The 72,089-nt window shown below is 42.5% G+C and overlaps 1 protein-coding gene across 7 annotated transcripts; it reads right to left on the bottom strand.

Moving 5' to 3' along the window:
• Positions 1–21,582: 21,582 nt before the first annotated feature.
• PTGFR (prostaglandin F receptor) lies at positions 21,583–68,697 on the bottom strand. 7 transcript variants are annotated; one of them, XR_006581896.1, is made up of 6 exons: positions 68,328–68,697; positions 68,007–68,184; positions 63,915–64,009; positions 51,147–51,985; positions 35,065–35,397; positions 32,509–34,484 (listed from the first exon to the last, which is right to left on the bottom strand). XR_006581896.1 is itself a non-coding variant. In XM_045028899.1 (5 exons), the coding sequence occupies exons 4-5, from the start codon at positions 51,924–51,926 to the stop codon at positions 24,814–24,816; spliced, it is 1,086 nt and encodes a 361-aa protein (XP_044884834.1). In that variant the 5' UTR covers positions 51,927–51,985; positions 63,915–64,009; positions 68,007–68,184; positions 68,328–68,697; the 3' UTR covers positions 21,583–24,813. The 7 variants fall into 7 exon arrangements, 4 of the variants coding, with proteins under 4 accessions (XP_044884834.1, XP_044884837.1, XP_044884835.1 ...); XR_006581897.1 differs by having other exon boundaries at positions 35,104–35,397; XM_045028899.1 differs by lacking the exons at positions 32,509–34,484; positions 35,065–35,397 and adding an exon at positions 21,583–25,119.
• Positions 68,698–72,089: the final 3,392 nt, after the last annotated feature.

Below are 72,089 nucleotides of genomic sequence, written 5' to 3'. Positions count from 1 at the left end.
CACCAAAAATTTCAGCTACCAAAAATAGTTCTGATTCTGATCTCACACCAGTTTTTTGACTGGTTTAACTCCACGTCTCCTTATTTACATTTGTGTAATTGAGATCAGAATCAAGCACAATATTTTTAACATTGCCTGCATACATAATGAATAATGCATAGTTAATTCTGATTTTTTTATTTTAAAAATGTCTAAAGAACATCATTCACATTTTTACTGTGCTGACAAATGGAACAATTATAACAATTTATGCATTTTAATTTTTCCCTCTCATCTTGGCTCCCCTTATCTGACCTGTAATATTTTGTTTAATGCAGAAGAAAATCATGTAAGTCATTGTTTTGCAGTACATTGAAAATATATCCAAAATTAAGTGTCAACATTTGTGGTCCCTTGTGGTTTGATGTGTATTAATGTTGCTGATGTTAGACAGACAGCATTTTGCTAATAACTTGTAGATGACATGGGTTGTATAACTTGGATTTTAAAGGACTTTGGTGAGCTCTGTAGTTCTTTCATAAAGCTTTCTAATAAGCAGAACTTGATCTTTAAAAAAAATCTGTAAATATAAAAGAGTTTAGCAGAAGAGAGAGGGGAGCACGTGGGCATGGCACAGAAACTAAGAAGCACCTAACAAGGGGAAGGGACTAAATTAACGATTTCATTAGAAGCTCTATAAGTGTATTGTCACATGGATGTGGGGAACCTCTTCTCTCCAGAGGAATGGCAAACCTGATATTGGCAGGACACTTGAAACATATAACTTTTAGACACTGCTGCTACAAAACTGTCCTTGCCCTGCCAAATGACCATAACAACACTGATTGGGATACAGTTTAGAATAAACACAAAAGTCCTTGGAATGTCTTTCCCATGATGACAAGGATGAGGAGAAACGACCAGCATGATGGGGGAATTGAGTACTGCTTTAGTCACAAAGTAAACTTATTTTTTACTTTATTACCAGTGCAGAATGGTGACAGCAAACTTCAGCCTAGTTTATTTTGAGGGCAGCTTGAATATCAAAGGGATTTTTTTCACCAGTTGGATTTTAAAAATATAGCACTGTCTCTCTCTGAAGTACTTTTCAAAAATCTAAAAAAATATTTTTTCTGGATTAACTTGAATCATAAGCTTCATATGAAAGATATTGAAGCCATCTGTGCTGTTTTGGCTACTTAATTTTTTTTCCAGATACCTTTAAACATATTTTAATTGACTTCAGTGGGACTGCACCAGCATAACTGAGAGTAGAATTTAGTCCTATTGAAACTGACTTCAGTGGGACCTCACAGGCATAACTGAGGATAGAATTTAGTCCTCTGTTTTCTTAGTGTGGTTTGGCCGAGCAGTGTGACATTCAGCTAAAACATTAGTGATGATTATTAAACAAAGGAAGTTTCAGTTCCAAAACAGGACTCTGAATATGCTTTTGAGAATATCTAACCAAACCATTTTCTTAGGAAACTCTAAAAGAAAACAAAAGGTGACATCAAAAAGGAACACAGTGCTTAAGATTACACATCAAATGAGAAGTAGAAAAATAAAATAAAAAATGTACTTCAGCCATCACTGAAGTTTAAAGTTTAAAGACTAGATGAATTGCACATAAATGTCCATTGTACTTTTAAGGTTATTCCGGACACTCTTCTATTAAAAAGTAATATGAACTCAGCAAAAATGGAACTTAACATAAAGTGAAACCTATTATGGAATGTGCTCCCAGATGCCCACAGATTGTGCCTGATCTTCTGCGTTCTTTGCTAATGAAATCAACTAGAATTACGGGTGTGCATGTAATGTCTTGTCTGGAATTATTCCATATGAAATTTGAAAAAGAAATGAGTCTGTTACATGAACTGTAAGATTGGCAACAAAAAGTTCAAATGCAATGTTTTCCAAATTCTGATAAGCACAGTGTTTTGGTATGATGCCCCAATTGGATATAAGATTACATGCTTCTAAGATTACAAGCTTAATCATAATTTGATTTTCAAATTGATTTTCAGTGTAATCTTTCAATGTTATGCTTTTTCAACTCGTTATTTCTTCATTCTTTTATGAGTGTTGCCTAGACATACCTCTTCTGTCTTGCTTCAATGAACCTCTTTACAATCCTTGCTTTTATCTCTCACCTTCTTTGGCTTTATAGTAAAACTTGTTAGCTAAATTTGCTACATTTAGCTAATATTTACTACTAATTGGGTAATTTCAACTATGAACTATTTATTATATTTCTAATAGTAAATATAAACTTGTTTTTGCTAAGTATAATGGCACCCAAGTATTTCTGGCATTATCCACAGATGAAAACTATTTTAGAGAGAAATTAAACAACCTAGTTGCTTTCCAAAACAACTTGTTTTCTCAAACAAAAAAGCATTGTTAGTAAGTAGAACTTCCTAGCTTGGTCACTAGCTTGAAATGATAATTTGCAGTGTCATAAGAAATGCACAAGGAAATTAAGGTTATTCACCTGTAACTGGAGTTCTTCAAGATGGACTGGGCACATTCCCACTCTTGAGGTGTATCAGTGGTGTAGCTTGGACCACATCCTCCTTATTTACTGTTGAAATGCAAAGTATTTCATCATCAATCATCATCATCATATGACTACTTCATCTAGTTTTTTCCCTAATATAGCAAACAACTGTTTTTGAATACTTCTGGCTTTTCTGCAATATTATTGACAATTCTCCATTTCCACCTAGTAATGGAAGAATGCCATTGTTACAATTCCTAACAACTTGTGCAAGACTCAATATTGCACAACTGAAATTATATTCTGCCCTTCAGTGTACAACAAAAGTATGGCGTGTCTCAATTTATTTTATGTATTAGGTGCCATCTTTGATGCATCTCCCCTTATGTATTAAAATGGTATAATTTACGTTGATTTAGCTAATAATAGTCACAATACAAGAAAGATGGAGGTAATACTAATTTTGTACTCATGCAGAGCAAACATTACAGATGGCCAGTTTATGGAGTTAAGCGTGATGTAAATGCATACCAGAAAACTATAATACAATCACATTTCATTAGGTGTACACATAAATCCCCACCACCCACACAGGAAGTGAAAGGCAGACACAAGCAAAAGAAAAAGCTAGTAAACTGGGAAGATGATGAAAATAAGGTGAAAAGAGAGATCTTGCGAGTAAGAAAATGCACAAAAAAAGTAGCATGCTGGCTAAAGCCAGTGGGTCAGATTTTGATACTTTTACTCACCTTGAGTAGTGCTTTACACCTTCTGGCATGCCTGAGTGGTGCATTACTACTCCAGGACTAAGCCCTGGTCTACACTACAGGGTTAGGTCGAATTTAGCCACGTTAGGTTGATTTTATAATGAATGCGTCTACACAAGCAACCCCGTTCTGTTGACCTAAAGGGCTCTTAAAATCGACTTCTATAATCCTCCCTGGCGAGGGGAGTAGCACTAAAATCGACCTCTCTGGGTCGAATTTGGGGTAGTGCGGACGCAAATCGATGTTATTGGCCTCTGGGAGCTATCCTAGAGTGCTCCAATGTGACCACTCTGGACAGCACTTTCAACTCTGATGCACTAGCCAGGTACACAGAAAAAGCCCCGGGGACTTTTGAATTTCATTTCCTGTTTGGTCAGTGTGGTGAGCTCAGCAGCACAGGTGACCATGCAGTCCCCCCCACAGAATCGCAAACGAGCTCCAGCATGGAGCGAGCAGGAGACACTGGATCTGATTGCTGTATGGGGAGAAGAATCTGTGCAGGCAGAACTCCAATAAAAAAGAAGAAATGCTGATATATATGCCAAAATCGCACAGGGCATGATGGACAGAGGCTACAACAGGGACACACAGCAGTGCCGCGTGAAAGTCAAGAAGCTCAGGCAAGCCTACCAAAAGACAAAGGAGGCAAATGGTTGCTCTGGGTCAGAACCCCATACGTGCTGCTTCTATGATCAGCTGCATGGCATTGTAGGGGGCGATCCTACCACTACCCCACCACTGTCCGTGGACATCTGCAAGGGGAGAGTCTCACGCAACGTGGAGGAGGATTTTGTGAATAAGGAACAGGAGGAGAAGGAGGAGAATGGGCACCAGGCAAGCAGTGAATCTGTTCTCCCCGGCAGCCAGGACCTTTTCATCACCCTGGAGCCAATACCCTCCCAAGGCGGGATCCCCGACCCTGAAGGTGGAGAAGGCACCTCTGGTGAGTGCACATTTGTAACTACAGTACAGGGTTTAAAAGCAATAGTGTTTAATGTTTGATTTTCCCTGAAGACTTGGGATGCATTCGTGGCCAGTACAGCTACTGGAAAAGTCTGTTAACGTGTCTGGCGATGGAGCGGGAATCCTCCAGGGACATCTCCATGAAGCTCTCCTGGAGGTACTCTGAAAGCCTTTGCAGAAGGTTTCTGGGGAGGGCTGCCTTATTTCATCCTCCACGGTAGGACACTTTACCACACCAAGCCAGTGGCAAGTAGTCTGGAATCATTGCAGCACAAAGGATGGCAGCGAATGGTCCTTGGTTTTGGTCGCATTCAAGCAACATTTGGCCTATATCTTTCTGTGTCAGCCTCAGGAGAGTGATCTCATTCATGGTCACCTGGTTGAAATAGGGGAATTTTTGTACGGGAATAATAAAAGGATCCCATTTATGCTGGGCTGTTTGTGCTTGGCTAAAGGGGATCATCCCTGAGACTAGCCACGTGGAGGGGGAGGAGGTGAAGAGATCATCCCAAATAGCCACGTGGAGGGGTAGGGGGAGGTTTGTGCTGCACATCCACCTGAAAACCACAGCCCTTCCTTTTAAATGGCAAACCCAACCGGCATTGCTTGCTATGGGAAAGGAGGGCACTGCAGTTTGAAAACATTCCCACGTGTTAGAAGCCAAACCCGCATACCCTTTTGCTTACCTTGGCTGCCTGGAAACCAAATTCTGTTGCCCAGCTGTGTGTGTGTGTGATGTCTCACACCATACCGGCAGGTGCTCAATATAAAAGGCAAAATGTGACATTGTACCTAAAGCACATGTGTTGTCTGCTGTGAATTGCTTGATTCACTGTGCAAGAGTCTCCCTTTTGTTCTCAAAAATGTATCATCTTAAATTTTACTCTCCCTTTTTATCCCCCCGCAGGTGCAAATGTTTCTACGCTCCCCCTATCATCTCCATCCCTGAGGTTATCGCAGATTAGAAGGTGAAAAAAACGCACTCACGATAACATGTTTTTCAAGCTCATGCAGTCCTCCCACGCTGATAGGGCACAGCTGAATGCATGGAGGCATTCAGTGGCAGAGTCCAGGAAAGCATTAAATGAGCGCGATGAGAAGAGGCAGGATGCAATGCTGAGGCTAATGGGGGAGCAAATGGACATACTCAGGCATCTGGTGGAGCTGCAGGAAAGCCAACAAGAGCACAGACCACCGCTGCATCCACTGTACAACCGCCTGCCCTCCTCCCCAAGTTCCATATCCTCCTCACCCAGATGCCCAAGAACGCAGGGGGCGGGGAGGGGAGGATCCGGGCACCCAGCCATTCCACTCCAGAGGATGGCCCAAGCAACAGAAGGCTGCCATTCAAACAGTTTTGATTTGTAGTGTGGCTACTATAAGCAATGTTGCCTTGTCCTTCCCTCTTTCCCTCCTCCCCAACCCCACCCTACCCCACCTGGGCTACCTTATCAGTTATCTCCCTTTTTTTTAATTAATAAAGAAAGAACGTCTGGTTTCAAAACAATAATGACTATATTTCCTTTGTCAGCTGTGATCGAAGGGGGGAGGGTGGTTGGCTTACAGGGAATTAAAATCAACAAAGGGGGCGGGTTTGCATCAAGAAGAAACACACACAACTGTCATACCGTAGCCTGGCCAGTCATGAAACTGGTTTTCAAAGCCTCCCTGATGTGCAGCGCGCCTACCTGTGCTCTTCTAATTGCCCTGGTGTCTGGCTGTTCAAAATTGGAAGCCAGGCGATTTGGCTCAACCTCCCACCCCACCATAAACGTCTCCCCCTTACTCTCACAGATATTATGGAGCACGCAGCAAGCAGTAATAACAATGGGAATATTGGTTGCACTGAGGTCTAACCTAGTCAGCAAACAGCACCAGCGAGTGTTTAAACATCCAAAGGCACATTCTACCTCCATTCTGCACTTGCTCAGCCGATAGCTGAACTCCTTCTTACTACTGTCCAGGCTGCCTGTGTAAGGCTTCATGAGCCATGGGAGCAAGGGGCAGGCTGGGTCTCCAAGGATAACTATTGGCATTTCAACATCCCCAACAGTAATTTTCTAGTCTGGGAAGTAAGGCCCTTCCTGCAGCTGCTCAAACAGCCCGGAGTTCCTAAAGATGGAGTATCATGCACCTTTCCCAGCCATCCCCGGTTGATATCAGTGAAACGTCCCTTGTGATCCACCAGTGCTTGCAGCACCATTGAGAAGTACCCCTTGTGGTTTATGTACTGGTTGGCAAGGTGGTCCGGTGCCAAGATAAGGATATGAGTTCCATCTGTCGCTCCACCACAGTTAGGGAAACCCATTGCAGCAAAGCCAGCCAGTATGACCTGCACATTTCCCAGAGTCACTACCCTTGATAGCAGAACATCAGTGATTGCATTGGCTACTTGAATCACAGCAGTCCCCACAGTAGATTTGGCCACTCCAAATTGATTCCTGACTGACCAGTAGCAGTCAAGCGTTGCAAGTTTCCATAGGGCTATTGCCACTCGCTTCTCAACTGCGATGGCTGCTCTCATCTTGGTATTCCTGTGCTTCAGGGTAGAGGAAAGCAACTCACAGAGTTCCAGGAAAGTGGCCTTATGCATGTGAATTCCAATGGGCAGTGGAGACTGCGGGAACTGTGGGATAGCTTCTGTGCACCGCTCTGTGAGTCGATGTTAGCCACAGTAGTGAGGACGCACTCCGCCGACTTAATGCGCTTAGTGGGGACATACACAATCAACTGTATAAACTTGATTTATAAAAATCAACTTCTATAAAATTGACCTAATTTCATAGTGTAGATATACCCTAAGATACTACTCAGTTTCAGTAAGAGCATCTGAATCTGGTCCCACATGATATCTACAGTATACATTTGAAAAGAAACTCTTGTTTTATTGGCTTATGGCTCATTATCTCATTTATACAACTTTAAAACTGACGGTCAGATTCCCATGTCAGTTACCCCTGGATAGAGTAAATCCAGATTTACACCAAAGTCAATGAGTGCTGAAGATTTCCCAGATCACTTATTGCAAAAGCCCATCAGACATGTCAGGAGTGGGTTAAAAATCATCTAGCCTTGCTTTGATACGTGTTACTCACACCTTCTCCTCTAGAAAGAAGTTCAAGTGCTTCTTGAATGTATTTACATACTTTGCTTCAATTCTCTTGTTCATTTCTTATGCTACTACTCTGTAAAATAGCACTGCTGAGTTACCTGGTTACTCCCCGCTTTGTACATTTAGCGTTTGTTGGTTGGTTGGGTTTTGGGTGGGGCGGGAGGTGGTTTTGTTTATTCACTTTCTGAACCCCATGCCAACTCGGCCAATGTATCTTGATCATATTTATTCATCCCATTAAAAATCTGAACAGGTCACCTTGAGGACTCCTCTTAAATTAAATAAAACAAACTTCCTTAATTTTTCTTCACAACTTATGTTATTAGACTGGGTATCACACCTTTGTTGCCCTGTGCTGAACTCCCTCTGAGGCAATAATTTGCTTCTAGCACTAAGCAAGACAGGACACAGTATTCCCATTTTAACAGTTGCCGTATGTAGCAATTGCACGGCCTCGTTTGTTTAGTATTTTGTCTCTCCGCCATTAGGCCCTAATATGTTTGTTTGCCTTGTTACTGCTGTGAATTGAGCTGATCCTTTCAATTATTGTTTGCAAAATAAACCTCAGTGCCTATTCCTGAGCAGAATGCTTGTTGAGTCTTTCTTTAAGTAGACATTCCCTAGTTTGGCCTCCTTCTCGCAGACTTATTATTTTATATTTGCTAACATGGAACTGCATTTACAATCTACTGGCTAAATCATCTGGGCTTCATATCCTTCAAAACCTGCTTGGCTTGCATCTTATTATTTACTGTGCCTTGAGGGGAGATTGAATGAGGAGACTGGCTGTCCGCATGTACAAAATGGCTGGCAAGGTAGCAGGATCATTAAAGCAAAGAAGGGCAGGAAATCCTGGCATCTGGCCCAAAGGGGCGCTCCTGGTTTGTCTCTATCAGCCACTCTCCAATTTTCTACAGAGAAGCCAGCAGTCTGGGAAATCTGGCTGGTCTCTCTGCACACTCCAAGTAATGCATATGCACAAACCTGAACCGAGGCCCTACTTATTTACACCAGCTTGCACTCTCAGCAGACCACACGTTCTCACTCAGGAAGATGGGGGTCCTAGAGGTCTACTCCAGTGTGGCTGTCCAACCTGTCTTTCCTTCAACCTGCGTGTTCATCAGAAATGCAGTATAGTGCTTGACTCAGATTTTTCCTTCATTTCTGGTGCTGATAGCATCAGATCATGGGCCCTGCCTCAACCTGCCCTACTCTAGCCAGAGCACAAAGAAGTAGTTTCCTTTCCTATAGAAAGTGATGGAGGAGATTTTAATACTTTAGTCTCATAGGACTTTCATCCAATGCTTATTGGGCCAGTGCTTCCCTTTAAGAGCACTTGCACATTATGCATGGCATCTTGGTATATAACTCTGTCACCATTAGGATTGACAGACTCCCCTGTCAATAACACTACTGTAAACTGGTGACTGGGGCTTGTGGGTATTTTTCCAGTGATATATAACAAACAGGAGTCCATGGCTCACCATGGAATTGAGCAGTGAGGACTGGGATGATGGGAGGCCAGGCAGTCCCTCTGGGGGTCTCTCTCTCTTATGGAGTGATCTGCAAAATAAAAAAGATGGAGAAGCATTGCTTTGTCACATTGTCCCCGAGCCAAGGTTACACTGAGTAACCATGCTGTGGGTTTCTTCTACTGCTCAGGTGTGTGATAAAATGTAGCAGGGTCTGGGGAAGAAATCACCAGCAATGTCATGACTTTCCCGGCCTGATGCTGTTGGGAAAGGTTGCGTGCCAGTTCCAGGAAAACACCAGGATTTCCATGACCCCCGATCCTTTGCTCTGTTTTAAAGGTTAAGATATTGGCCCCCCGTGCTGATTACTGTTGTATGCAATCTGCTCGTTAACCTGCTTCACCCTGACCCAGTAAATATTTCTCATTTCATTTATTTAATGGTTTGCTTTTTTTCTCAAGGCCAATCTGGGCTTAGTTTATGTATTCAGTGTTCTGCTCTGGACTGTGTCAAACATCTTTTGGAAATCCAAGCAGACTGTGTCCACAGCTTTTTCCCATCTGTTCTTTGCATTAGCTCCTCAAAAATAAGTTTCCCAGACAGACCAGGAACAAGGTTTCACCCTTTAAGAAGCTATGCTGGCACGTTTTTGCCAATTCACATTTTTCCAGATGTTTTATGATCTCATCCCTCATTAACATCTCTAAGATCCTAGCCTAGCATCAAGGTCAGGCTTAGACGCCCTTTACAATTGTCTAGTACCATTCTAGGCCCTTTTTTACAGACTGAGTATGTATTTCCTTCTCTCCAATCTTACTCCAGGGAAAAAATAAAAAGTGTGCATACAAACCTGTGACATCCTCTGCCAGTTCCATCAGCCTTCTTGAGTGCATATTTTTCTACCTATTAGTTTTTGCTACTCAAGACTTACTGTGGTGCGAGGATTATAATTCTCTATTTGTATACAAAGTATATAAAAAGTTAATACCACATATAGGCACTAATCTGAGTTTCCTATTACTTATTGCAGTGATATAACTTCATGGTAGTTGTAAATTTCTAATTTTCATAGCAAAGAAAGTGGGATGTGGATATTGTTTTAATACGCTATTTACTATGCTGTCAAAAACCACTAGCTCTTTGATCACAGTTCAGCTACTTTTTATGCATCTCAGGAGTACTATGTGTAGGCTCCACAACAGAAAGAAAACACTTATACATTAATTCATGTACACCTTTAGGAAGGCTTTGGCCCAGAACAATATTTTCCCCCAAGCTGAGACTTTGAGATAATGCAATCCATTCTCCTAAACTACCAACTTCTTTAATACAAGCATTGTTACTTAAATAAAGAATTGCTAGCCAAGGCTCAATATACAATTTCCTGAATCGGTATGTGATATTTTATCATCAGGATGTAAAATCAGAATGTACCATTTCTGGTTTTTTACAATTATTGTTTCAAATTATTTGCAATTATTGAAAGAATTTCTAATAAAGAACAAGAGAGGTTACTCACCTTGTGCAGTAACTCAGGTTCTTTGAGATGGTTGTCCCTGATGGAGAATCGGAATGTTGGGGTGGTGGAGGCATCCCGCATCCTGTATCAGCAGATGAGGCACAAGGGGAAGGGTCTGTGGTGGTCTTGTGGCCATCTGATTCAGGTATGGGAACCACATTTGTCTGGGCCATGTTGGTGCAATTAGGATTACTCTGGATTTGTCCTTCCACTTTAGGTGTTTGTGCACCTCTGCACTTTTAGTAGAAGATTTGCAATAGCAGTGCCCCGGTTGGCCACACAGGCGTGGCAGCTGTCTCACGCCGCTCCAAGCGGCTACCCAGCCTGAGCAGCCAACTGCTCCCCAGTTCCTTCTCTACCCCAGAAGATTGAAGAGAAACTCCGAAGCAGAGCAGAGGAGGGGGAGGAATGGAGCACCTACAGGGACACCCGTCTTGAAGAACCTTAGTTACTGCACCAGGTGAGTAACCATCTCTTCTTCTTCAAGGAGTGTCCCTGTGGGTGCTCCACTGTAGAGCAGTGCCCCTCTTTGAAGGGGAGGGGCTCCGGAGTTACTTAATGCATGGTGGATAGCACCGATCATCCTAAGTGAGCATCAGCAGCTGAATATGGCTTTAAGGCGTAATGTTTGTAGCTGATGCTACTAACCAGGTAGCTGCTTTACAAACGTCAATGATAGGTAAAACTTTGAGAAAAGCTATGGATGTGGATATACCTCTGGTAGAGTGTGTGCAAAGTCTGGAAGGAGTTTCCAGATCATGTTTTTGATAGGATAATCGGATACAGTTAGAGATCCATTTCGAGAGTTACCGTTTGGAAATGGTTTGCCCTTCGGAACATTCTGTTGTGGATACGAATAATTGGGATGATTTTCTGAATGTCTTTGTTCCTTCTATATAGACCGCAAGCGCTTTACGAACATCCAGCGTGTGAAAAGATGCTTCCCTGCTGTGGGCGTGCGGCTTAGGGAAGAATACAGGGAAGTAGATGGGTTGGTTGAGATGAAAGGAGGAGGCAACCTTGGGTATAAATTTGGGATGTGGACATAGGATTATGTTGGCCTTGAGGAATATGGTATAGGTTGGGTTTACTATTAGGGCACCCAGTTCTCCCACCTTCCTTACCAACGTGATCACCACTAGGAAGGTGACCTTCATGGATAAGTGTAACAGTGAGCAGGTAGCTAGTGGCTCGAAGAGTTTGCCCATTGAGAGTATGGAGAACATAGGGGTTGGGTCTTTCCGTGTGGGATAAGTATTCTGTATGCCTTTGAGAAAGTGTTTAGTTAGAGGGTGGGCAAAGACAGTGAGTGTATCTACCTTAGAGTGGTAAGTGGTAATGGCAGATAAGTGCACTCTGAGTGCACTAATGGAAAGGCCTGATTTTTTGAGCATCAGCATGTATCTGAGTATTGTGGGTAGTGATGCCGATGGTTGGGTAACTTGTATGTCTCTGCACCATATGGAAAAGCGTTTCCACTTGTGCACGAATGTTTTTCGCGTAGTTAGTCATCGGCTGTTCAGTAAGATATCCTGTACTTCCCTGAAACAGCGCATGCCTCTTGGTTCATCATCCATGGATTAACTACGTCTTGAGATGGAGAATCGGAATGTTGGGGTGGCGGAGGCATCCCGCATCCTGTATCAGCAGATGAGGCACCAGGGGAAGGGTCTGTGGTGGTCTTGTGGCCATCTGATGCAGGTATGGGAATCACATTTGTCTGGGCCATGTTGGTGCAATTAGGATTACTCTGGATTTGTCCTTCTTGATCTTGAGAAGTACGCGGCTTAATAGTGCAGTCGGGGGGAAGGCACACATCAAGGGGGCTTCCCATTTCATGAGGAAGGTGTCCCCCAGGGAATTTTGTCCAAGTCCTGCCCAGAAGCAGTATTGTGGACATTTGGCATTGTGGAACATTGCAGAAAGGTCTATTGAGGGAAAAATCCCATTGTTGGAATACAGTTTTCAGGATTCCTGGGTCGAGCTCTCATTTGTGCATTTGCGAGAAGTTTCTGCTTAGGTTGTCTGCTGTGACATTCTGGCTTCCTGGTAAGTAGGCTGTGATGAGATCTATGTTGTTGGAGATGCCCCATCCCCAAAGGTGAACTGCTTCTATGCAGAGCAGGTAAGATCGGGCCCCTCCTTGGTGATTTATGTAAAACATAGTGTCCAAGTTGTCCATGAGGATCTGGACAGTCTTGTTGCATATCAGCAGTGGCATGTATTTCAAACTGCCCTGAGTTCCAACAGATTTATGTGGAGGGTGGATTCTGCAAGGGCCTACCAGCCCTGGATGGTATTCTTGGACAAGTGTGCTTCTCATCCCACGAGGGAGGTGTCCGCGGTGATCGTTACTGATGGGGTGTGTCTTTGGAACGGTACACCTGTGCAAACGTTCATTTGTTTTGTCCACCATGTGAGTAAGTCTTTTACCCTGATGGGCATTGTCAGTTGTCTGTGGATGGAGTGCTTGTGAGGAGCATAGACAGTATGAAGCCAGGTTTGTAGACACCACGTACAAAGCCTGGCGTGCACAACAAGCGTGGTGGCTGACATGTGCCCTAAGAGTTGTAGGCACATTCTGGCGGATGTTTGTGGGCTGTTTTTTATCCCTTTTAATGAGGTTCGTTAGGGCAACAAAGTGTTTTTGAGCTAGTCGTGCTGACGCTGTGGTGCAGTCGAGGTGTGCCTCTATAAAGGCCAACTGTTGGATTGGAATTAGGGTGGATTTCTGAAAGTTGAATTATAAACCTAATTTTGTAAAGAGGGTTGTAGTGATGTGAAGGGCGTTGACTGCAGCCTGGTATGTTGAAGCTTTTAGGAGGCATTCGTCTAGGTAGGGAAATACTATCACACCCTGTCTGCGAAGGTGTGCTGCAATGATGGCAAGGACCTTAGAGAATACCTGTGGGGCTGTGGATAATCCAAATGGGAGTACTCTGTACTGGTAGTGGAGGGTCCCGAGTGTAAATCAGAGGAACCTTCTGTGCACTGGATGAATAGTGACGTGAAAATAGGCGCCTTGTAGGGGCTCTTATGTCCTCAACGAACACTTCAAAATGCTTGTCTGGAAGTGGATGGTTGAGACATCACTGACTGCTCTGGGGCCTGTCGGCGTCTCGTCTGACATTGTTTGTGGCACTGGTCATAATGTCTTTGAGGTTGGGCTTACGGGGCAGTGTGGAAGCATTGGGTATAAAATCTGCCCTGTTTCTTTTGCATATATTCCTAGGGTTTTCAATGTGGCATGGGAATCCTTGAGAGTGTGTAAGGTTGATCTAAAGGAATAGCAAGGTTTTTGGGGCGCTGCTGTTGTTCCGACCAGAGCCAACAGCGGTAGAGAAGGAATGGGGGGGGCGGTTGGCTGCGCACGCTGGGTAGCCGCTTGGAGTGGCACGAGACGGCTGCCGCAAGTGCGTGGCCAACCGGGGCACTGCTACTGCAAATCTCTGACTAGAGGCTCAGGGGTGCACAAACACCTAAAGTGGAGCACCCACATGGACACTCATTGAAGAAGTATAAAATATCCTGGATAAGTATCTGCAATTAGTACTGATAAAGTTATTGACTGCAAATAATATTCTATTTAGTTAAACCTGATTTCTGTTTGCAGATCATTTGCAAACAGATCCTCATTTCTGGGAATATTTGTTAATTATTAGTTGCTGCATCATTTAGACAAATAATTTTCAGCCTATTGCATGTTCATGAAAGGTGCAGTCTGGCTATTGTCGTTCCTGGTTATATAGTATTGTTTCTGCTTCGTGAGCGGCTGCTTGACATATTTATATTCGGGGTGGAGAGTCATTTAAAATATATATATCTATTCTTCGCAAAATTTGAAATTGTTCTACTATAGCTCTTTCATAGTGTTCCAATATTCACCTAGGTCTTGATGCTGGCACTGGGAGTTCTGCCATAGCTTTCAATCCGAGCAGTATCAAATTCACAGTAAGAATACAGAATAAAATATTGCACATTACAGCCTTGGAAAAAAACCCTTTTATTTAATTTTGTTCTAAGGCACTGATGGGGAATGATTTTGAAGTTTGAACTGAAATAATACAGACGCCATGGCAGAAGAATGGTCCTGTCTTGCTTCAATGCATTTTTGAAAGAAAAGATGGATTACTGGAAAGAAGTGTGTATCAGTGATTGACATATTTATATAAAATTTAACTACTTTTTGCATGAAAGATACATCTGAGAATAGGGTAGAAAATACATTCACTCCGCACTAAATGCTAAAACAGTGCTAACCCCGTCTTCTTGCCTTTGGTAAACAGCTCTTCCCAGCCATGATATACTCTCTACACAAAGACCAACTGGGCCAAATAAGTTGGAATGCAACAGGGTATCTGTCGCTGTATCATTACCCTGGATGTTTCCTTCAGAAGATACTCCCTGTTTGAGAAGTGGTTTCTTTTAGAATTATTGCATTTTTCCTGATGAGGTTTTTACACTTCTCATTGCAATGCCTGCACTTTGTGCAAATGCAATGAAAAGCTGTCCGGTAGTCCTGCATGTGGCAACGAAAGTTTTGTGAAATGAAAAACTAAAATTAAGCCAGTAATCATTTCTGGTCACATTCAAGCCTTTCAGACTTTCTAGCATTATATATATTGTGACAGGGTCAGGCCACATGGCTACAGAAGAGTGATAGAAGGCAGATATGTTAGTCCCAGATTAAGCAGGTCTCTTTTCCCTGGGTAAGGTAACAGGGGCAGTTCCAGAACAAGCAGGAACTTACTGGAACCAATTAGGACAGGCTGGCTAATCAGGGCACCTGAGTTTAAAAAGGACCTCACCTCAGTCAATGAGGTGTGCGCAAGGAGCTGGGAGCAAGAGGTGCTAGGAGCTGAGAGTGGGAAGCCGTACTGCTGGAGGACTGAGGAGTACAAGTGTTATTGGACACCAGGAGGAAGGTCCTGTGGTGAAGATAAAGAAGGTGTTGGGAGGAGGCCATGGGGAAGTACCCCCGGGAGTTGTAGCTGTCACACAGCTATTACAAGAGACAATCTAGACAGCTCAATCCACAGGGTCTTGGGCTGTAACCCAGAGTAGAGGGCGAGCCTAGATTCCCCCCAAACCTCCCAACTCCTGAACAGACATAGCAGGAGTTGACCTGGACTGTGGGTTCCACCAGAGGGAAGATCTCTGATCTGTTCCCCAACCCACTTGGTTGACCAGCAGACTGTGGGGATTGTTCTTCTTCCTTTTCCCCACGCTGGCCAGTGATGAGGTAAGCTGAGTGAATGGCAGATTTGAGCCATGAAAGTGGCCAAACTGAGGGCTGCCATGAATCTCTGAGGCAAGCAAATCTGCCAATAAGCGCAGGACCCACCAAAGCAGAGGAGGAACTTTGTTACAATATATATATCAGCATTGAGTGGCTCAGAAAGTGTCACTACAATGATGTGACAAAGCTCTCAGTGACTCATGTACAGTACACAAAAGGAAAAAATGCATACTTTGGGGGTATAGGTTCTTAATGATGTCCTCATTTTTTTTCTCCGTGGCTACTGCTCCAAGTACCATTCCCTTACCCTTCTCTGATTCTCCTGACATCAGAGTGCAAGAGTAGAAGTGATTGCCTGTTAGAAGTATTTGCAGGGAGGTATAAGACATGGGGGTCACACTGAGGGGAGAGAGAAATTTCCAGCAGTGAATCAGTTATTTTAATGTGTAATACATCTTTAAAATCACTTTGGTTTTTCTGAGTGATAAGTTTTCAGCAGTGAATAAGATTTTTAATGTGCTATGTTGTATTTTCAGAGCTTTGACCTGAAGGGTGTTTTTTTTGTTTTGTTTTTTTAGCTTTAACAACGAATCACTACTGCAGTCCCATCACCCTTTTCAGTGAATGCTCTTAGTAGCTGGTGGCAAGGGCTCTGGATGCATATAGGCCAGAAGAAGAGCAGGAGGATCTGCCCAACTCAGTGATTTTAAGAAGGTAACCAGGGATTCTGTGATAAGGCATGATTCCATAGATGCAGAATGCTCCCTAAACTGGCATGTTCAGGAATTGGTATTGTTCAAGAATGTTCCCCTGCTCTTTTGGAACCTCAGAAGGTTCTTAGTGGTACAGGATACAGAACCATAAATCTGGGAACACTGGTCATTTCATATTAATCAATGTATAAAGGCCAAAAGACTGTGCAAGTCGTGCATTTTCACTTCCTGGGCCAGATGGTAAGGGAAGGTTGTAGAGTGCGTACAGAGGCTCTGAGGCCTTTAGCCACAGTAATGCAGAGAGGACTTGGGGGGCCAAAGGGGAGCGATTTTAACAAGTAGATCTGAGGTTATGCAGATCTAGTGGCTGACCCCTCCAGCCCTCCTGGGTGCATGGGACATGGAGCAGCCAAGAAGTTATGACCGCTCATGAATTGGATTTGTGATGTTAGTCCCCTGCCTGCAGGTCAGTATTCCGTCTCCTCAGCCCCCGTGATGTCCTTTCATTCAGGCACACAGAGGAACTAGACGTAGTGCTAAATCAATGTAAGGAGCTACTTTAGGGTGAGCAGATGTCCCGATTTTATAGGGACAGTCTCGATATTCAGGGCCTTTTTCATATATAGGCACCTATTACCCCCCACACCCTGTCCTGATTTTTCACACTTGCTATCTGGTCACCCTAAGCTACTTTAACTGACTAGTTTTTACAGCATTAGTTGCTTTCCTGCCACACTAATGTCTTTTGCCCTTCAGCATATGTACCTTACCTCTGTACAACCACCTCTGAATTTGGCTAGGCCTTCGGACTGCTTTCGGCCTGCGGTGAGTACGGCCCACTGTCCAGCCTCAAAAGAGATCCAGACTTCAAATCTAAAACCGGGACTATTCGTTGAAGGTGTCCCTTCAATGTTTACAGCAAAAACTTGACTTACCTTAAAAACTGAAATAATCTGAGGAGGAATTTCTTGTAGGTTGTAAATATCTATTTTAGTAACTAATTTTAACTAAAGACAAACAGAACTGTTGACAATGCAAGTCATTTATTGTTACATTGGCATTAAAAGATCATATGCCAGTCAAGACCATTAAAACATACCATATACACAATGGAGGGGATTACAGCAGAGCTGAGGCATTGTAAGTTATGGGTTTTTATACAATATATATACATTTATTGTAAGTTATAGCAGTAATATTTTTACAATGTATCCTCAAATAGCTCAAGTGTTACTTTAACACAGGCAGTAAGTCATTCCATTTCCCTTCATGCTTTTATTTTTGTAAGGCCCATTTCGACAGAGAATATTTGTTTTGCAACCATGGTGCTGAAATTAAACACAGATACCTGTTTATATTCCTTGTGACTGCAGGCAATACATACTTATTTTTAAAAAGTCTCCATCAGTGTGTGATGAAGAAACAAAGTACATTCACAGCACCATATAACTGATGTGTTAACAATTAGATTTTTTAATTACATTGGGAATGACATTTTTAACTCTCTTACATTTTAACTGTTATTCTGATTACATGTTTTATATGGGACCTACAACATTGGTCATCCTAAGTGGGAAAATGAAGGAAAGGAGGAGGTAGTGTTGATCTTTTCTTAAAGCAGCAGCACGTAGAGCTGCTTAAACTTTTAATAGCAAGCACTTTTTGGTCAGATTTTTTTAAAATGTGTTAACAAGCTGTGAGTACTTCTTAGAATGTTTGAAATTTAGGACTTAGTATTCAAACTGTGTGACTGGTTACCTAAGTCACATGATACGGTTTCTCTTCCCTGATTGGACAACCTGGCCTTTATGAAGAGCAAATGTTGAAGTAATGTTAGGGCATTGGATCTCTAGAAGAGGAGGGAAAACTTCAAGGAGGAGAAAAACACTGCAGGAAAAACTGGCCTGGGAAATTTAAAGCACAATCTTTTCCAGTTCTTTTTTGCCAAAAAGAGAGGATTCCATGCACATGCTTAACTTTACACACTGCGAGTACTGCCTTAGATTTCAGGGGGCCTTTAGAGTATGTAAAGCTCACATTAATCGGTGTTTGCAGGATTGGGGCCTTAGAAGTTAGTCCCTTTGGATCAGGACCTGTCTTTATGTGGTTTGTATTTAGGTATGTACAGTGCCTAGCACAATAGGGTTTGGGCCACGATCCTGGTTTGGATCTCTAGGCACTAGTAAAATATAAATAATTCATAATTATTACATTTAGCTGCGTTATTTAACACAAACCCCAGATTTTAAAATATTCACTTTCCTTTCTGTCTGTGGGAGTGAGAAAGATAAGGCTGTTTAGCACAATTTACATTCACTTGTCTCCTACCATATTGCCATCAAATAACTGAGCATATATATGTGTAGGTGACCAGGCAAGCACTCTGGTGCAAATATGCCCATTCACTTGTTAATATGCTCACTTAAATATTCATTTGCACATGAATACCTCCCGTATTCACAAGAATAAAGGTACCTCCCCAAACATTTGTGTAAACAAATCCAAGCTGCTTGAACAGTAATGGGAAAATGAATTGCAACTGTGGTTGTATCGAACTGAGTCAGATTTAACGTTTTTCTCAAGTATCAGAGGGGTAGTCGTGTTAGTCTGGTTCTGTAGAAGCAGCAAAGAATCCTGTGGCACCTTATAGACTAACAGACGTTTTGCAGCATTAGCTTTCGTGGGTGAATACCCACTTCTTCGGATGCACTGCCGAAGAAGTGGGTATTCACCCACGAAAGCTCATGCTGCAAAACGTCTGTTAGTCTATAAGGTGCCACAGGATTCTTTGCTGCTTCAACATTTTTCTCATTATTCATCCAGCTCTAATTATTTACTAGTGTTGGCAACTGATCCAAATATTTTTAAGATTGAGTTAATATTGATAAGTCAAGACTGATTTAGAGTCATGAAGTTTAAGGGCAGGAGGGACCACGAAATCATCTAGTCTGACCTCCATATCGTACAGGCCATCAGCACTAGCCAGCACCTGCACACTAAACTCAACACCCGAAATTAGAGCAAAGTATGATAGCCCACGGGAGACCAAACTATTATGTCCCACAGTCAGAAAATAGGAGGGACGGAGGTGCATCAGTGCCCCAGGCCCCTGCAAAGGCAGGGAATTGATTAAGTGAGCCATACCCAGACCCTGCCGAGGATTTGCTTGGGGGGTAAAATTTTCCAAAAGCAACTAAAAGATTCAAGATCCTAAATCCTGTTTTGAGTTAATCTCAGGAGTCCAAGCCTCAGACCTAGGAAAGACGTTTACTCCATGTAAACTGCAATGGTTCTAAAATAAATTACTTTTGGATGAAAATATCAAATCAGAGTATTTTGGAGTGTGGTACTACAAGATACCCAGCTGTGATATTAGATTTTACAACAATCCCTTTTATTTAAAAGTAATTGCAATTTAGAATGTATTTAAATTGTAAGTCATTTATCCCAAATATAGCAGACTTAGGTAGGACCTGAGTGATCTATTAAATATGAAAAAGAAAATAAAAAAGCCTTTCAATGAAGTGAGAATGTGGTATCTCAGGCATAAGAAATGAAAAACTAGGAGGAAAATATGAGAGGAATTAAAAATACTCAACTGACAGGAAGATGCAGCAAACAGCAGCCAGTTGCTAAATGACCACCACAGAGCGCCAGCTGTTTGCCTCTGACAGATTTAAAAGACTAACACCTCCCCCTCCAAAAGGTATTCTGGTCATCAAAAAGATTGCAGGAGAGGGGGGAGACTTAGATGGAGCAGACATTTATGGCACTGGTGGGCATGCAATAACCTACGAAGCAACGTCTTGTAAACTACTTGAGAAGGGAATATTTTATGCTTAGTAGCTCTCTCCCAGCTTCCTTTCCTCTCCAACACTCTGAGCCTGGCCACTAAGTTGCACAGACTCGAGCTCCAGAGGCAGGTATGCAGTGAAAGGATGTTACAGCATATTTACTTTTATCCTCCAAGTAACCACCAATACCTATTCCCACTATTTTTTGCAACATAGCTTTCTTCCACACTGTACAGCATCTGTATTATGACTACTGTAACTACTGCAACCTAGAAATAGGTACCCTTTCCCTATCATGTAGAAAGCTGGCTAGCGCTAACTATCCACGCTTCAATAGATACAATATAGTCTCTCATTTGATGCACCTGCATAACCCTGATCACTGCTAATGGGCTGTCCATATGCATGCTTAACTCCCAACACACACTGTGTGTTCTGATAACTCAGCTACCATTGAAAATTGTTTACATAAAGGTAGGATTAACTGCATTTTGTTTTTTAACTGACATATCAATGTATTACTACTGTGCAATTTTGGCATCTGAAGTATACATTCAAATTCTTATTGCAAGTGTGTATTGCAATTTTATCGCATTATTATCCTCCACAGGAGTTAATAGTTAAGGACTCTCTCAAGAATATGAAATGCTGCTGCTAATATTTATTTGCACCAGTCCCTTATTTCCATTCCCGTAGAATAAGGAATCTTCATGCATACCAGTTCAGAACTTTGCACTGCCAGTATTTAAGATTGGCCAACTTTCAAATATTCCATTCTTGGGCAGTAACACTGTTCTGTTCCAAACGAAAGGACTGTTCCTCCCAGCCACAGTCGCACAACTGGTAGTTGGAAGATCTATCTTACCAAAGTGAGAACAGAGAGCTTTGTTCTTTTTTTTGCTGTTGTTGTTGTCAGATTGATGGAGTTGAAATAAAATGGGTCTTACCATGTCCTCCCACCCTATTCCATCCTGGACAAAACAAAACAGTAAGAGTAAAAGACTTATTTAAGTCATAAACCTCACTTAGTGGAGCTTGCAGAGGTTAGGCTATATTTTAGGCTATATAGTCTGCAGAGATTTAATTACAGGTGCTTGAATAAAAATCTCTTTTATTCTGCCTGTCTCCTCTGAAGATGAAATTCCTTGAAGTTCCAAGCTCTACCCTGTAGAAGGCCCAATTCTGTGGGGCGATAGCTGGGTGCTTCTGGAAATATGCTGAACCCTACCAACTCCAGTGGGAATTACATCTTGCAAGACTAGGAGATCAGAGCCAGATCCTGCCTGCCTTACTTACAGCAGCACCCCAGTTACTTCTATGGGGCTATTCGTGAAATTAACGTAAACAAGGATTCAGCTTTAATTATTCAAAGCACACTGCTACCAAAACTGAAATTTACTGACTGTCAAGAACCCAATCTGCCTCTCATGATGAGGAGATATGATTAAAAGCTGTAATCAATTATTTTTCAGTATTTTAGGTTTTTTATTATCATTGTAAAATATCATTACTCTCAAGACATTGTTTTAATAAGTTTAATGAGGCTCTACAATTTACATTCAATAGATATCCATACACAGAATATATGAAAACACATATACATATAAAGTTAAACCTTTTTACAATTCAGCCAGTATGAAAGTACACAAGCTATATTTATTCACAACACAATAGACTGCAGATATGCTTCATTCACTTGTCAAGTATCTCAGTCTAACATTATTCTGCAGCCAATGAAGCAAAATTCTCACCCCAAAAGGATGAGCAACTTATTTATGTTACTAGACACATTTACAACAGGTTGTGTACAGTAAGGCGGACACATTCAGCACTAAATCTTACTTACATTCATTTCAATGCAATCACATGGAGAGGGTCAGCACTGATTCTGGACCAACAATTTGCCAAAGTGGAACAGTTATATGAAGTGAAGTAGGTGAAGTTAACACTATTGTTTTCCACCCAGAAGCAACTCTTTCCTGCTTAGAAACTCTACTCTACCTCCATTTTGGTATTAACACAGTACAGTCACAAAATCAAAGCTTCTTCTCCGTTATTCTTCTCTTGTTTTTAGAAGGAAATGAATAAGCATGATCAGTTATGTTACAATGATAGACTAATAAGTGCTTATTGAGTGCTTTTTTGTCTTTGATGGATTATGTGCATTGGTTAGTAATTCTCTCCGCATCCAAGCCAGTCACATGTCTTTTGCTGAAAAATGTGAGAAAGGATACACCTTTCAATCACCTGGCAGAGTTGATTATTGCACTACACTCAACTACTTCTTACAACGTGTTTCATACAACCTAGGATAACACTGGGGACTGCAGTTGTACATTCTTCTCCTATGGATCATATTCAGTAGATACTGCATAGCAATGCTACCATTCATATCAATCTCTTGCTCTTCAAGAAAGCCTGCCTATTACATCATAATGTCACAGGTTGACTGCACAATCCTGTGTGAATTCCCACAGTCTCCACAGGCCTGATCCTATTCTCACTGAAGTTAAGGGGAGTTTTGCCACTGACTTCAATGGGGGGAGGATGATACCCTTATGAGTATAAAATGAATATCTACCTAGTGTTAGTACAATGACTTCCAAAATACTCAACTGATCCTTGGCATGTAATAATTTGCAACTAGTAGCATTACTTAAATGACATAGGAATGTAGATTACTGTACTTTTTATTTTCATAATATTGAATAAATGACATTCAGACAGTTGGAACTGAAATTTACATTGTACTTTGATATCAAATGAGTGATCAACAATAAGTATACAGGCTACATATAAAAATGGGATGGTAAAATTAATTGTGAAGGGCCCTTTTTTCAAGGTGCTGGGAGCCTCCAATATAGGTACTGAGGTACTCAACTTCCACTGTAGGCATTCAGCACTTCAGCCTTGGATCCTACGTTTGCAAAGGAAGGCACAGGTACACCTGCAAAAATTGAGAGTACTCCTTGCTCCCACAAACACCACCTACATTTGCTCACACAGGTGCCCATTTTGTTCATGCAAATTCTTGTTTGCATGCATCAGCATGGGCCTCTGCAGATAAAACAGGCGTACTGTATTTTTGCAGATGCATCTGTGGCACCTTTCAAGAAATGTGTTACTGTTTTTTGATCAACTCTGTTCTTTACGTAGGCTCACATGGGTTTAGGTCTAAATTTGTTTGCTGCTGACCTCAATGGGAGTACTCATATGAGTAAGAGTTACAGGATTGGGCCCATAATTCTCATCTGTCCTGAGAAACTACATGCCGAGTTTGAGTCTGATAATGTAATTGTAAACAGAAACAATCATTGAGGAATCCGTTCTTGACCCTATGCTACTTAACATTTTTATCAATGACCTGGAAGAAAACAAAATCATTACTGATCAAATTTGCAGGCGACACAAAGATTGGGAGCATGGTAAATAATGAAGAGGACTGGTCACTGATACAGAGTGATCTGGATCACTTGATAAACCGGTGCAAGCAAACAGGCATTTTAACATGGCAAAGTATAAAGTCATACAGTACATCTCAGAACAAAGAACATAGGCCATACTTACAGGATGGGGGACTCTATCCAGGGAAGCAGTGAATCTGAAAAGGACTGAGGGTCATAGCAGATAATCAGCTGAACACAAACTCCCAGGGCAACACTGTGGCCACAAGTGCTAATGAGATCCTTAAAAGTATAAGCAGAGGAACATCAAGTAGAGAGGTTATATTACCTCTGTATTTGGCACTGGTGCAACTGCTACTGGAATACTGTATCCAGTTTGGTGTCTACATTTCAGGAAGGCTGTTGAAATATTGGAGAGGGTTCACAGAAAAGCCACGAGGATGATTAAAGGATTGGAAAACATGCCGTACAGTAAATGACTCAAGGAGCTAATCAAAGAGAAGGGACGGGGTGACTTGATCACAATCTATAAGTACCTACATGAGGAGCAGAAATTTGATACAGAGGGCTCTTCAATCTGTCATACAAAAAAGTATAAGAAGATCCAATGTCTGAAAGTTGAAACTAGAACAAATTTAGAAATTATATCCTAATGGTAATTAGCCATCAGAATTATTTACCAAGAGTTGCAGTGGATTACTGCACATTTTTAAATGAAGATTGGATTTTTATTTTAAAGATATGCTCTTGTTTAACCATAGCTATTGGATTTGAAGCAGGAATTAATTCAGAGGAGTTCTATGTTATGTACGAGGTCAGACTAGATGATCATAGTTATCCCTTCTGACCTTAAGGAGCTATGAAGACAGTTAACTACTGAAGTGCCACTATCTAACAAAAGATTACCTTGTCTATTACCAACCAACAAGTTCTTCCCTCTCCTCACGTGCTCCTTGAGCCTAGTGCTGGTGACCATCTGTACTCACGACACCCAGCTTAACAGTTTCTGCCATTGGGCTCTGCAGTCAGTGGACGATTGTGTTTTTGCTGCTGCAGGCACGGTGATGTGGAACTAACTCCACTCTGAAATCTGTCTTGTCTGATTAAACCCCATTTCTGAAAGATGCTTCTTTCACCCAAAAGTGTTTTGGAAGTGATCACAGTTACTCAAGTGCACATCTTGGAATAGCAATATCAAATTGGTAAACAATAAGCCCAAACCACTCACAATCTGAAACAAATACCAAACCACTTACCCTCATATTACCACAAAGACTAACAAATCTGATGGCGTTCTCAGGGTCTGATCATTACACTCCCATTATTTCTTCATATGCTGTGTTTGATTTTATTGCCCTGTTGAGCTAAGTGGCTGTTGATTTATTTGTTTGGAACTAACTGGTGACTCAGAAATTGCTGCAACCTTTAAAGAATTCTTGATGGAGCTGAGTTCCCACATATGCAAGTTCATGATATGCATTCCACAGCATCTCCTAGCAATCTTGTAGAGGGTTTTCAGCACAGCTTTCCTTAGAAGAATGTATACCCAGGGATCTAAAATTTGATTCCACGTTGCCATTCGGAGAACAACAAGTATTGTTTCACAGGTTTCCATTGAACGATCTGCATTTATTCCAATATTGGCCATTGTCACCTGGAAAATGGAATATTTTTAATTAAATATTAGAAAGTCATTTTAAAACAGCATGCAAATAACTGAAGTGATTATTTCAAATTACTCTCTCTAAGCATTATCTGATAATCCTCCCACAGATTAATGCTCAATAACAAAATAATGCTTTGTATGAACATAGCACATTTCAATCCAGAAAAATCCCAAAATGATCTTATAAACAATATCTATGTTTAATGGGGGTAATCAGAAAATTTCCAGCAGAGCACTGTTTCAATAAAATCTGCTAATTCAGCAAAATCAGATCATTTTGCAAGGACAGCCCAATTTTGCTGAAGTTCCAACAGAACCCAGGCAGGGTTCAGTACCTTAGCTAGCTTTCTGCCAGTGAGGCCACCTGGCTTCTTGGCAACCCCCGCCCCCTCCACCCTCCACCTCCCCAAGAACTGCCCTGGAACTCCATTCCCTTTTGCAAAGAATTTCAGAATTTTTGGTTTTCATTCCCAATTGGAATGAAACTAGTTTTCAAACAACCGAAATCCTCTATGAAATAGAATTACCTGTCTCTGCATAGTTCTAATGGTTAGCTACTAAAATGCAACCACCCTTGCAATGGGGGCTGGCTGGCTGCAAAATAGGGAGGAGTAGATATAGTGGCCAACGATACCAAGGTAAATCTTTGGGCTTACAAAATATGCCATGGGTTCTCTAGATGTAGATTTTCATTTATACGGATATTGGCCATTTTCACTTGGGAAATTTTTACACATAGACCTAGCCTCTCACATTTTGAAAATATACATCTGTCTAGAGAGCACAGCACCTTTGTTTTCTAAGGTTTCATGCACATTAAGCTGCAACTGAATGCAACTTAACTACCTCAAAGACAAAGGGTTGAGCTGCCTCTGCCAAGATTCAAACCAGCAGATCCTAAGAGTCTATATATATTGCAAACCTGATGCTTAGGCCAATAATCCATCCCCTCTTGCTAACGAGCACTCAGAGGATTTCATTCATCCTCAGAAGCACTGGGAGAAAATTACACCTGTATTCCAGCATTACTGCTACTGCCTGCCCTTGTAGTTCCCTCGCAGGAAGGCAGCTTTCACTTCCAGATGCCATTCAACAGGACCATTTCTGACAGGGGAAGCCTGGGAGAGACACAGATTCAATGCATCTCAAAGGCACTGTGACCATGTCCTCTCTTCATGGCTAGCCTCACCACTTTCTGGGCTGCTGTGGGTACCTTTGACACACCACTCAATAAGCAAAGGCTGACAGAGTCTTGTGCCACTGAGACATCTGCCTCTCCATGTAGGCTTTCTGCCACCAGTGACTTGCAACTTGGGTTCCTCTGGCTGAGTGAGTCTGCTGGGGAATGTTAAATTGTCTCTTTAGATTAACAACATTAAAAGCATCAGACATTTTTAGTAGGAGTACAAGGTCCAAATTCTCAGACTCAAAAAGGATGCAGCACTATTGGGTACCAGTTCCAAAGCCCATAAAGTGAGTTAGAAAAGTAATTAGGAAACAAGATACTTTATAACTGACGCTGTGACTACATTGATCTATTAGGTGTTGTAAGGCTAGGTCAGTCTGTTCAAGTGTTAGTCTGGCATTTGTACAAACAGGGAATGTAAAAAAAGAAAAGGAAAAAAAGAAGAGTGAGTGAGGAAAGAAAACTACTGTTGAAGAATCCAACTTGTTTATCTGACATTTTTTAAATAATCTGTTGTATTCCCGGCTCCTGAATCTGGTTTGCTGCAAAGAGGTAGAGCACTGCATCTGATTATAAGTTGAAGGGTGCAACAGAGAAGAACTTGAAATGTGACTGCATCTATTTGTATGAATGTTTCTGTATGAGCATGTGAAAGAGAGAACTGGAGGACCCATAGAGACTGTCTGAAAAAAAGCTGGTAAGCTTGGCAGGAAGATGGCTGGGAATTGGTATGAAAGTGAGGAATGTCTGAGTGCCATGCTAGTATAAACAGCTTTAAGCCAGCTTCTCTGAACCTGCTTTTCACTCTACGGTCATTGGTCATATTCCTCTCTGACATCAACAGTCCACCGAAACTTGGAGGACTCTTATGGCTTCTGCATGGGATCTATTCTCATGAAGCTTTTCATTTTATTTATTAGAAGCACAATTCTGCAAACCACACACACACACACACCTTACTCATTCCATAAAACTAGTTTACAGCAAAAGGAAGCACAAGAAAAAGTAGCAGAATTAGAGCTAAAACAACGGTATAAAGAATTGAAAAAGCAGATATATAAATGTGTCTATTTTATTCACCATATGATTTTTAAATACAGATTTATAGTTTTCAAACATACCCCAAGGTCTCTTATTTACATGTACTTTCCAAAAATCCATCTGTTATTGTTCAAATCTGGATTCTGCAATTTTAAGCAATCCAAATTGGAATTCTGTGCATTTTGGGGAAAGGGATTGCATAGCTTTCCAAGAAACAGAATTTCTCTATTTTGATTTTTATTAAAGCTGTGTATTACTTTTTCTTCCACACACATAGTGAATTTTAGAATATTAATCTATACAACTTCTATGATTCTTTTCCATTCTAGTGTTAATCATTTTTAAGGAGGATCAATTTTCCATTATTTATAGTGCTGAAATAGGGAAATAATATTTACTTTAATAGTGGATTTATTCCTTTGTATCATTTTAAGATCAGAAAAAGATATTTCAATTGGATATATAATGTTTATGGTTTACATTATGTGGTAAGGTGTAACTGCTAAGACAATTAATCTACAAGTTTGGTCTGTGTAAAAAATGGACATATGCAAACCCCCAAATAAAAATTGTTATGTATATACTCCACAAAGTGCTGAAATAACTCAGCTTTGGAATCCTTACATAGAACATGTCAAGATAAAGAGATATTATCTAAATACTTTCATAACTATAAAACTTTGCTTCACAACCATGTTATTTAAAATACTTTCTACATAGAGTTCCAACTTATGTTCAGTGAATGAAAGAGAAAATAACATTTTCTGATTATTACTCATATGTTTGGACTCTGATCCCACTTAAAAGTAGTATAAGAGGAATAACTTCATTGACGTCAATGGAGTAACGCTGACATAAAACCAGTCAGATCAGAATCTAGCCAGGCAAGCATGCACATTACTACTACCAAATGCAAGACTACCAAAGATTCTGGAAATCAGGTTCAGAGAAACCAGTGATTGAAATGCCTAGCAGGTAATTAAGTCTATTCTCTTGCCAATGCCAGATTGTTCTACAATCTGTTTGGGAGGAAGAAGAAAAAGACCCTGTTCTGACCTCTAAACGCCTACATGTAATGTTCTATAAGATATCCTCCCATACCGGGGAGGGTAAGAGTTAATAGTCTGTTCAGACACAATAATTCAGGATTCATTTTATTAACTGAACTGGGTGCCTAGACACTATTATGATAAATACATGATAAATCAGATATGCTTTTGGTGCTTTGTCGAATCTAGAGGGTGACCAGATAGCAAGTTTGAAAAACTGGGACAGAGGGTGGGAGGCAATAGGAGCCCATATTAAAAATATATATATATATATATTGGGACTGTCCCTATAAAAATCAGGACATCTGGTCACCCTAAGTCTTGTTTTAAATGTGCCCAGTAACAGAGCTCCCATTACTTTCCTTGGAAGATTATTTCAATTTCATAGATGTCACCATTGATACTTAGCCTAGGTTTTTCTTTTCTCTCTCAACATATTTATTTTTCATTGGTATTACCATAGTGCCTCTAACTTTATCTCACTACTAGATAGTGGAAATTTGTATTTGCAAATAATTTGTACTATACAGTTGACAGACATAACATGTTAAATACCACAGCTATGCCCATTACTCCTTGATCATGTTAAATAATCCCTTCCTCTCCTTAGTAATATTTGCATTAGACATGAGCAAATGCATTTCCAAACCCACTAGAACTTTATCATTTCAGTATTAGGAAGAGAACTTGATTTGCTAATCACTAAGCATTATGTACATTTATTACATGAAGTGTTCATGATGATTTGTGGGGTTATCATAAGCAGAAACAGATTCCTTAAAGATAAATGTAACCTTACAATAATTCACTACTTCAGACTTGGTTGTCTCACCTCTCTCCAACCAGCAACCAAACCCAATGGAGATCTTGGGCCACGTACCCCCATTGAAACTTGAGGATTGGGGGGGGCGGAAATCTTCCCAGCCTCTTTCTCCATTAGACCACTTCCAGTTGTGCAGGCTATCCCCATACTTAACTATGGTTCTCTCTGAAGAGGCACAACTGCCTACTAAGTTCCACTGCTCTTTGAGAAGCAAGTTGTTTTCTCCCATCTTCTTTTATCAGGAAGCCACCAGCGAAAGCCAATGCCACCTTCCAAATCCAAGTAAGGCCCTTCTGGTGGCTAGCCCATCCACAGTCTGAGCTAAGTGGGCCCAGGAAAACACTCCTTCTATACCTGCTATCCCAGACTTTTAAGCACTATACGGCAGCCATATTGCACTGGGCTAACTGAAGCAAACCATCCCCAAATCCTATCATAAGTGGCATTACCATAAGTATTTCGGCCCCATAGTATTTAAACAGCCAGAGCAGCAAGCCTTGGAGAAGTGTGCCTCAGTCATGTTGTTGCTTCCTGCCCCAGAACAACCTCTGTTATGCTGAGAGGCAGGGGGCCCCTTTGTTAGATCCTCACAGAAAAGGTGCAGGAAGAGCAAGATAACTGGAGGAAGCCACTTGCATACTCATCCCCATCCCCTAACCTCAGAAAACAAAAGCGAGAAGGGAGAGCCCAGGTTCTGTTGGAGGAAGTTGGCAGATGAACAACCTGAGAATTCCCTGCCCATGAAACTAAGAATATGTGGAACCAAGGAACTTAATACTGCAGAACCAGGAGATAATCTGCAGTAAGTAGCAGCTCCACCTCTTCTTCCTATGTTAGGTTTCACAAAACGCAGGCTCATTTTGCAACACCCAAAATGTCTGGTGAAAAAAGTTTAAAACGTTTTCCTCAACAGCTATAAATCCCCCCTCAGCCCAACTTTACATCCTTAAGATCTCTGCAGAAGGTTAGTAACCCCAAAGAGGCCTCCCTCAATGCAACTAAAATTAAAAGGTGCCAAGATTCCACATCACGCTCCAAATATAAATATCACATAGCTTGTGTTTCACTTCAAGTTGGATCTCAATGGCATGAGAACAACTAATAGGCTAAATGGCACAGCAGCTAGTCGCTTTCCTGTTGCTATTTAGAGACCTACAAACCAACTAGTCAAAACAAAAAGCACATTTCACAGCTAGTTACGAAACAGGACATACTGCGTTACTGGCTTTTGTACATTAAGCCTAAACTCTCCAAACCCATCTCTCTCCCACTGCTCCCTCCTGTGCTGCAAGAAACTGCATAAAAGCAGGCCACCAAGAGGTTGGGTCTGGAAAGCAGAGCTGGTGCTAGGCATAAGCAGACTAAGCAATTGCTTAGGGCCCAAGCAGGTCAAGGAAGCCCCCTATCAATTATTAGCATGTGCTGGGGGAAAGGGTCACAAAAAATATTCTGCTCAGGGCCCCCACTGGGCTAGCACCAGCACTGGCTAAGGATCCCACTTTCTATATGGAAATATAAAAATCTATGGGTTGGAGCAACCTTTCCCCCCATAGATTGTTAGGCTCCACAGTTTTGTATGTGCCCCTCTGTCCCCTTGAGGGGAGCCTTCATATACCTTGCAGAGTTTGCAGAATTCTCTTCCCCCTCCCATAAGTTTCACCACAGACAAGAGCCTATCTGTAGAACTGCATGGTCTGACAAGAGTTGTGGCCAAATTACATGTTATCATTAAATCGCACACGGCAGTGACAAGGTAGTGCTGCATATCTCCCCAAAAACTTATGGAAAAATAATCAGTGTGCATTTAATTCCTGCAAAAAGTTATTTAAATATTTTGATTGAACTAACCTCGTTATCTCTAGCCTGCTTCTTGCCTGCTTATATATACCTGCCCGTGGAAATTTCCACTACATGCATCAGAAGAAGTGGGTATTCACCTACGAAAGCTCATGCTCCAAAACGTCTGTTAGTCTATAAGGTGCCACAAGACTCTTTGCTGCTTTTAAATATTTTGCTCTTCCAGAAGTCTCAACAACTGACATTTATAAGAGGCCATGTACTGTATATAAAGCTGCAATAGTCGGTACAAGCTGCCTAGAAGATTCAATTTTGTAGCATTTTATCAACAATGGAATTAAGAAGTCCTATACATCTTTTATCTACAATCTTATATTCCCTGAAACCTAGGAGTTATCAAAGAAGTGCTGACACCAACTTACCTATAGCACTGCTATAAAAGTGTCACAGTTTCTAAATGGAGAATGTAAGTTACTGTTGAGCCAAAACAGAGTCCATGCAATAATTACATTTTTATTTGATTTCTTATTTTATATTAGTCAATTAAAAAGCAAGGAGTTCCCAGAATAACATCACATGGTGCATGTACTTCTGCTGCCACTCACATACACACCCCTAGTTTTACACTGCAGTATTTACAACAATATTTGGACTACAGCTTCTATTTTTCCCTAATGAGCTCTTCCTCCCTATTTTAGAAACTATGGGCCATATCCTCATCTGGTGTAGACGGGATGTGCTCTTTTACACTAACTGTGGATGTGGCCCTTGTAGTTAAATTAAAACCAAGTGTGTGGCTTTTCTATAGAACTGTGGATAACAAAGCTAACAGGAGAAAAGGAAATGTTGCACCTGTTGTATTGTTTGTTTGTTTTTAAAAAGTGAAAGTGACGTCAGTAGAACTATTTGTATGCGTAAAGATTACTCACGGGAATAAGGGCTGCAAGAACAAATCTTAACAAATGAAAAATAAATGGCCTGATTCTCCTTTCTTTTCCATGGCTGTAAATCAGGAATAATGCCATAAAGTTAATTGTGTAACACTTGTACTAGAGCAGTGCTTCCCAAACTGGGGTTCGTGAACCCCTGAGCGTTTGCACGTTACAGGGGGTTCACCAGAAAAAATTCCCTAATGGCGGCCAAAGGACCCCAGGCCTGGGAGGCAGCAGGTGGGACCCGGTTGCAAGGCAGACAGCCCAAGCCCCATGGAGGGCTGAGCAGGCAGCCAAGCCCCGGTCAGTGAGGAGGCAGGTAGCCCAAGCCTACGGCAGTTGGTGTCAATAGCCTAAGCCCCAGCAGTCAGTTGGCGTCGGCAGCCCAATCCCCATGGAGCGCAGGGCTGGGCAGTTGGGGCCGGGCAGCCCAAGTCCTGGCGGTCAGCAGGGACCGGCAGCCCGAGCTCAGTGGAGTGCTGAGCGGGCAGCCTGAGCCCCTGTCAACGGGGTTCAGCAGCCCGAGCCCCACAGAGTGTGGAGCCGGCAGCCCAGACCCCAGCATGGGGCCAGCAGTCTGAGCCCCAAGGTGGGCAGGGCGGCAGCTGGGACCCCGGCATGCAGGTGGCAGCTCAGACCCCTGTCCTTGGCAGACGGGAAGTTGGGCGGCATGAAGGGCAGAGTGAGCAGGGGCCGCGCTATACGTGGGGGGTTGTCCAGGCTAATTTGTCCCTCACGGGGCTCCCCCTAGGGACAGAAGAAAAGATGTTTGAACGCCATACCAGCCGGAACCACGTTGTGGCCAGTGTAGCAGCATTAAGGTGCCTCAGTAATTCAATACCAAGTCATTCTCTCTGGAATGCTGTTTTACTTCAATGAGACGGGAGTGAATCTGCTCATTTTCTAGTTTGTTGGTGGTTAGCATTCCCTTTGTGTTATTTTTATGAGAACTTTTGTACACCAGTTCAATGGATAAGTGGCTGAAAAAGGAAAGTGTAAAGATGCAAGAATCAGCTAGTGTTTCCTCAAGTCCACACTGTGGAAAATCTAGGTCTAATGATCATGATGGTCCTGGAGAGTCACTTACAAAGAAAAGAAAATATGACGATGATTATATAAAATATGGCTTTACATTTATTGGTGATCAAGAACATCCAAAACCACTGTATGTAATTTGTGGTGATGTTCTAGCAAACAGCAGCCCCATTTAGAAACTAGGCATCCTGCACAACTCAACAAGCCTGTTGATTTTTTTCAAGAAAATTAGCTGAGAGGAAAAGTGACATTACCAGTTTTATATCCAAAGCAACTTCTGATAATGAAAATGCACTTGAAGCGTTATACCGCGTGAACTACCGAGTAGCAAAAGCATCAGAAGCCAATACCATAGCAGAGAGCTTGATTGGTCCATGTATAAAAGACGTAGTTCATTGCATGCTCGGAGAAAAGGCTGCAAAAAGGACTAACATGGTACCTTTGTCCAATAGTATGTTGTCACAAAGAATTAATGACGTCAAATAATGTAGAGACTACAATTGTACATAGAGTGAAAAATAGTCCATATTATGCTATACAGTTGGATGAATCAACTGATGTAGCTAATTTAGCTATTTTGCTACTGTTTATACGTTATGTGAATGAAGGTATGGTTGAAGAAGGCTTGTTGTTTTGCCGACCACTGGAAGAACGTACAACTGGAGAAGATATCTTCAGTCTGACTAATGCATATTTTCAAGAAAAGGAAATAGATTGGTCTCGTTGCCTAGGCATTTGCCCTGATGGGGCCACATCAATGACGAGGAAGTATACTGGATTTGTAGCTCGAACAAAAAAAGGTTGCATCAAAAGTCTCTCAAACTCATTGCAGTATCCATAGACAAGCCCTCGCAACAAAACACATGCCTGAGGGACTGAAGGAAGTGCTGGACCATGCAGTGAAAACAGTGAATTTCATAAAATCACAGTCAACAAATTCCAGAATATTTCACATACTTTGTGAAGAAATGGGTAGTATACACAATTGTCTGTTGACCCATACTGAAGTTAGATGGCTCTCACAGGGCAAAATCCTTGTGTACTTGTTTGAACTTAGAACGGAAATCCTAGGGTTTTTTCCCCCACAGCCACCCTTTCCACCTTGGCAGCTGTATAGAAAATAACATCTGGCTCCAGAGCCTAGCTTATTTAGCAGATGTTTTCTCAAGAATTAATGACCTAAATTTATCTCTTCAGGGCCTCAATATAACAGTTTTCAATGTGCAAGAGCGAGTTGAATCCATGATAAAGAAGTTGCAGTTCTGGGAAAGTTGTTTGGAAAACAATCAAACTGAGTGTTTCAGTAATCTTCATAACTTCCTGGCAGAACATAACCTTCAGTTGGATCAGTGCACTAAAACCAATATTCCTGCACACCTAAAAAGGACTTTGCACAACTTTCAGGGAATACTTTCCAGCTATGTCAGGCAATAATGACTGGATTCACAACCCTTTTGATGATACCACTTTCTCAACGCAGATCTTGAACACTGAGGAAAAAAAGAAATTGATTGAGATCTCCTGTGAGTACGAACTGAAAAGGAGTTTCAGAAATCTGTCATTGATCAACTTTTGGCTAAGTTTAAGTAACGAGTACCCCCTTCTGGCAGAAAAAGCTACTACAGTTTTATCATCATTTTCAACAACATACTTGTGCGAGAAAGTGTTTTCCTCATATGCACATCTAAAAACCAAATACAGAAACAGACTTGATGCCAAACCAGACCTGAGACTATCTTTCTCCAGTGGTTCCGGACTTCCAAGAACTATGCAGAGCAAAGCAAGCACATCCATCACACTGAGGAAATTTAAACTTAAATCCCTGGAAATATTCATTTTTAGGAGGGAGTTCATGAGATTTCACAATTTAGTGACAGGGGTTCACAGGTTGTTAAAGTTTGGGAACCACTGTACTAGAGGCAAATGAGATGCAAGGGGGCAGATTCTCAGATGGTATAAACTAGCATAGATCTGTCTGATGGTATACCAAATCTACTCCAGGTAAGAGTCTGGCCCAATATGTGTACATTCAAGTCCATGTCTGTTTGCTGCTAATACGTACTCACTTACCTACATCAATTCACTGATTATCCTTCTGAACACAGTTACCTTGAGAAAGAGCAGTCACGCACTAGGTAGGTGCGAAGGACACTATCCTGGGAAAATATATGGTGAAGAGAAGTGCAGAGTCCTAGATAGCTGGTGCTACCAATTAGGAAAATCAAATATCCAAAGTTCAGAAAAGATTCTGGCGTCCAGGTTTGCCTGAGGATACCCAGACTACGGAGGTCTTATGGTTAACGCAACTTGGCTGGAGATCTGGGTTCCATTCCTAGCCCTGCCATGGCCTTCCTGTGTCACTTTGGATAATTCATTTAATCTCTGTGCCTCGGTTTTCCCCATCTGTAAAACAGAGTTCAACATAACTCACAGGAGTATTGTGAAGCTAAAATCATTAATGTTTGTGAGGTGCTCAAATACAGCAGTGTGGTGAGAAATGCCAGAGGAAAAGCCTACAGCTGTATTAATAGATTTCCAATCAAATAATAAAAGGTCACTTTTATTATTAGTGAGTCAGTTGACACATTCAAAAGTCTTAGGACAGAGAATACTGCTGTATGCACATTCTACTGTTCAAGTATCACATTTGTATACAGTTTCTCAGCTCAGATCAGAGAATTAGAGGTGGTGTTACTGATCATCCTGTAAAGTTCCTGGGACAGATTCTGATCTCACACAAATGTTATACTGTTGTAACGTCAAAGAAATTATTTCAGCTTTACATCACCATAATTTTGATTAAAATAAGACTCCATGGTAATCTGCTGTCTGACAATCCAGCTACTTCTGACCTAAAGGTGTAAGCAGTTCTTGGTGCAGTTGTTGAGCTGGCCAGCACAACCCTCGGCCCACGCCGCTTCCTACAGCCCCCGTTGGCCTGGAATGGCGAACCGCGGCCAGTGGGAGCTGCAATCGGCCGAACCTGCGGACGCTGCAGGTAAACAAACCATCCTGGACCACCAGCAGATTTCCCTGACAGACCGCATGCCAAAGGTTGCCAATCCCTGGTCTAGGACCTACACATGGGCACCAAACTGTGCCCAGCAAGAGACCACAAGAAGGAAGCTGTCCACCCCAATCTTGGCTCTTTTGAAAACCAATGATGGGCCACTCCTGGAGCATTCCATAATGGGGCACAAATATGTCTTCTGCATGTTATCCCCTTGTACACCCCTGAAATGGCTAGTTAGCACACTAGTTAGTGTAAGCACAGGGCAGTGGCTAGCCACTTGAGTACAAACCCACCTTGACCCTGTGGGTACGTACTCAGGGCAGCTAGCCTGTGCCACCACTTGCTGCTGCCTGTTCTTCCATGGCTACACTACTCAATGAGAACTAGCGCGAGTAGGTTCATGCAAGCTGGGACTCACACCCCTAGTTACAAGGGTAGATGTAGCCTTAGTGCACGGCAAGCTAGTGCAGGGTAGATTTACACCATGCCTTGCCACAAACTACCTGTTTGTGTAGACAAGCCCTAAAATCAGTTACAGTCTCAATGTTCTTGGGTTATCTGAGTGGAAAGCTAAGAAATTTTGGAGCTGAAAATAGTAGATAACTCCACTGCCCTTGTAAGACTGTTTATAAGGCGTGAAGAATGAGGTTGTTACATGTAGTATTTTTTATAAATATCGTATGCTCCTTAGGTTTCAAGTCTATTATTTATTATGTAAGAATTCAATATAGGGCTGAATTCCGTAAGTATTCCTTGCTCCTACTGACTTAAAGGATGCCACAAAATCAGACCCATGCTCAGAAGGAGCATACGGGGGTGAGGGGGGGGATCATAATTACATAATGGAGGCCTTTTCCCCTCCCTCTCCTTTAGGATGCAAAAAACACTGTATGCATTGATGTGGGGCCCAATCTTGCAAGCCCTTCATGCAAAGGTCTCACAAGGACTTCAAGCAGTCTACTGATTTGTGCGCCAGTGAAACCCACTGTTCAGTGTGTTGTACATCCCCATCTAATGACTAGTCCACAGAGTTAATGTGTTGGCTGCCTGCTAGAAGAATTATTCCCTTAGCTCAAAAGGCAGGCTGCTGCTTTTAGCTCTGGCGATCATGGGTTTGATCTCTGGTTGTAACCCACAGTGGTGGTCATTAGAAAGACAGAAATGGACATTTATTCATAGTTATTTGTTTATAGTACATGTGTCTTGTAGGGTTGAGAAAACAAAAGATATATTTTAAACACTAGTGGCCAAATCCTCATGTATATTCATTTAAGCCAGTGGATCGATGGCGATTTAGAACATCTACAGATCTGGGCCTAAGCAAAAGTGAATGTGACTTTTTTTAGTGTTGTAAAATATTCTCAAAACTCTAAAAAAAAAACTGGCTCACTTTTATACAAATAGCTTTACAGAAGTGTTTGTTAAAGGCTGTGCACTGAAACAGCAGGGAGAGTGAATCACTATTACATTTACTTAGTTGGAATAAATAAATTACAACTAAATACGTTTTATTTTTTAACTGTTGACAAACAAATTAATCACACTATAAATCCTAATAAGGATGGTCATGAAACTGTTTTATCTTTTATTATTAAAGAGAGAAGAGGAAAAGAGATCTAATCTTCATTTAAGGATGATTTATTTTTCTCTCCTCTCCTCAGGCTTCAGAGCTTGAGCTCCAGCCCAAATCAAAACTTCAAAGCGCTATCTGCAAAGCTATTTTTAGAGCACAAGTGGGAGCCCCACTAGCCTGAGTCTGTTGACCAATGCTGGGAGGCTCACTTCCTCAGGCTGTGTAGGCATAGCCAGAGAGCAAAGACAGTCTCTGCCCCAGAGAGCTTCCAAGATAAGTAACTGGCTGCACTTCAACGGTGAGTGAATACTGTTATGTAAATATAAGATGTCATTATTAAGGTAGTTTTAAAGAGTGTTAAAAGCTGGACAAGAACCTGCAATAAGTAAGCTTGATAGCTAGCACTTGGTCTCCTATCACTATGATATTCAGCAAGCAGAAACACACAGGTGGCTGAGAGAAGTTAGCTAGAGCAAAGTGAGAAGCCAAGAAGAGGATTTAAATAATGATCTCTTTCAAATATGAGCTGATCCTGCAGTACTGTTTGACATAGCTTTAACAGCTGTTTAAAGAAGGCAATAATTAATCTATAATCATCTGGGGGAGGGAGATCAGGATTTCACATTAATACCAAAATTAAATATCCATAATGATATTTTGGACAGCTTGGAGTATCGATATTACAGAAATAGTATAAGACATTAATTTATCAAATTAAAACTGGCTAATATGGAAGAATTGCTGGAAATGTTCCATGCGAACTTATTTTGGCAAAGGAGGTTTAGGTCACATATTTACCATTTAAAGAATTTTTCAGCCCACAGGACAAAGATGCAATCTCAGTCTAGGAAGCTATCCAAAATTGATTATTCAGTATATGATTTTTCAAGCAAAAAAGACCTGAGTGCATAACTATCTTAGCCAAAGAACATGATCAATTCTACAGTAACTGAATACAAATTGGAATGCTTCCTATTTTGGATCAAATAGCAACTTAAACATCTTTAATGAAATCAGCAAGTCTTGAAGTTTACTAACTGCAGGCATGCAAGTCAGAGACAGATATTAAATCTGGGTGGAGATTAGAAATACTCTTTTATGGAGGATTTCGAGATTTTGTAGTTGCTTTCATTCTGATTCAGAATAAAACCCAAAACCCAAACTTTCCAGGAAATAATTTTTGAAGAGAGTTTTGAAACATTTTGCTTTGACAAAAATGAGAAACACTTCAATTTCAGTTAATTTTTATTTTATAATATAGTAACTCCTCACTTAAAGTCATCCCAGTTAACGTTGTTACGTTGCTGATCAATTAGGGAACATGCTCATTTAAAGTTGTGTAATGCTCCCTTCTAATGTTGTTTGGTAGCCGCCTGCTTTGTCTGCTGTTTGCAGGAAGAGCAGCCCATTGCAACTACCTGGTGGGGGCTTGGAACCAGGGTGGACTGGTAGCCCCCTATCAGCTCTCCACTCCCCTAAGTTTCCTGTGCAGCAGCTGCCCAGCAAGCTAACAATTGCAGCTGTCCCGTCCCCCACTGCCATGTGCTGCTCCTGCCCTCTGCCTTGGAGCTGCTCCCCAAGACTCCTGCTTGCTGTGGGGGGGAGGAAAGAAGAGAGGGGCTAATGTCAGGGTGTCCCTCTCCCCTCTGCTCCTGCACCCCGCTTACCCCATCTTCTATAGAGCAGGGGGGACTACCAGGGCTCAGGATGGAGGGAGCTTGCAGCAGCTGCAGTCTGAGCAAGCTGATCTAATTAACAAGGCAGTGTACTTAAAAGGGGAAATGCACATATCTCCCTCCATTCCTGCTGCCTTGTAGAGTGAGAAAGTTAACCCTTGAGGGCTCAGCCAATTGCTAATTCATCATTTAGCAGTAAGGGAAATATCCCACCCTCTGACTCCTCCACCTCAATCAAGCTTAACAATCATCATCATCGTGTACCAGTATTAAATTGTTTGTTTAAAACTTATACTGTGTGCGTGTGTGGAGAGAGAGAGTGTCTTTTGTCTGGTGAAAAAAAATTCCCTGGAACTTAACCCCCTCATTTACATTAATTCTTATGGGGAAATTGGATTCACTTACCATCATTTTGCTTAAAGTCGCATTTTTCAGGAACATAATTACAACGCTAAGTGAGGAGTTACTGTACCACCAAATTTAAAAATCAAACCAAAACATCATTTTGAAAGGAAAAAAAATCAAAACATTTTGTTCCAAAAAATGGCAAAAGAAATGGGCTGCTTTAACATAGAAAAGAATTTCTACAAATAAAATTTTGTTAAAATCATCTTTATTTTGGCAAAGCATTTCCATTTTGATGGAACTGCGTTTTTCAAATGAAAACTGTTCCACTGAAGTTTTTTCAACTAGCTCTAGTAAATATGAACAATGAGGGTGAGACCCAGAAGTAATGCTCTGGCAATTCCCATGCCAGCTGCTGGTAAGTGAGGGTGATGTCACTATTTTAGGGCTCTGTCTTAAATATCAGTCTCAGTCTGGTAAGTATCTGATAAAACCAAAAGCTCCTCTCCCCTTCCAGAGCCACTTGGCTGCTGTAAGAGAAGAGATTTTCTACTATTCTACTCTTCTACCAGAGCCTTTTTACTACTGTGATGACGGTCTTCATCTGGCTTTCTTCTCCTCCCAGCCTCCTGAGTGTTGTACTGCCAAATCTGGAGAAGAACAATTTCTAAATAGCCTGTGAGTAAACTATACCATGACTACTTTTAGAAAGCATTCAAAGATACCTCGTTTGAAACAGTTTGAAAACTGACATGAACTCTATATAAACTCACATAAATAAGTTGAAAATATTTCTCCTCCTCTGTATACCATGGCTAGTCTAATCTCTGCAACCCAAATCAGTCCCATACAGAAAATTATTTCTCTGAAAGGCTGAGGCCAATTGGAATTTTACCAAACTTGAGAAAAAACAGATCACTTAAGACAGATATTTGTGAAAATCTAGCATTACCCTAGGTATATAATAGAGCATAAGCCCATGATTTAATTCTACACAGTGCAAAAAAAATACAGCTATTTATAGTCAATTCTATGTAATGCGATGCTATGACTGAGAAAGATATGGCATAGTTATGGTTCCACCACAGATATATTTTATTTTATTCAAAGAAACTATATTTCTGAGGGTAGGGTGGGAAATCATTAAATTAAAGGCCGTACCAGTCCCAAAAGTGGCATAAACTAGTGTAACTCCAGTAAAATCAATGGAGCTATGCAGATTTACATGAGCTTAGGATCTGCTCAATGGTTCGCATAGCTACCTCTCTCCAAATAAAGCATTGCATATTCGGTTTATACATGTATGCAAGCATCAGGAAATTCAAAGCTCTGATTCCCACAGCAACCATAATTATTTAAGTATGGTACTATATGAGGTTTGTGTGTATGTATATATGGTACCATGGTTTAACTGTGGCTGCTGCAGAAATCAGAGCTTTGAATTTCCTGATGTTAGTTTGTAAATTGAAACAAGCAAATTTGATATAAATTTACCAGACATTCCTCCAAACAAACCCAAACCAAAAATTCTTTCTATACAACAATTCCTTTGTACTGACAATAAGCAGCTGAAATTTCAGCCAAAACTATAAATTTCTGGGGGAAAATTGGCTAACACCTAAAAACACAGCCTTATAAAAAGGTTCATAGCAATGTTCCAATAATAAAACTATTTACTACATTAGCAGTTCATACAGAGGAAATCAAACAGGAATGATAATTGAATTCTCCCTATGCTAAAGGACATACTCTAAAAGCTGTCTGACCACCCAGAGCCCACCAGATCAGGAAGAATGAGTCTGTTTCTCCCAATGAAGCTTGCAAGCCTGATCAACGCACAACAGAAGATTTATTTTTCCATAAGGACTCAGAAAAGACTGTTTTCAGTCTCACAGATCCTCCTACTGGGCTAAGTAGCAGGTCTGAAGAAGAAAATCTCTAGAGGATAGTAATCTTTATAATATTGATTCTAATGAGTAAAGATAATGAGCCAGATCCTTCAGACCTTTTTCCAGGCAAAAACCTCTCTTTTCTTTCCCCTATAAAATTAGTTCACTTCTTTTAGATGAGGTGAAAGATGTAAGCTCTTGAAATGGGCTTGAATTGGGACTATGTGCTGGATTCATTAGAGTAATGTCTATTTCTTTTTAAGCTTGTGCACCAGGTCAGCATTTTCCTTGGATGGGTCAGCCTGCTGCAGAGCCAGGTGGTAATGTTAGCAAAGTCTGGCACTACATTTATCAACTTTTTCTTATCAAGACATTTTGTCTTTATCTTTCCCTTTGCAGCAGAAAAAAGAACCAAGTATATCAACCTACTAGTTTTCAAACATCTCAAACTAACAAAAGTAAGGATAAAAGTAGAATCGTTTCTATCAGTTCTATTTTAAACTCTCGAGTTTGCTGAACAGAAATACTGAGGGTGCCATTCGTGGCACTGTTTTTTTCTGTAGTTGCAACTTTTAAAGAGCTGCTTGGCCAGATGAGTGAAGAGATTTAATATTACCACCAGCAATCTTCAGAAACACATTTGTACCAATTCAAAGACTAATTTAGCCTTATTCAAATAAAAAGTTAATTATTTTTCATTGGGATGCAGCATCCTCCAGAAAGTTAGCCTGAAGCTCATGAAATAAACACCTATATCCTTATTTGTTAGTCTTTAAGGTGCCACAAGTACTCCTGTTCTATATCCTTAATGAAATTTTCCATTCAGAAATACCTGCCCTCTCAAATGTATGATTCAGCTACCAAAAATCAACTGCCAGAGACCATAAGAGAGAATCTACTGTACTTTAAAGCTATTTTATTTTGTCGGGAAATAAAAGGAGATTCCGGGGGGGGTTTTTTGTTTGTTTGAGATAAACTGCAGAAAGAAAGCAATGAGCAGATATAAATGTGATGAGATTTCGTACATATCAGCGTAAGGTAATATGGAGATTTAATCAGCCAAGACACAAAAGTGTGATACAGAAAGTAGTAATGCAGAGACAGACTTAAGGGTTAGCATGAGAAATACATTGCATATACATTTGCAGGGAAATACCACTGTATTAAAACATGTATACACACACGTACTAAAGTGATATGTATAGAAGTTCTTGTAAAACAAAGGCGGTAAGAATGCTTTCTACTATACTAGTAATAATTAAGGGCCAGATCCTCAGCTGATGTTAATCAGTGAGCACCACTGACCTCCAAGAACCTTTGCCAATTTACATCAGCTGAGAATCTGGCCCCAGTGATGGAATTCTATATGCAGCAGCCCAGAACAGAGGCAGCAAATTGTACTCCAACCATACAGCCTCCTTCACTAACATGCCCTTCCCTTCTCACCTCATAACAAGAGGCACAAGGGCATGCAAAAGAGCCATTTTGCCAGCTGTACTCTACCCAAGGAACTTTCCCTACATGTGCTATTCCCAAGGTGGCCAGTTCCAGGCAGCTTAGGGTCCCTTTAAACTAGCTAAACTGGGGGGGGATTAGGAGGAGCTAACCGGAATCAGGACTCGGGGACCTTGAAACCCAGCTCCCTGTGGTAACCACTGCACCACTCCTGCATTTTAATAAAGATAATAAAAGGACAATGAAGAGTTATGGTAAGTTCAGAGAACTGCAATTAAAATAAATGGAAAAGATGTTTCTCCATAGCCGGAATGTGATCCTGTACAAAAATTTACACTCAGACCCATCCCATGTGGAATTACAGGAAGTACATTTTACTCCTCCAAATAGCAAAATATTGAGAAATGCAATTACCCCTTCAGCCACAGAGAATTTATGTGACAAAGTCGGAATCTCTTCAGATGAATGTAGCTTCAAAAACAAGCGGTTTCAAGAAATAGGTTAGGCAGCATGTCACCGTCAAAAGAGCAGCTCTGTGTAACAGCGTATATTGTCATTGACATGCATGCCACAAAATGCTGCAATCCCTTCTGCTTTCTTGGGAATCCAACCTCTTGGGGCCAAATCAAGCTGACCTTAGTCATAAAAAAATTCCCCATTTGCTCTGATGAGTAAGAATGAGCAGGAATTGCCCTTTGGCAACATAAAACATGACTTGACACAATCTGGTTCAGCACAGAAGTTGTGTGTTAACATTTTTGGAAAATATTATCATGAAACAGTCTTTCAGATTATCAAGCAATCCACAACAAGCATGGAGTCATTGGGACCATTCATCCCACACATGGGTCATGCCCATACAGGGAACAGTAAAATATGTGAGTTTCTTCTTCTGGAGTTTCCTATGAATTCTCCCATCGTGATGAAAGAGGAATGGAATAAGCAGGGTATTCAGTCCCCCAAACTAGCAGATCCCCCAAGAGCTGCATTACTCCAACAAAGAGCATGGAAACTGTGCTCTGCACTGCGTCTGCACTCTCTCCTGCTCCCTTGAAGCAAGGCTCCCGCATGAGGGCAGAAAGCAAATCCTCACAGCCCTGCTCATCACTGACCTGCTCATTGCTGGCTGGGAAGCATAAGAAAGTCACTGCCTCAATGTACATTAGGTAAGAGTCATGAGTATTTTTATTATTATGCACATATTTGTACTGCACGAGCCCCTAGAGGCTCCAACCAAGATTGAGATCCTTTGACCTAGATGTTGTACTTGCACACAAAAACAGACAGTCCCTGCCCAAAGAGCTTGCCATCTAAACAGAATACTTTGGCACAGAAGAAAGACTTAATATTTAAATCATATTTGTAAAAGTACTAACTATAAAGAGAAAAAAGTTATATTGCATTTAAATATTTAACAGTGGATATCAATCAATGGACAGATGTGCAATATTTGGGAATATTGATTTTATAATGAAAACTGAGTATCTTCATTTAGAAAGTAGGTGCCATTCAGTATTACAGGTGTTACTGAACCAGAGGAGAAAGTTACACATAGCAGTGTGCACATAGCAGTTAACGATAACAAACTTGATTAGAAACTAAAAACAAGATGTGCAGTTCTACGGAGGTAAACTCATGCCCTTGTATTTGTAATCCTTATCCTCCACCACCTTTACCTCCATCATTTTCCCATCCCAGACTTTGTCACACCTCTACCTAACGCATGTCAGCACAACTCCCACTCACATCAAGCTCTCTAATGTACTAGTTCTTCAAGACAGAGAGTAGAACCCCAGTCCATTGACTTCAGTGAAAAAGACTCCCATTCCCTTTTCTTTAATATGAAATGTAGCATACTTTTGGCTACTCAGGGAATGAACAGCAAATAATAATTCATGATAAATGGATGGAAAGCCCTTTTGGAAAGCTAGGACTATACTTTAGACACTTGCTCATTTAAAAGGTATTTTTACTTGAAATATTAGTAAGAATCCCCTACACTGGTGGATAAGTGTGATACAAACATTAATTTAATATTTTGCTAAATCTGACAGATCAGGAAATTAACTTTTTGATGCCTTATCTTATTAATTCAGATGCATATTATATTATATGATCTAAAACAAATAATTTATCCAAAATCTATTTACAAATCCCACTTGTCAAAAGTGTTTAGGAGAAGATCAAAAATATTTAACTATTTGGCTTTCAAATAGAGGACAAGGAACTGAGAAAGTGATGTGCACCAGACAACACAAATTTAGAAGGGATGGAGTCTGGATAAATGGATTTTATTATCTACTGTATATACAGATATGCATGATGCTTGTGTTCTGATTTATGAAAGCAAAATTCCACCAATGGACTAATAAAACAATATGTGCTCCATCACAGCTATTCAATTCCATTCAAAGAACAGGTGGGTAGCAGAACAGCTGAGACTAGCCCAATACATACGCATGCACATAACTGAAGCCAAAATTCGAGCTTAGATGGAAAACATAGAATTAAGAACCCAATCCTACCAAGTGCTGAGTGCCCTCAACTCCTGCTGAAGTTAACTAAAATTATGCCTGTTTTGACCAGAAAAAAACTAACTATATATTCAATTCGAAATTAGTTTATCTGTTTATGCCTGAATAAGGCTAAGAGGACATTCACTCTATTATATTATTCAGTTCAATGCTGAAAGTGCCTTTTGTATTCATATTCTCATTTACCCCAGATGATTTTCTTTGCCCGACTGAATATTCTTTGGAATCATCCCTAAAATGCCCCTTCAGTTCAGTACTACCATGAGAAATAATACTTACTGCTGAATTCTGGATATGCTCCAGTCTCATGTTGCAGATGTCTCCAGTTTATAACAAAGGATTCTTGACGATATTTTATTTTCACTACCGATGTATGCTCCATTATGCTCTAATAAAACGATAGCTCAGTACTACTGTAGTTACCTTATAATGATGTGTTTATCTTCTCTGAACTGAATAACTTTTAAAATAAAACAAAAATGCCTAAGTGCTGACAGATCAGGAAATTAACTTTTATATCCTCAGTAGAATCAAAATAGTTAAAGACAGTAAATCTCCAATCCTGCAAAGACTTACAAATGTGCTTAACTTTACGAATAGGCACATAGAAGTCACTCTAGGGCCAGGGTCTAGACCATCAATTCCATTCCTCTGCAAGAACATGGCTTAATCCCACAATAGAAGACATCAGGTTGTTAAAAAAAAAAGTTTATGCTGAAGTTTAGCCAAAAATGGCAATTTAATACACCCTTATGTACTCATTTTACTAGCAATCTGGGAATTGCAACAATCTATGGGTTAAAGGACTTGTCTTTCACCTCAACACTTGGGTTTCTAAATCAAATGTGAAAGTGAGTTTGTGATTTTATTCTCATCCCCAAAGAACATTTGTCCACCCTGCAAAAGCCAGCACAATATTTGATGACAATCTGGCAAGCCTGGACTTGAGACATTCAGAGGTAGAATTTCAGGAGTGCTGAACATGCACAATACTGTACACTGGCAGAGCTGCGAGGAAGATTTCGATAGTACCTGCCAGTACTACCCACCTCTAACCAGAGCTGTCACTTCACTGAAGAACATATTTATATAAATTTTCAATTACAAAAATTAAGCATTAAGTCATTTGTCAGTATAAATCTCAAACAGAAGAGAGATCTAAACAGCAGGATTCAGAGTAAAGCTTATCAAGATAACAGTAATTCATATTTAACTACAACCTATATGATGCAAAATATTTTGTCAAGAGTGTAATGATTTCAAAATATTTATGGGAGCACTCATCCATCTACAAGCTTTAGAAAAAATATGTGTATGTACTTAGGAGACTGAAAGTTCAGCATTTTTTCTTCTAGAAAGGAGGCAACAGAAAGGGCACGGTAAGGAAAAAAATGAGTGATAATGAAAAACACTTAGAGTAGTTGTAATTCAGTGTTTCATCATATATTGCATAAACAGAACATCTCTTTTGAATGAAAAGGCAGGTTAATAGTTCTTTTGACATTCAAAGTCCTTCTGGAATTAAATCAACTGCAATCTTTAAGGATAAATATTTTCTCTGAAAATAAATATTGGAACTGGGTAATATATTGAGGGTTTTTTGACAAGTAAACTGATCACTTCAATTACTTTTCTAGATAGTCAATCTGTGCTTGCCTCAAATTTATTTCAGGACGTCACTGGAAGTAATCGTTCACCAAAAAAAAAAAAGCCTACATTATTATCCCGAAGACTTCGTCCACAAAGTATGTATGAGAGACATGAGACTGACAATAATGTTACCAAAAGCTAAGATTAGTTAAAACGGTATTGTGGTGCAAGTCTAGAGAAATCAATAAAAAAGCAGAGGGGAAATTCTTTTGACCCTTTTGAAGTCAATGGCAAAACTCCCTTTGATTTCAGTAGGGCCAGGATTTCACCCCATGTCTTCACTGGTCTCTATTATAGCAGATACTCTTGTTCTCTTGGCTCTTACAAATTTGCAGCGCTGCAGCAGGGTGTGAAAACACACCCTCTCCAGCGCTGCAAATTGCGGCGCTGCAAAGCGCCAGTGTGGTCAAAGCCCCAGCGCTGGGAGCGCGGCTCCCAGCGCTGTCCGTTATTCCCCACAGGGAGGTGGAGTACGGACAGCGCTGGGAGAGATTTCTCCCAGCGCTGGTGCTTTGACTACACTTAGCGCTTCAAAGCGCTGCCGCGGCAGCGCTTTGAAGTGTAAGTGTAGCCAAAGCCCACCCGTTTTCCACTAGTGTAAGAGGAGCATAGGGCATAGGTGCTGATTTCCCCTCTACCCGGGGGGAGGGGAGGGTACTCGACCTCCCCCCCCCCGTCCAGGCCCCGACCCCACTCCACCCCTTCCCCAAGCCCTCGCCCCCACCCTGCCTCTTCCCATCCCCACTCCACCCTTACCCTCAAGTCCCCACCCCGCCTCTTTCCTCTTTTCACCCCCTCTCCTCAGCATGCCCCACTCCTCCCCATCCCACCCCACCTGCATGCTTCAAAACTGCTGTTCATGGCCGGTGGGAGGCGCTGGAGGGAGTGGGAAGGAATGATCAGTGGGGCTGCCAGCAGGGGAGAGGCGCTGGAGGGTATGGAGAGCTTGGTTACCAGTGGGTGCTAAGCACCCACTAATTTTTCTCTGTGGGTGCTCCCCACAGAGTCAGCACCGATGGTATCGGCCCTCTTTCTAAACGAAAAATTAAGATTCATGTCTTAACCTCCCTCACACTAGTACAAAGTTAAACTCTTTCAAAACAGTTTACGTGGTTAAGTTAAACCATTTTCATAAGTGTGTGAACATGCACACTATCCCCTGGGACCCAGTTCAGATGTGCTTTATAATGCCCTCATAGACCAGAGTAAGAAACTTTAGGATTCTTTACTATATGATAATCAAGTGTGTTCCAACTCTGATTTCTGACACCGTTTATACCAGTGGTGGGCAACCTGTGGCCCACATGCAGCCCATCAGGGTAATCTGATAGCAAAATGTCTCCCAGCCTGCAGACGTCCACCATCCGTAGGCACAGCCTCTTGCAGCTCCCAGTGGCCGCAGTTCACTGTTCCTGGCCAATGGGAGCTGCAGGAAATGGCAGCCAGCACATCCTTGCAGCCCACTGCTTCCCGCAGCTCCCATTGGCCACGAGCGGCGAACCGCAGCTGTGAGGGGCCGTGCCTGCGGACTGTCAACATCAGCAAAATGTCTCACGGCCTGCAATCAGATTACCCTGATGGGCTGCAGATTGCCCACCACTGGTTTATACTGACCTGACCTGACTTAAGCAGTTTGGAAGAACCACTGCAGCCAGTAACATGCAAGTACTAGGTTCTCTGCAGTGTTTTGGGGGATTGGCTGGGAGCACTAACTCCTAATGCTGATCTGCAACAAACTTTGCTAAAGCTCTGTTTAGACTACAACTAAACCAGGTCACTTATATGTAAACCGTACTTGAAATTAAGCCATTACCAAAAACATCACGTACAGCTCAACCACTGTTCTTTAACGTAATTCTGAAGTGGATTTTAAAACCTATGGGTTGCATCAACATATTAGGCAGTGTGGCCAAGTGGGCAAAGCACTGACTTGAACCCTATTCCAGCTCTGCCATTGATCTCCTGGGATACCTTGGACAAATCACTTCACCTCTATGCCTGTTTCCCCATCTGTAAAATGAGGATAATAAAACTTCCCTTTGTAAAGTGCTTTGAGATCTAATGAGGAAAGTTGCTCTATAAAAGTGACATGACATCATTGACTATCTCTAAACTTTACCTTCCTTAAGATGGTTTACAACTTGTATTATGAAGTGGGCTTTATAGGCCTCATCTGTGACCATGGTGCCCACCACTAACAACTGACAGAGCCCCCCACCCCTCACATACCATAACTCACATCAAGCCTGGCACACTCATTGTTGTCATCAGATATAACTCAAAGGTGTCACGTAAGGTATCTTATGTAAACTGGTGACATGCTGGTCATGAGTATCATTGCATGATGTATGCACAGATGGGGTGTAAAGAATTGTGCCTGTATGCTGGAAACGTGTTCCTAAAATATATTTTGGGGGCAAACTTGATAAACAAAAAAGACTATGGATTCACCTGTTTGTCCTCTGGCTTACAAAGCTTGGCCCAATGAAAGCATATTTACATATAAGGTAAATAAAGCCATCAAGCTAATTGAGCAGGGGAGAAGACACTTAATCACATTGGAGGAGTGGGACAACAGAATTCACATCTCTAAAAAGCCTTCCTGGCTCTTGAAACAGAGACAATAGACCTTGGATAATATAAGGGGGAAAGGGGCTGAGGAGACATTTTAATTATCCTTAACTTAGGGGATGATAGCATACAGCTGCCTTTGAGCCTAGGAAAGCTGGATCCTCTTGAACTGAAAGGCAAGAGTTGCTGGAGACTTAATGTAAGTGAGAAACCTACTTAGACAAATATTGCAATGTGCTGAAATTGAGTTTTAATCACTAGGGCTATGCCTACACTGGCAATTGAACAACAAAAGTTGTGTCTTTTAGAGATCTTAATTCCCCTCCTCCCCCAAAAGAAAAGTTTTGCCAACGACAAACGCCAGCGTAAACAGCGTGGCAATCTAATATTCTACCCCCTGCTCAATGGGGGTAGAAGTTTTTAGTCAGCAAGAGAGCCGACAAACAGCGGCTACATGGCATGACTTTTAGTGGCATGGCTGTAGCAACACAGCTGTGTTGCTAAAAAGCTGTGTAGTGTAGACATAGCCTTAGAAGCATGTTTTGTTTGTAACCAGAGCTGTTTTTTGTTCTCGCTTAGTATCACTAAAATCTCTGTTCTTTGTTAACAAACTTATACTTGTTTTATTATAAAACCATCTCAGTGCTATGTATTAAAGTAGAGAGTGAATTCACAGCTAGCCAAACAGGCTGGTGTGTGCTCTGTCTCTTTAAAGGCAGTGAACTTAATTTCTGGGAGTGTCCAGTGGGAGAGACTGGACACTGCAGAGAGATGTCTCTGGGGAACTCGGGTTCATCGATTGTTACCTGCGGCAAAGTTTAAACTGGCAGTGTCCTCAAGAGTTTGCTGGGAAGGCAGACAAGCTGCTGTGTCAGGGAGCTGACACACATCTTAGCAGCAGCCAACTCTCACTTGCTGAAGAGGGGAGATGGGTAACACAGGGGCTCATAATTCTGGGTATCCCATGCAAGACTCACACCATCCTCACTATAAACATAACTACACATAAAGAGTTGTGAAACAGCTTGGGATCTAACAGTGTTATAGCACAGTATTTTCAGACAGGTCTACATAGAAAATTTTTGGGAATCTCCTACTGTTGCACTAACACCCATGTTAACCTTAGGTTAGACTAGAGACCAGAGTTTTAGCACTGCATCATGATACTGTAAACAGGCTTTTATGATCATCATATTCTGCTTACTGCTAAATCTATTTCAGTTCTAGTCAAAAACGAAAACAAATACCATCTTTGTTACAGATGCATAGGTAAGACTGCCAGATGCAATTGAAATAATAGGATGCTTGTAAGCATAACACATGGATGTTAAAAGTGTGAACTGTGGTGTTCACCACGGCTAGCCACTGTCAAAGACCTGCAGATAAAAAAGACAAGCTTCAGACACAGATGTGCATTAAAAATTGGCAAACGTATTAGGCTCTTACCAGAAATGGACTCCAGCAAATGCAAGAGACACACATTATAGCCAATAGCTGAATGATCATTTCAAAATGATGAGATCGGCCTTGTCTTTGTTGACTTTTAAATTTGACTCTTAAGAGAGTAATTCCTGTGACAGCATTGCACAAGAACGAAACAGCAAGGGCTAGTAACCCAAGGCAAGAAAAAAGTAATAGATAAAATCTGTCTTCCCAGTCCTCAATATGTTCTGTTTTATAGAAGCACCAGGTCCTCGATGCTTGAATTTGATATGCTCTAAAGCTAAGAATAGGCAGCAAAGCTATAAAAACAGCAAAGAGACATACCGTAGTCAAAATCATTTTTACATGTTTAGAAGTCATTTTTGTAGAATGAAATATTGGTTTAGTGACTCCAATGCAACGTTCAACAGCCATCACACTGCCCAGAAAGAGAGGGCACAGACCAAAGAATACCATACATATGCCAAAAACACTGCAGAGAATGTTTGATTGATTAAATCGAATCCAGTCTTTGTCAGAGGCATACACAAACACGGCAATAGTTCCATTGATGAGATGGCCAAAAAGATCTGTGACAACCAAACCACTAGCAAAAAGCAAAAAGGATGCTTTTGATTTCTGTCTAAATCTCTGATATGCCTTCATGAGAATTGCTATTGCAAGACTGTTGGATAAAATTCCCACCGTCATGAATATTATTGAAAAAAATACCGAAATCTTATTGTGTGCGTTGCAGGTTGTGTTTCCTAATCCGTCCAGCGCTGGTGATTTTGAACTGTTCATTGTTGGAAAAGTAGCTGCAGCACTCAATACATTTCAGCAGTCATACAATCAAAAGGCATCTGTAATATTTAAAAGAAAAACATTATAAAAGGCACATCACTCATTTGATATTTGAAACAGATGCTCCAGGTAGTGGTGGAAATCTAATTTCCCTGACCTATCAGGTGCATGATGTGGCATAACATCTTTGAGCATTTACATCAGGTATAAGTTGTAAATTTAATAGTGCTGGAGCCCTGCCGAAATGATCTCAAATTAGTAATTCTGTCACACCTGAGACAGCCTCCCAACTCTATCTTGTGTGGGAGTCCACCATAAGATCAGGCACCCGTATTCAAAACCTAACATTGTACCAGGCAACTTTATCTCACAACCACCACCAGAAGCTACCCGCAGTGAGCCCACCTATTGCCCACCCTTTGCTACCCGCAGTGAGCAGTGTCAACGATGCCAGCACCCAGGGAAGGAGTCGAGCGATTCTCTCACTCCAGCTGGGGCAGCAGCTAACTCACACCTCTAGGGGAAACCCCTTTGCGCCGCAGCCACAGGCAAACTCATGCAAACCGCAGCACAGTAATCGTCCTGCGAGAAGGCGGGACTGGGTAAAGCAAATCCCCCTGCAAATTCGCACCCCCTTCCCTGCTTGCAACGTCCCGCTACAAGAGGCGGCAAGCCTCCGCCAGGCACCGTCCGCGGTCGGCCTGGCCACTATCAATCAACTGCAGCTCAACAGCAGCAGCCGCGCTCCGCTTGCGCTTAATCCCCGTGCACAGCACGGCAGAACACACGAGCAGCGGCTGGAGTTCAGCGCGCCTTTCGGTGCAAACTGGGGGGCCTACGTCCCTCTCCTCTTTGCAAAAGCGAGTCTCGCAAAGCCATTTAAATACAGCTAAAGAGCAAACAAACCGAGAGAGACGGGACAGCAATTTACATTTGCCCAAACGCTGCCTTTTGTTAAGGAGGGGGAGGGGGGATTTTTCTTGCATTACAGAAACAGACCCTAATATGAAAGGAGTTAGGGACCCTGTCAACGCCTACCTGCACTGAGTGCCCGGGATCGTGCACCGATAGAGCGGCTGGGCGCCTTCCTCTGCCTCTCACGCGAGCAGCAGCAGCTCGGGCTTTGCGCACACCGGCAAGTTTGCAAAAGGTGGAAAGTTTCTACGCGCTCCCCAGACCCTCCCTCCCGGCAGCCGGCTCCGCAAAGAGCTCGACCAATATCCCACTGCTCCCGCCAGCTGGATCAGCTCCGGGGCTTCCCACTCTGCCTTCGGTGTCGGGTACCCATGAACAGGGGAGCCAGCCGCCGCTGCGCCCTTCCCCAGGGGAGAGGGCGAGCCCACCCGCCGCTGTGATCACAGCGCAGCCTACCGAGAGCAGAGCCCACTGCGTAACCTCCTCTTCCCCGCACTGAGCCCGACCGCCCCCCTCTCCATCCCCTCCCGCCGGTCAGTCCAGGCGGAGAGTCACGCACAACCCACCCCGCAAGTCCCCACGCCTGCCTCTTTGCCTGCATCAAGTGCGGGAGCGTCGCTCTGCCCTGGATCCCTTCAGCCGCAAGACACCCCGCAGCCTTCACCGCCTCCCTGCATTATCCCGAGCAACCCTGGTGCGCTCACTTGACCTCCCACGCTGAAAAGCCCGGTGGAAGTCAGGGGAGCAGGAACTACTCACGCAAGGCAGGCTCGGGCCAGCAGCTGGCCGTAATACCACGAACCTGTGAAGTCTCCCCTGCACTGCAGCGATAGATAAAGACGGGCTAGATTAGGCATTAGCAACCAACGGGAGCAGGAGTCTGCTGCCCTATGCCCATGAAGCGCTACGTGCGGCAGAACTAATTTCTAAATCCCAGGGAATCGGGATGTTTGAAAACACCAAGGGGAAAAGCGAATGCAAAGTCTCATCATCTTTAAATAGTGCCTCCCGGGTAACCCGCCCAGCCTTTTGCTCCCTCAAGTTTGTTAACGTTGTTCCTATTCAGAAGGGTGCACGAGTTCCTGCCCCGCATCCAGCGCCTGAAAACAGCCTGTCAGCAGCAGCCCGCACCACCGCTTGGGTACACGCCGCCACTTCCAGCTAGCGCTTCGTTTTATCTATATTTAAACTGGGCCTGCGGGACATGCTAGAGTGAGTCACACCGTAGGGTTGCCAACTTTGGTTGGACGAATTCCTGGAGATTCATGACATCATCTTTGATTAAAAATTAATCTTTAATAGCTGGAGCCTCCAGGAGAATCCTGGAGGGTTGGCAAGCCTAGTCACAGGGATCCCCATAGCCTGTAACTCCCATGGTGGGAGTTCAGCCTTGGCCCTGCCAGCCACCTTTGCAAGGGGACAGCGAGTATCCCGGAGCGAAAAATCACTTCGGGCAAGACCAAGTCATCTCTTACTCACTGCTCAGCCCAGGTGCTCCACGCTTTCCCCCGCTACTTTCCCCGCATTTCTTGCGACACACAGCTCTGCCCTCCAACTTTCTGAACTTTCAATGAGCATTGCTCAAGCAGCAGCCAGGCGGAGATGGGCCTCCCCGGGGAGCGAGCCTGGCAGGAGCTGCGTTCAGCACGCAGAGGAGTTGCAACAGCTGCTCATTTAAAGCGGCCGGATTTACATTCAGGGCTTTCAGGACGGCCCCGCAGACACGTGCGTCGCCCGCTGCTAGCGGGGAGCTGAGCCTGGTGGTGCAGCTGCCTGGCAGCAGCTTCTGTTTCATTTCCTACCCCTCCCGCCCCGGCGCTGTTCTGCTGGGGGACGCCTGGCAGCCCCGCAGCGCCTGGCCTGGAACGGAAGGAGAAGGAGCCAACTTGTCCGCGGCGCGGCGCGACCCTCCGCTCGGAGCCCCTCGCGCCCCAGGCTGGGCAGCGCGAGCCGGGGAAAGTTTGCCACGCGGAGCAGCGGCGCGAGGGGGGGGGGGAAGCGAAGCGGGGCCGCACACTCACCTTTAGTGTCTCCAGCGCCGAGCGGCGCCGCTCACCCCCCAGCTCCAGCTCCAGCCTCCCCCTGCGCGGCGGTGGGGGCTGCGCTGCTGCACCGCGGGCCGCACGCTGCTCTCTGCATCGCACCGGCTGTGGAGGCTCCTGCCCCGCCGCGTCCCCCCGAGCCTCGCGCGCCGTCCCTCCCTCGGGGCAGGCGCTCACGTCAGGCTGCCTGCACCCCCTAAACTGTCCTCCGCGGGGAGGCGGGGGGGGGCTCCTAGGGCCGCTCCTGCGTCGCCTCTCCGCGGGCGGAGCCAGCCACGCAACTGGCAAAGGGGCCTTTGCACCAGTGACCGGGGGAGGGGGGGTGTCTCGTGGATACATCTGGTCCGTTTCCATGGAGCTTGGCACTAATAATGAGCAAGATGTTGCTTGTTTATTTCTGCTGGCAGCTGATTTAATGAGATCACAGACCAATATGTAGCACTTGACATCTTCAAAGCCCCGGATAGACAGGGCAGCACTGCAGCCGCCCAGGGCAACCACCCCTCGCAGCCGCCCACCTGCATGGGCTGAGTGTGCCAGGAGCCCGTGCAGACCCAGCTTCAGGCAGGGGGATGCTCTGGCCCACCGCTGGCACTTCTTATTGAAGAACTGGGGCCTCTCTTCCTGAGCCCAGTGCTCCTTGGCTTTGGGGGGGAGGGGCTAGGATTCCTGCAGGAGCAGGGAGGCCTCAGCCCTCCCCCACCAAACAGAGGAGTCTGAGGGGCAAAGGCTGCCCTCCTGCCACCTCATAGGAGGGTCCTGTCAATGGATGCACCTCTTAAAACTGCAGCATAGTCTCTAAAGTGAGTGGGGTGGCAACACAGAGCTCTTCACTGGGCAGGATGGTGTTGGCAGGTGCCCCTCTACACATCCAGAGGCCCAGGCAGCACAGTCCCCCTCATAAGTGTAGCTTGGTACAGGCAAGATGAGGGGTGACCCAGTGAAATGTGGCAGCAGCAGATGGAGGTCTCCATCATCTGGTAGCTCAGAGGACAGGCAGCAGTGGCAGTTAGATCAACCCTCTCCTTCCTCAGGCACCTAGAAGAGGTAGTGGCAGTGTACTAGAGTCCCCACTCCTCCCACAGCCGCCCAGAGGAATGAGCAGCTTCCAAGGATGTTGTCATGTGTTATTGGAGCTAACCTCCATGTCGAACTAGAAATAGACCTATTGGTTAATCTGAGCCTGCCAACAAATACTAATCCTCACAGTGCCCCATATAAATGTTGTTGTTTTTTACATAAGTAAAACTGAACATAAGTGACTTGAACACAACCAGACCATGAGTTGTTGGGATACCTTAGCTAGAATTGGGAATCAAGAGTTTCTTACTTCCAATCACATGCTCACAGCTAGACGCTGGTGCCTTACATCACTTTTGAGTTTGCATACAGGGGCGGCTCTAGACATTTCGCTGCCCCAAGCATGGCGGCATGCCGTGGGGGGCGCTCTGCTGGTCGCCGGTCCCACGGCTCCGGTGGACCTCCCGCAGGCTCCAGCAAAGCCGTGGGACCAGCGGACCCTCCGCAGGCACGCCTGCGGGAGGTCCACCGGAGCGGCGGGACACCGCCCTCCCAGCGACCGGCAGAGTACCCCCCGCGGCATGCTGCCCCAAGCACGCGCTTGGCATGCTGGGGCCTGGAGCCGCCCCTGTTTGCATATACTATGTTGGGGGGGTATAAACACAGAATGAAGGATAGCTTTGAGGTGTATCTTCCCCAACTACAGAAATGGTCCAAAACATCACAATTTACAATTTTACAGTTTGTGGCAATTAGGAATACTGTAATATTTTTGTTTGTGTGTTTTTATTGCGGAACAATCTCAATATCTGCTGACAGAGGAAGAAAGTTATTTAAAAATTAATTCACAAAGCCATTGTAATTTTCCCCTAATATCAAGCTTTTAGTCTCACTGCTAGCAAAGCAATTTGCCATGTGGCCCAATCCACCAGCCATGTCATGCAGGCCAGCTGAATTCATTTGTTTTCTAGTTCTTCCCTTCAAATAGTATCGCTGGTTGCATACATAGAGAGTTAAACACACCTCGATGTCTGTTTTTTTCACCCTTATATCTTTCAGATTTTGGCATCTTTCTCCATGATGGGCTATAGTGACCTAAACTGCAACCACAACAGAAATAATTTCATTTTGATTCTGATCTGATTGGGACCAATAAATTCTTGGAAATTCTTTTTAAAAGTATAATAAAATATCCAATTTTATCCATTAACTTTAGAAACAAAGTGTTGATTCAACATTTTCCAAAGTCATAAACTGAGATGAAGACTTGAAATTACAAACTGCTAGCTGTATCATGACATTAGTTTTTAAGCAAAACTTGCCCCTTGAAACGAGTAGAAAGTTCTTAAAAAAAAAAAGTTGACACTGCATAGCCCCATTCTTTGTGAAAGAGAAATTAAAAAATCATTCTCATGTATTTCAGGCCCAAATTTTGCCAACACTTAAAATCTAAAGCCTTGTTCCCCACAAAAACAAAGACACCAGTAATAAGAACTTGTTTAAGAAGGAAAAGGCAATTCAAAAGAAAGGTAGCTGCAGGTAGTAAGGCTGCTATTGCAAGATGCAGGCTTTCTATATTGCTGATTTGCCTCTGTCAGGAATACATGGTGTTTTATTCACAACCAACTGCAGGATATAATATACTTCTAAAGTGTATGAGCCCTAAAGAATCGTAATTTAGGTGCTGAGCACTGAGAGTTCCCAGTGAAGTCAACATTTCTCAGGATCTGGCTTCTATTAAAGAGGATAAACCCCTTGAGGGTATGTCTACACTTCAAGTTAGGGATGTGATTCCAAGCTAGCACACTAAGTCCTGTGGCACCTTATACACTAACAGACATATTGGAGCATAAGCTTTTGTCTGCAGAAGCATAAGTCTGACGAAGTGGGTATTCACCCACAAAAGCTCATGGTTCAATATGTCTGTAAGTCTATAAGGTGCCACAGGACTCTTTGTCACTTTTTACAGATCCAGACTAACACGGCTACCCCTCTGATATTTAAAAATAGAACATAGCTATGGTGGCACCAGATGCTAGCCAACCAGAGTGCATGCCTGTCCAAGACCCTAGGAACATATTCGGGGCAGCTAGCTCCTCCCGCTGCTTGCACTGCTGCCTCTACACTCTACTTATAGCACGCCAGCTCCATGAGAGTTGACACCAGCATGTCTCCTCGAGGTGGGAATTATATGCACACCCAGGTTGAAGTGCAGACATACCCACATAGTTCTCGAGAGAGGAGAAAAAAACCCCTAAGATAGAGACATTTACTGCTTGCAGAAATACAGTCAAGAGTGGAAAAAAGTATAGGCTTATAGAGCTCATCCTGCAAAGGGAAATGTTCAGTCAAAGTCAGAAAGAGTGAAATTTCAGTTCTTACAGAAATGAGATCGGTGAAGACACGCAAGCAAAATAACGTCAACTAGAAGCAATCCCCTAGAGACAGCAGCTGCAGAAAGTGCTGTACCTCTAAAGACTTGAGCCACAGAAACCACAACATTGCAGCTTTGCATTATTCAGGACTGCTCATAGGTAGGCTTTGTAAACAGACATACAGGTGAATGAGGAAGACATATTTACAGCCCAGCTCTCCTCTGTAGGCTATTGCAAGTGATGTATCATGCTAGATTAGGGAAAAACTGAAGTGGACACAACCAGACCATGAGTTGTTGGGATACCTTGGCTAGAATTGGGAATCAAGAGTTTCTTACTTCCAATCACATGCTCACAGCTAGACGCTGGTGCCTTACATCACTTTTGAGTTTGCATACAGGGGCGGCTCTAGACATTTCGCTGCCCCAAGCATGCCGTGGGGGGCGCTCTGCTGGTCGCCGGTCCCACGGCTCCGGTGGACCTCCCGCAGGCTCCAGCAAAGCCAAGGAATAAGGTAGTATTGCCTGGGGTGAGAGGGGAGCATATAAACTGATGTAGTTGGCCAGATCCTCAACTGGTGTTAATTGGCATTGAGGTCAACAAAACTACATTGATTTACACTAGCAGAGAGAGGAGCTGGCATTTTATGCTTACAACCAGAAATCAAAACATTCAACAACAAAACAAGGATAAACAGCACATGTTCACACTCTCAGTTTAACTGTAAACCTATAGCCTTGCCTTCCAAGAGGCAATCTTCCAAGCAATCATCTAATGAGGCTCCCATGGTCACCTGTGTAAGAAGAGATGCAAAATGAGGCAAGATTAACCTCTTATTCACCAAGGACCAGATGATGGCTCTCCACTCTATCAGCAAGCAGTTTGACAAATAGCCATCATATACCTGTATTTGAAAGAGAGTCACAGATAGGACTGAAAGAAAACCTTTGGTGCAAGAGCTGTGCGGAGAGGCTTAATGGGGTCCCAGTATTGCTCTGGTTTGCGTATAAGCCAGAAAAAAGATATGCTACATTCTGCCCTTGGATGCATTAACAGAACTCCTCTTGACTTCAGCATTTCTGTGTGAACTGAAGAGCAAAATTTGGCCCAAAAGATTTTTTTGTTTGTTTCTTAGTTGTTTGTTTTGTATTTGTTTATTTTAGATCCCTGAGCTCCTGAAGCTGTGAGCCAGTGCAAGAATCATGAAGGTGCACAGCAGTTGTCTGGTTTCTGGTCCAGGTTGGAAACCTGGGCTAAATGTTCCCTGCTCGTGCATGATATGCCGGCTTTGAATACTTGGAGGCAAGACAAAAATAGAGAGGTGTTGGTATAAGAAATATGTAGTGATAAAATGAAATCCACTTACTCAGATAATTTCTGTCAACTGACCAAATACCAAGCAAAGCATCCAAAATCCAGATAGTGAAAGGACAGGACAAGGAATCGTTTCTGGACTGAGATGTATGTTTTCTTGTATATTAATTACCTTCAATGCTTCTGTTAAATTTCTGGTGTGGTCTGTTAGTTTATTATTATATTTTTGTTGTCTCCCATGTTTAACCTTACTCTCTGCAAGATTCCAAGCATCTCTTTTGTTTTTTGCATCGGATGATACTAGAATATATCAGGAGGAGCCTGGTCCACCAGAAAAAAAATAAAACAAAAAAACCCCAGAACTGAGTGGTGCTCCATCCTTGTGCGCCAGGTCACAAACCCATTCAAATTTGGTCCAGCTGCCCCTACATCATGTCAGAGGATTGGCTGGGCCAAACCTGAGTGGCACTGCAACCCCACATATCAAGTTGCAACACCATTCACTCAAATTTGGCCCAACTGCCACCTCCCCCCATCATGATGGTGGGGTAGTTGGGCCAAACCTGAGTAAGTGGCACTGTGACCTGGCATTTGGCAAGCCCCACTAACTACTATGATAACCACCAAGCCATCAGAAGACTTGCTGTGCCCTCCACCCCCCATTGAGAACCTCTGTTCTAGGGGATGGAAAGAGGGCAGCACACTGAAGTTTGCCTAAGGCAGAAATTGTCTTGTATATCACATGCTCTGTCTAGTTTAAGGAAGGCAAGGGGGGGGGGCAATGTCCATAATGCCCAGGACCCCATACTTCTTTAATCTGAACCTGCTCATTATTTCTAAGAGACTGAATCATAGAATATCAGGATTGGAAGGGACCTCAGAAGGTCATCTAGTCCAACCCCCTGCTCAAAGCAGGACCAATCCCCATGCAGATTTTTGCCCCAGATCCCTAAATGGCCCCCTTAAGGATTGAACTCACAACTCTGGGTTTAACGGGCCAATGCACAAACCACTGAGCTATCCCTCCTGATGTAACATAGTTAAGATGAATGTAGTTGTGTTAATGTAACACTGACAGACCCCGGTGGGCAGCGGGCGGGACTGAACCTGGGGCCTCTGAGAGATTGGTGCATGAGCCTCTACAGCATGAGCTAAAAACCAACTGCCTGTTAGTTAAGGCTGTAGAGCAGACTCATCAATATCTATCTTTCTCTCCCTCTCACTCTCTGTCAGTGGTTCTTAACCTGTGGTGCACACACCCCCTGGGGGTGCAAGATGCCCTTTTTGGGGATGTGAGACATGCCAGATTTTTTTAGAAGGTAAATCATCAAAAACACAAATTAAACACAGGCACGTAAGTACAACTACTTTGTTTCATTAAACCTATGTATTTATTAACATTATACATTTTTAACGATTACTGTAATATACTAACAAATTCTCTCTCTTTCATTCTATAGTTATGATATATCTAGGTTTAAAGAACTGACCTACTTCAACGATTTTGGATAAGGGGTGAGAGAACATATTTTAAGAACCAAAGGGTGCAGGCTGCAGTAAAGGTTGAGAACCAGTGCTCTAAGTGGTCTTGGTACCACTAGATGAGACAGAACACCACACCCAGGAGGTGTGTGGGTTACATTAACAGTGGTCAGATATTGTAGTCCTTAATCGAACCAAACTCTCATTGAAATTCCTTTGATTGAGAACAAAATGGAAGTAAGGCACCTAACCTAGTGGTGGTGGTTGTGTGTCCTGTAATAATCATAGCAAACTATTGTAGCCTGATCTATAGTTTATGAATAAAAATTCCCAGTTATCACTTTGAGAGTTGACAGGTTCTTGTCCCAATATCAGGCCCAGTATTATTAAAATTATTATATAGTTGTAACCGCGATGTGCATAGATGCAACACTCACACTATAGGAACTCCTATATATTTACAAATAAATAATTTATAAATACATTTAGCAAAGTCACACACACTCTAACTCAGTAAGGTAGATAGAGGTAATACAGAAAGTACATCTGAACATCCATACTCACCCTTGCAGAACAACCTGAAATGTTGGCTATTATCTTCCTTGTCACTGTCCCTTTCCTCATCTTCACCAGTGACCATCATTCCAGCCCCTCCCAAGGGCTACATTTCTCTCTCCTATTGCCCTGAGATGCCACTTTAATATGTTACGCTGATATTACCATGTCTAATGCATATTCAGGAGGGGTTTCTCCCCTCTTCCTTATTTGCATTTCCTCCACTTACCAATGTTAAGGTGTTCTTCTACTATAGATTAGTGTATTTTTTACTTCACCCTATTATCATATACGTCAATTTGTTGCCATGGCACTCTTGCAGTTGGCTGTTCCATCCAAAACCTTCCAGAAGCCAATGTCCATTCATGTTCTGTGGTTGGCTGATGTCATTATGGACAAAATTCCCCCCTACACTCTACTTTCAGTTCTCCAAAACTTATGAGTTACCTAAGTTTATCTATGCCAAAGTTCATAGGCCTCAAGCCTCATGCTAACTGCTGAAGCGAGTGTCTTACAGGTTACAAGCCTGTATGTTCCTTGCATTACTGCTGAATATAATAAAGCTGAATATAATGCAAAGCAGTGACTATCATAGAGATAATCTGGCGTACTGGGCTACACTATACAGTTCAAGAATGAATCTGGCAACTGGCACAGGGTTCTTTTTAAAGACTTGCTGCAAGGTGTCCAATCCAAAAAATTTCACTTTCCTTACATTATTACATTCAAATGCATGAGCGACAATGTGGGCAAGGTAATATCTTTTACTGGACCAACCGAAGTTGGTCCTGTAAAAGGTATTACCTCATCCACCTTGTATCTCTAATATCCTGGGACCAACATAGCTAAAAGTACACTACTTTCAAAATCATAGACAGGTGTTAAAGTGTGCTTCCAACACATCTTGCAGAGTGGCTATATCTTGGTCCCATCTCTATTGATTTTCATTCCTGCAGTGTGCTCTGTCTGCAATCTCATGACAGTGGATGTTATTGTCTAAGATACTTTGATATCAAATCAGTGGATCTTTCATCTTTGAACCATTTATTTCAGCTAATATCTCCCTTCAGAGGGCATCAATATCCTCAACCATTCTCATTCTAACCTGAATTTCTGATCTTCTAGTTTTAGCCAGGTCATCAGCTGTTCACTACTGTATATACTATTGTGTGATGTAATCCACTGAAAAATCAATTTATTGCTTCACTCTCCAAGCCTCCTTATGAGTTGCATTGTTGATGTCAGTTCCTTTAGAAGAAATCAGAATGCTAAGTCAAAAAAATCATATCTGCCTCCATTTCTGCTCTATTTATTTATTATTCAGTGAGAATAGCTTTCAGTTTGGCCATATAGTTCCATTTTAGGAAGAAGGTTGAAGCCAGGTAGTTGGACATCTGTGAAATACCGGGGTGCAATCCAGACCAGTGAGAAACTGTGTCACCCTTGCCCTACAATCTTGGGTGCCTTATTTGCTGGTAGTAGCTCCCAGCTTGGGCTGCTCACAAACAGCCTTCCACCATGCAAGTCGCACTCTGAGTATCTGTGCATTACTGCACTCTGCTAGCCACACTTGGGTTACACTCCGGCTCTCACTAATGTTGGCTATATTGCAGGGTGACCCCAACACACTCCCAGTCCTGTATTTCCCCCCAGAAATATATATTTTATATTGCCCAACTCTTTCCTGGACAGTCCAAATCTATTAAATCTGTCATTCCTTAAAGGAATAATATACACCAGCTTACCCCCTTAAATGGAGTTACCTAGACACTTTCATTTAAACACACTAGATTAGATAAAACAATAAAACAAGTTTATTAATTACCAAGACATAGATTTTAAGTGAGTGCAAGCAATATGGCATAAAAGTCAGAAATAGTTACAAGAAAATAAAGATTAAAAATGTTTTCTAGTGCCTTGCTTAAAAACCTATATTAGATTCAAAACAAAGTTTCTCACCACATGCTTCCAACAGCATTGCTGACCAAATTTTCAGGTCAGGACCCCTACACCTTTGTCTTCTCAGGTGCGGAGAATGAGATGAACAAGGAGAGAAAGAGAGGTTCCTTGGGGTGCTTGATTTAAGCCTATGTTCATAACTTTACATATAATGTTGCTACATGCATTTTACTATGATATTACTGATCAGCAAGTTATGAGCTTTCAAATGATACGTCTCAAGGCATGCCGTGTACAAAGATTATTACAATAGTGTGTAGGGTGTGAATACAGGGGAGCCTGCCATCACAACATCATAAATGAATCATGGTTAAAAGGGAAGATACCTAAATGGTGGAAGTGAGCAGTTATTGTCCCTCTTCTTAAGACTGGCAAGGATGCCACTTCTCTGGGCAGCTATCAGCCTGAATCTTCAAGTCACCTTTGAAAGACAATGGAAAGAATGATTCAAACAAGGCTTCTGTGGTGGCTTTTAAAAGAAAGGAAAACAGAACCTACTCAAAGGCATACAGACTCTTGCATTCAACTATGGACTTCTGGTTGGCCTTCTGTCAGACTATTATTGATGGATTCCAACAAAAGCCACCAGTCATCAATAGGAGTCTTTTTGGATCTCAGTGCGGCATTTGATAAGTTTGACATGATAAGCTCTTAGTGAAGGTGAGATGGGAATCTGTGGTAAAAATCTCTTTAGATAAGAGATTTACTAAGGTATAGGGAAATAAAAATAAGATTAAATGGTACTTTTTCAGAGACTAGGCCACTCAGGGTGGGAGTTCCTCAGGACTCAGTTTGAAGTTCTCTTATTTTCCTACTATATTCCTCTGGACTGTCAGGTGGCTTGAAATAAACTGTGTACACGTATGCAGGTGTTATTGTGCTTCATCATGGGTTGTGAAATAGAGGTACTGGAAAATGATTGAATGAGGACTTGGAAATTGTAATTAGATGGGCAAAGGAACATAAATTCCAGCTGAATCCAGCAAAAATAAATTCCACCTATTTTACTACTAATCACAGGACATTCAACTACAGTCTGAAACTGACATTGGCAGGAGAAGGTATTGCCATATGATTGATAGGAACCTGATATATCCTGGGGATGACCTTGAACACAGGACTAAGGTTTGGACAATGAAGTGTTTCATGGCCAGCAGTCAGGCTTGGAGGGAGGCCACTCTGCCTCACTCCATCAAATAGTGAAATTACAGGAGATTAGCAGTCTTTGGCCTAGATTCCTGGCTAGGCAGACAACAACTAACAGTCTACCACCTGGGCCCCTTGGGGTAGGGCAGAGTAACAAGTCATCTTTAGTCTAGCCTCTTGTCTAGGCAGGGCGGCTCTAGCCATTTCGCCGCCCCAAGCATGGCGGCACGCCGCGGGGGGCGCTCTGCCGCTCGCCGGTCCTGCAGCTCCGGTGGACCTTCCGCAGACGTGCCTGGGGAGGGTCCGCTGGTCCCGCAGCTCTGGTGGACCTCCCGCAGGCGTGCCTGCGGATGCTCCACCGAACCCACGGGACCAGCGGACCCTCCGCAGGGATGCCTGCGGGAGGTCCACCGGAGCTGCCTGCCGCCCTCCCGGCGACCTGCAGAGCGCCCCCCGCGGCATGCCACCCCAAGCACGCGCTTGGCGTGCTGGGGCCTGGAGCTGCCCCTGTGTCTAGGGCAGATAGGGACTACAGTCTGGAGCTCTGCCCCTCGGGGTGGAGCAGAGCAGGGAGCAGTCTATAGCCCAAGCCTCCTGACTACTGCAGACAGCAAACCAGGGAGTCTGGGGATCACAGACAAGCCAAGCCACAGATAAGGCACAGGCCTTCCGGCCTAGGATGAGTAGGATGCCACCCCAGGGGTGGGGTTCGCAGCAGGTGATAGGGGGGCCCAGGCCCACCCTACTCCATTGGGCCCTGCCCAGGGCCCTAACAGTGGCAGGTAGTCCCGCCACTGGGTCACCAGGGATCCTACCGAAATATGCAGGCTCGTCTGCTCTCAGCACTATAACCAGACTAATGCCCGTTTCCCCTGGGCTACTTCCTACCACCCTTCCTTGGCATGGCTCCATAATCTATGGGTCCTCTATCTCCTCAGGATAAACAGCGGATGGCAGTCCCAGCAACTCCGCACCGCAGTTGGTCTCCTCTGGGGGTAGGGTGATGCACAGCTTGGTGCCTGGTCCAGAGTTCTGCAGCAAGGGAGAGATGTCTGCCTCCTTCCCTGTCTCCAGCCCAATTGACCTGGAGGGCCCACCTCTTATACTTCCTATCCTGCACCTCTCTTCCAGCGTGTGGGGGCAGGACTGGCCTGGCTATGCCAACTAGGGGGCATGGGGCCAGCCCTCCCCATCAGGTCTGGAGGGAGGACACTGTCTCACCATAGACCTCATAGCAGAAAAGTGGCAGCCAAAGGAAGGAAGAGATTGAATCTTTTCTGATGTATTACCAATTGGGTTCATGTGTTAGGACACTGAAAATAACATCCTGCTCAATATGCCTCACTTGTCTGATCACATACTGCTGCCAGTAATCTTAGGCATTTGTGAATCCCATAGGGTGCCTATCTGCAACTTAAGGTGCCTAAATGCCATTGTAAATCTGACTCTTAGTGGTTCAGAGAGAGGGTTGGGATAGCCCAGTGAGAGTCTGCATGAGCGCAAGTACAACTTCAGGAAGACCCTTAAAAGAGACAACTGAAATATTCAAGCTGGGCAGTGACTAATGCATGAATTAAAATGTAAGTGGAGGCAAGATCAATTGTGAGAATATTGAATTCTCAGAATGTTCTAGAGGTAGTAGTAGGCAGACATACAAACATGGGTGGAGTGAGCAATTACATTCATGGAGGACTATAAATTGAATAGATTTATTGTTAAAAGGAAAACAAAAAGCACAATTAATCCATTTAGAATTATTAATAGTATGCAAAAATAAGATAAATGTGCTTTACAATACATGGATGTTTTATTTTATCTGGGCTTTTCATCCTATTTTAAAAGAGAAATTTATTTTAAATAATTTGTCAGTGAAGGATAATTCACTACATCATTTCCTGAAACAACCAAGCCCTGGTCTACACTACAAAATTACTTCACTATTATAACGTTGCTCAGGGGTATGAATAATCCATACCCCTGAGCAACATAATGATGCCGACCTAAGAGCCAGTGGAGACAGTGCTGTGTCCCACTAACATAGCTGCTGTTTCTCATGGAGGTGGATTAACTACACAGACGGGAGAGCTCTCTCCTGTCAGAGTAGAGCATCTTCATTAAAGTGCTACAGCGGTGCAGCTACACTGCTGCAGCTGTGCCAATGCAGCATTTTAAGTTCAGACCTGCCCTAAGGCTGGACTGAGTTTGCATCAAAAATTAAGTTTACCTCATGACTGGAATATGTTGTCAGGAAATGAGGCCAGTGATATGGCAGGTGACAAAGTATATAATAATATTGCTCTAAGGCTACGTCTATACTTACCGTCCGGGTCGGCGGCTAGCGTTCGACTTCTCGGAGTTCGATATATCGCATCTCATCTAGACGCGATATATCGAACTCCAAACGCGCTCCTGTTGACTCTGGAACTCCACCACCGCGAACGGCGGTGGCGGAGTCAACGGGGGAGCCGCGGACTTCGATCCTGCGGCGTCTGGACGGGTGAGTACTTCGAACTAAGGTAGTTCGAGTTCAGCTACGCTATTCGTGTAGCTGAACTTGCGTACCTTAGTTCGACCCCCCCCCTTAGTGTAGACCAGATTTAAGAAGTATATTTAGCTTATAGACTAACAGACGTTTTGGAGCATGAGCTTTTGTGGGTGAATACCCACTTCATCAGATGCATGTCATTCATATTCATTTCGTATTCACCCACGAAAGCTCATGCTCCAAAACATCTGTTAGTCTATAAGGTGCCACAAGACTCTTTGCTGCTTTTACAGATCCAGACTAACACGGCTACCCCTCTGATATATTTAGCTTGTTACTACAATATGTCACCAATTCGTAAGTCTTCAAAAGCAAAAAATACTGTAATAAAAAAAACCCAACCCATTCTTTAAAGAATTATCCATTCATGATAGCCCTTTTTAAAATCAATACCATTTGTGAATTCTGTGCTGGGTTGACAGTTATAAGGTCCTATCTGAGTTAGAAAATAAAGTCTGTAGGGCTGTGTAAATAGAGCAAAATTACTTCTTGTGTGCATTCATGTCATGAATACTTCATTAAATACTTAGTACATAGATTGAGTTGGAATTCCTCCTTCATCGGTCTGTGCAGCTGATCTCATGGTAATAGGGTTGCCTGGTTTTAGAGGCAACAGGGTAAAATAAATACTATCAATAACAATTTCTAAAGCTCCCTCTAACATTTTTTAAAAAAGCTTTTTCTGTAAAATATGTTTGCATAGCAGAATACGCTCATTTGGGATTACCTGAATAATTCATTCTTGGCTTTGCCTCTCAGGTAATGTGACCAGCCTTTATTTAGGCCACTCAAACTTTTATGCCACACCCTCAGGGTATTCTGTACATAGTGGTCCCGATGGGTTCTGAGATACAGGTCACTAATCCTGGACTGAATATTTCCTGTGTTCTTGGCAGAGGAAATTCCTAGGTAATTAAATATAAATAATTGGCAGTTTGTAACAACGAGCCCTAAATTAACTCAGGAAGTAAAAACACACCAGTGTTCATTTCCTACCAATATGGAATAAAAAACAAAATGTCATCAGAAATAGTCTGAATAAACATACATCTTTCTGATGCAATCTCTATCTGCTGAAAAGGAGCAAGGTTTGTTTGCTTGTACTGGAAGCACAACTGTGGGAATTTTGCAGGGGTTGCCAGGTTTTTGTCATCCTCTCCTTCCCTCCACTCCCAAGTATCGCAGCTAAGAAGTTTAGTCTGACCATCCCAGTTGTGATGCGTGTCTTCTGAAAAACAAAAGAGCTAAGAAAAACAATGTGTATAATCCACATGGTGAGTTTTAGAGTCATCACAAAAAGAACGGTGTGGTTCTCGTTGCCGGAGAGTGGGGCATCCACACTAGAATACTTTTTATTGATATTACAAACAGAAAACTATATTAAATTAAGGGTCGTAACCTAAGTCTTGACCTTGTCAGAGCAGAGGCACCAACCCAGAAGTCTTTTCAGGGGCATGCAAGCCAAGACCCTGTTTTCATTCCTTTAGGCTGGGATTTTCATAGCTGTTTAAGGGAGCTGGGCACCTAGCTACAATCAAATTCCAATGGGAATTGAGCTCCTTTGAAAATCCCAGTTTTAGTTATTTTGCTCCCAACTTGTACAAACCATGCTGAATGGATGAGATGAGGGAGACAGCCCTTTCAAGACATTTGAGAATTGTGAAAAAGATGGCCCTCCATTTTTTCCTTCAAACCAGCACTGTCTGGAGAATATGAGGAGCTGGACAACACCTGAACTGTCAGAACAGAGACCAGAAAAAGCCAGGAATGTGTAAGCAGTTGGGATAGATACTGCTCTCAGATACCATAATGGTGGATGTTGTATATAATTTTGAGGGTGGGTGGGTGGGGGTGTCACTAATGCTATGCACTGGCACCAGTTAAGAAAAAATCTGCAACAGACAACTAGGCATGCAGTGATGAATGAGGCATGTAGTGATGAATCCTTTCAAACAAATTTGGTTACTTTGAACTAAGACAATAAACTATAGTGTCTGTGATTTACAGAGAATATGTCTCATTTAAGAGAGATCCTGAGAGGCTCCAAGTTATTATTATTATATTATCACTATACAGTGGCTTAGCAAAGGGTAGTTAAAGCCTCTTACCTCATTTGAGATGAAACTTTCCTAAGTGATAGAGAGATAAAATGTGTGAGGTAATATCTTGATTTTAATTCAACCAATTTCTGTTGATGAAAGAGAGAAGCTTTTGAGTTACATAGACGTTCTTCAGGTCTTGGAATGGTAATCAGCATGTGTCAGCTAAATACACAGAGTATATCCCAGACCTGAAGAAGAGCTCTGTGTAGCTCAAATGCTTGTCCGTTTAACCAACAGAAGTTGGTCCAATAAAATATATTATCTTACTCACCTTTTCTCTCTCTCATATCCTGGGCCCAATATGCACTGCAAACAAAAATCACTTGCTAACAGAGTGCTGCAGCCAATAGTAAATATTCGAGGTGGCCACTGAAGCCTTTCATTTTATCAGTTTTTTAAATGACATTTCTTTCTACTTATAGGGAAATGGTCAATTTAATAATGATACTTTCCTCAAAATTGTTTTCCCTACTATAGTCACAAGGGACTCTTAAAATTACTATAACCAAAAAGGGTTGAAAGAAAAAAAATCTTGTATTTTTTTCTGGGGTTTGCTTAGTTTGTATATTTGATAACACTTTGGAAGTTGAAACTGATTTTTTTTATTACATCATTGCAAAACTTATGAGAGGATACCGAGTCCCTTGTATCTAATGAATTTAACTTTTTCCTTGTGCTGTCAGTGAGTGTTCCTTGCTGTTTATGTGGCTCTTTCAAACAGAAGTAGGGGGGAAAGGAATATTTAAAAAAAAAATAAGAAAATGTAATTGTAAAATCACAAAAAATAGGCAGGGGAACAGGTATAGTCCCAGGTATCTGTTTTAACTACTTTTTTTAATTAACTCTATTTCAAGTTGATTGGAGTCTTGATTACCTGTCTCCCCAAGCATCTAATTGGCCATAATCAATATAACATTCTAATTGATTTTAAAAGTATTTGTTGTTTATTACATTTACATGTGGATTTAGAAGCCTGACTTCCAGCTCCTACTTTTTGAAAATCTTGGTCCTTTAGCCCAACTGTACAGGACTCACAGGGAGCCATAAACAGCTCCAGAAATGATGCAAAATGGCTTCAAAGATATGGTTTTAAAGTCCAGTATGATGGCATCTCAACCAGGGCCGGCTCTAGACCCCAGCGCGCCAAGGCATGCCTGCGGATGCTCCATCGGAGCTGCAGGACCAGCGGACCCTCCGCAGGCACGTCTGCAGGAGGTCCACCGGAGCCGCGGGACTGGTGACCGCCAGAGCGCCCCCCGCGGCGTGCCGCCCTGCTTGGGGCGGTGCAATTGCTAGAGCCGCCCCTCATCTCAACGGATAGAAGCAAAGAATCTCCCCTTCCCCTATTTTTAGCACTGTGGGGCCATGAGAAATTAGACTTCAGAGATGAATCATTTTTATGTATAGACAAGTTGTCACTGCATGCTGTAGGTCTGAATCTTACCTATTCTGATCATTGGGCAAGCCGTCCACATCAGAGTGGAAGTACTATCCTATCCATAACTATGGTGTCACTATAACATAGTTGAGATAATTTAAAATGTTCAGTACAAAATATTCTGTCTTATGGATCACCTCTTTAATATTCTGATGCAGGTTTTTTGTCCTTATGCAACATGATATTAAATGCTGTGTCATATTAATACTTTTCCGGAATGGAGACGTATCAAGAGATAGGCTCTCTTGGAAGTCTAAACCAGAAGGAATCATCCATTATTCTCTTCAATCATTCTGCTCAGATGAAATTAAATAAAGAAATCATTTCCTTCAAACTATCTTAACATATTATGTTTATGACATGTGACCTAACTGCTAAAATAAATCTATTATGTGAATAAATCTCATTAGTATACGTCTGCTGTATGCCCTCATCAAGTTATGTGGTATGATTTATTTGGCTACTGCAGCATTTTCAAAGATTTAATATATGTTTCAAACACTAAAAAAATGGTATTTTAAAATAAATGCATAGGGCCCTATTGTTCTGCCACTTTCAACGAGAATTCCCCAGTCATTTCAGTGAAGAGTTCTCCTTAAAAATTGATGGCCCATACATTATAGATCTAATTAAAATCCTGTATTATGACACAATTTAATTTCTAGCGTTATCCAGAAGATAGAAGACTATCCTATAGGATTTTGTCACTTAAGTAATTTTACAACAAATTAAGATTCTCTCAGCACTTCAGTAAACAATATCATAATTATACTCTTTCATTATATGCCTGAGGATAAAACACTAACATATAAATACATTTAACTATGATCAGTTGTTTCTGTGAGCTCTTTCTTATTTTTAATTGTGTGATACCACATAGCCTTGGAGGATGCACCATGTGTTAGACTTAATTATAACCCTCTGCAGCTTTAAATCAAGGAGGGGAACTCAAAACAACGAGGGCTTCTGTTAAATATAATTGCTTTCCATTGCTGGTCTGTTGGTAAAGAGACAGCTACTAAATGAGGGTGAGTATTAATGCAGGGGGCTTTTCTAGTAATTAAGAAAGGCGAAAATATTTAAAACAATACTGTGATTTTATAGGAAGAAGTTAATTCTAGACAATCTCATTGCCCAATAATTTTTTTGTAGTGACATACTGGAATAGGTCCCAGAAGCCTCCTGATGGTTCCCACAAGCCCCTTGTTAAAATTTTGCCACCAAACTAGAAGATTGGGTTCATTTCTCTGCTTCTCCAGGGGTTCATTCC

This window comes from Mauremys mutica, chromosome 8 (genome assembly GCF_020497125.1).
Source record: "Mauremys mutica isolate MM-2020 ecotype Southern chromosome 8, ASM2049712v1, whole genome shotgun sequence".
In the NCBI taxonomy this organism is placed as follows: domain Eukaryota; kingdom Metazoa; phylum Chordata; order Testudines; family Geoemydidae; genus Mauremys; species Mauremys mutica.
Note: the sequence above shows the minus strand (reverse complement) of the source record. Positions and strands in the feature narration are given on the sequence as shown.

What these genes read in the sequence shown, in the direction of transcription:
- PTGFR (XM_045028899.1), bottom strand. Translation starts at nt 51,926, where the DNA reads ATGAACAGTTCAAAATCACCAGCGCTGGACGGATTAGGAAACACAACC. An exon ending in TTTGCTGGAGTCCATTTCTG is followed by an intron (nt 25,120 to 51,146) that starts GTAAGAGCCTAA and finishes TCCATTTTCCAG; the next exon opens with GTGACAATGGCCAATATTGG.